The sequence below is a fragment of the Podarcis cretensis genome, assembly GCF_951804945.1.
Source record: "Podarcis cretensis genome assembly, chromosome: 12".
Classification (NCBI taxonomy): domain Eukaryota; kingdom Metazoa; phylum Chordata; class Lepidosauria; order Squamata; family Lacertidae; genus Podarcis; species Podarcis cretensis.
Genome location: NC_137181.1, coordinates 53,289,141 through 53,360,342, shown reverse-complemented (window position 1 = coordinate 53,360,342; position 71,202 = coordinate 53,289,141).

Below are 71,202 nucleotides of genomic sequence, written 5' to 3'. Positions count from 1 at the left end.
ACTAACCTAGTGATAACTGCTGCTACTTGAATAGTAGAATGTGATTTCTACTAACCTTCTCCTGCACTCTGGCAACATCCACTCCATACATTTAAAGCACTGATCCACTTTCAAAAGCCCCCAATTTAGCAACCAATCCCTCTTCAGGGAACTCTGGGAACTGTAGCTTTGCAAGGGGAATAGGGCTCTCCTAACAACTATCAGGGGGATGCGGGTGGCACTGTGGGTTAAACCACAGAGCCTAGGACTTGCCGATCAGAAGTTCAGCAGTTCGAATCCCTGCGACGGGGTGAGCTCCCATTGCTCAGTCCCTGCTCCTGCCAACCTAGCAGTTTGAAAGCACATCAAAGTGTAAGTAGATAAATAGGTACCGCTCCAGCGGGAAGGTAAACGGTGTTTCCGTGTGCTGCTCTGGTCCGCCAGAAGCGGCTTAGTCATGCTGGCCACATGACCCAGAAGCTGTACGCTGGCTCCCTCGGCAAATAAAGAGAGATGAGCACCGCAACCCCAGAGTCGGCCATGACTGGACCTGATGGTCAGGGGTCCCTTTACCTTTAACAACTATCAGCACTCTTAACCAAGTACAGTTCCCAGGGTTCTTTTGGGGGAAGCCATTCCTGTTTCAATTGGTATCATGGTGCTTTAGATATGTGGTAAGACTGTAGCCTCTGTTTGCCTGTAGGAGTGTATCTGTTTCTCCTCAAACAATGGCTTCTCCATCTAAGTGTGTCAAAGCCTCCAAACTATTACAAGCTCCAAACCATCATACTTTTCCCAGGTTATATAAAGCTTCCAGGTTTTATATGATTTGATTTATCTGGGTAAGTACATAGACTATACACCTAAAGCATTATGCAGAATTCAGCTCTCCTCTGGGAATAGATTAGGAAACTAGCTTCCAGGTTCCGATCTGCAAATATTACCATAATTTTTTCAACTGTTGCTCGTGTGAGAAGTGCTTTGGCATATAAACTGAAGCTAGCTTTTTATTTTTGTCATAACACAATGTCTAAAATGGGTAATTGGGCGAAGTTATCACTTCATCATCTAAACTGTCCCTGGCTGAAAAGTTTAATTGATACTGCTGCAATGCAGGAGACTGAGTGAGTCAATGGTAGGCTGGCTTTGCTTCTAGTTTTATGCACCCTCTCATTTTCTTTTGGGCAGATTCCTGTTCAGAAGGTGTTAAATTATTTTGTTCCAGGCAATTAATTTACTAATCTGTTTAACTCATTTCATGGGAGAACAATGCTTCTTATTGCCTTTATTATCAATGATATTTTAATAGCCTATTATGAGCACAATAAAAGCTAATCTTGCAGTTGTATAGACATCATTATTTCCTTGCTTACTTGATTTTTTTGCATGTGGGATTGGTTGAAAACACCCTCAGACAAATATAAGAAAAACAGAAGAGGAAATTGTGATGGCTGTACAGAGGAATGAATTACAAGAGACAGAGCCAAGAGGGCACCATGGTCAGAGCTTCTAAAACCTATGGCTCTGTGTATTTTTGTGTTTTTATTTCTGCAGGTTTCCCCCCATTGAGTCTGAAATGGGAAGCAGCGGTTGGATGTTAGATTAGAGGTCTGGGCTCAGTGAACCCCATTCATATCCAGGTGCCCTTTAAAAAAACCAGGCCTCAAGAGATATCCTAAAGAGAACTCTGTTTGTGGCCACTATTGGGATGCAGTCAGACATGGGAAATATTTCATTTACCTGTTTATAATGTTAGTGCCTTTGTCCTGTTTGCTAATGCTCCTTTCACGCTATTGCATTATGGAACTGTGTCTTTTTGACCACATCGTGCTAAATTTCATTGACAGCAGAGCACGTTGTGTGACACACAATGAACATCGTCAGGCAATGTCACTCACCACTCCCTCCTCCCACCCCCTTTCTGCACATGCACACTATTGATTCACCCATGAAGATGGCAGGAAAAGAACTGTGTATGCCACCCCAAATTTCATCCACTGATTTTCTGGGTTAACGGAGTGGCACATATTCCCCCCCCCCCCAGGAAGCAATTAAGACAGATTTGAATGCTAAACTTCCACTATAGTCTGCTTGATTTCCAGAGGTGGCTTTTACGTAATGTGAAGCTCAAATATAATTAGGAAATTGTAACAAACGAACAGTTTGGGGAAATTGGAATGGACTGCCTTGTGAATGCAGTCAAAGTGGTGGTACATAGTAACAAGAACCTAAAGGTAAAGGGACCCCTGACTGTTAAGTCCAATCGCGGACGACTCTATGGTTGCGGCGCTCATCTCACTTTACTGGCCGAGGGAGCCGGCATATAGCTTCTGGGTCATGTGGCCAGCATGACTAAGCCGCTTCTGGCAAACCAGAGCAGTGCACAGAAGCAGCGTTTACCTTCCCGCTGGAGCGGTACCTATTTATCTACTTGCACTTTGACGTGCTTTCGAACTGCTAGGTTGGCAGGAGCAGGGACCGAGCAACGGGAGCTCACCCCGTCGCCAAGATTCAAACCACTGACATTCTAATTGGCAAGCCCTAGGCTCTGTAGTTTAGACCACAGCGCCACCCGCGGCCCAACAAAAACCTAAGAAGAACCAAAGACCTATTTAGTCCATCTTCATCTTTTTACAGTGGCCAGTCAGATGCCCATGTGATGCATGTAGGCTGCATCTGAGTGTGGCAGCATTCTTCTCTCTTGTGATTCTCTGCAGCCAGTATACAGAGAAGACTAGAGACAGAGCCCAGCCATTGTGGCTAGTTGCCTCTAAGCCATCCAAGTTGGTGGCCATCACAATGCTAATTTATTCCGCTGACTAATGCATAATAAAATGCATGTACTGAGACAGAGCGTCCCTCCCAATGCGTATATCAGTGGAAACAACCTACAAGAAGCACTATTCAGGGGAAATTGCATTGCAAAAAAATGTGTACATTAGGTCAAATTGCACACAAATGTGCATGTTCAGAGAAATGCACACTAAAAATGCAGTTGGGTTTTTATAGGACTTTTCTTTAAAAAACTGCAACTCCTGCCTAAGTGTGGAGAACTGAACGTGACCAACTCACCCAACCTCTAATCACTGCTTCTTGTGGAGTAATTTAATGGTGAGCTGTGTGGGGAAGTACTTTTTTTGCCCCCCCCCCCAATCTTCCAGCATTCGGCTTCACTGCACGGCTCTGGGTTTAATGAGAGTATTAGGAGAGAACGTCTCCCTCTCCACTTTCTTTTGTGGTAATTAGGATATAATTAACACAGGCCTTGAGACCTAATCCCCAACCCAGTCCAGAGTTTGGATTAATTTTCAAAACACCTGGGAACCCTGAGGAAGATGAGGTTTCACTGATCTTTAACTTGCTTGTTTAAAACTGTGTGTGGTTTTTTATGGTCTTGGATATTAAAAGTTCATTTTACAAATAAGTAAATAAATAAATCATACAGACCCCACCTTGCTAAATATTCAACCTTTTTTATTTTTTACAGAGGGCACAGTTTAACCCTGCTGTAAATTATTCCGTTGAGCCATATCCAGAGAGAGAGAGGGAGAGAGGGCAATGTACATAAATGTACCCTGACAACCCTGTTCATTACTGCTTACACTGTTGACGCAGAGAGAGTTTCATCACTCCCTGTGGTAAAAAGGGGCCAGTAACAAACCTGGCAGGAGGCAAATCCCAGCGCCATCTGCAAGTGCTCTGGTGATAACAGCCAAATGCAGTAAGAATCAACAATCCATGAAGCAGATGTGCCTGGAAGGCCTAGATGGGTTTTTATAATGCAGGCCACTTTGGCAGAATCTGTGAATGAATGACAAGGAGAGGAATTAATTCATATCTGCCTTGTTTCTTGTAATTCAAAGTCTCCGTGGCTGCCCAAAGAAAGAAACGCCAAGCAAATGAGGCAGTATCTTTTTTTATTTTGGAATCCTTTGTGTTAAAAATGTTGGAAGCAAGTTTCTTAAGTCAATGCAGAGCTGGCTGTTTGAATGGGGGAGGGAAGGGAAGGAAAAGGGCAGAATACTATGCTTGCTCAACTTATTTTATGTTTGCTAAGTTGTCGCCTTTAACTAGTCATTGTGGAATTTTACAGCAGAGCCATTTGATGCCCTAACTCATCGCATTTACTTCCTACTCAACCCATACTTCTCCAAAACTTTTGGGATCTCTGCTTGCTTTTCTTTAAGCTGCTCTTTCCTAAAAAGCCAAAATATTTAATTGGCTTGTAGAATCTGGGTTGTTTTGCAACCATGCTTCTGGCCTGAACGACATTTGCTGGCTTTAGAGTGAGGGTAGAGGAATGATCTGCAATACTACTCCTTGCTGCTGTCATGGCTTCCATATATGCAATGAGATTATTAGTAGTGGATTTAGCAGCTGCCATTCCATGTGGGTCAGAGTTGTGTGTCTGTTTGGGGATTTATTAATACAATGGCTGGCTGCAAATTAGTGTAAATAAACATCTTAAACTATATTTTGCTTTTCGCTTCCTTACAGTTGCAGTCCCAGCAACTACAATAGATTGGCAGCACTCAAGGCCTTGCTACTTATGCAGAACATTGTGAGGAAACAACTGAACTGGCCAAAGGCAAGTTACTATATTATATATACAAGGTTTCATTTAAGATTGCAATTCTCTTATTTCTTCTAACAGATTTTCTGTCTATGTTTCTTTACGATTTTCATAGTTACACTTAGGGCTCATTATTGCAGACCCTTCAAGTACCCCCATTTTCCTGGGACAGTCCTGGATTTACAGAAGCCCTCTCAGTTTCTTATTTGATCCTGGAATGCCCTGCTTTTCCTTTTTGTTGTTGTTTAGTCGTGTCCGACTCTTTGTGACCCCATGGACCAGAGCACACCAAGCACTCCTCTCTTCCACTGCCTCCCGCAGTTTGGTCAAACTCATGTTGGTAGCTTCGAGAACACTGTCCAACCATCTCGTCCTCTGTCATCCCCTTCTCCTTGTGCCCTCCATCTTCCCCAACATCAGGGTCTTTTCCAGGGAGTCTTCTCTTCTCATGAGGTGGCCAAAGTATTGGAGCCTCAGCTTCAGGATCTGTCCTTCCAGTGAGCACTCCGGGCTGATTTCCTTAAGAATGGATCGGTTTGATCTTCTTGCAGTCCATGGGACTCTCAAGAGTCTCCTCCAGCACCATAATTCAAAAGCATCAATTCTTTGGCGATCAGCCTTCCTTATGGTCCATCTCTCACTTCCATACATCACTACTGGCAAAACCATAGCTTTAACTATACGGACCTTTGTTGGCAAGGTGATGTTTCTGCATTTTAAGATGCTGTGCTTTTCCTTAGTATGTCCCTATTTTCACTGGAGAAATGTTGGAGCGTATGGTGTTATGCAGCCCCCGAGCCAAGGAGATGTAACTATGCAACCTTTAGAAGACATTTGAAGGCAGCCCTGTATAGTTTTTATGTTTTTATATATGTTGGAAGCCACCTAAGTTGCTGGGGCAACACAGTCAGATGGACAGAGTATGATGATAGGAAGGGAGGGTATGTTAATGTGAGAAGTTAGTCAAGGTTAACGTAAGTCCCTTTGATTTAAATGATAACTGATTGCAGGGGGTGCACAGCACAGCCCAACTGTGTTTACTCAGGAGTAAGCACTGCTCTGTTCAATGGTTATGCTCAGGTAACTATGTTTAGGACTGCAGCCAAGTGGGGCAATTCTGTCTAGGGCCAGAGGGAAGCAACTTGATGGATCTATGGTCACATCTACACCACTTTAATAGTCATGGCTTCCTGCAAATAATCCTGGGATCTGCAATTTGTTAAGGGCGCCAACACCAGAGATCTGACCCAATGCTTTAAAAGCATGGTGTGAACGTGACCTGTTGCCCTGGTCAGGGCAGACGTGGGGAGCAGTTTCAACTTGCAAAATTCATTACCTGTGGCAAACAGGGTTTTCTCACCACTGTACCTTGGTCTTCAACATAGGGGTGATCAGTCTGCTAGCTATTTAACACCCAACGCATCAGCCGGTGAGGGCACGGTTTGATAAAAATACATGAAAATATATGGGTTTTTCTTAAAGTGCTAGTTTGGGCCTGTTCTTGAACAAACAATCTAATCCTGACAGAAAATAATGTCTTTAAAATGACAAGAACCCTCCCAGGAAGCTGTGCGCTGGCTCCCTCAGCCAGTAAAGCGAGATGAGTGCCGCAACCATAGACTCGTCCATGACTGGACCTAATGGTCGGGGTACCTTTAATTTTACCTTTAACCAGCTGGGGATCCATTCTGAAGGTTTGCTTTCCCAAAGAGAATTAACAGGGGCAAGTCACGTACCTTCAGAAGATTACCGAAGCACATTGGGGTTCTATATATATTTCTTACAAGGCAAGTTATTTATGCCTAGGGGGGAAACATATCGTTTACTATACCAAGCTTCCTTATTTTGCAGCATTTGTTTGAGTAGTACACATAGGATTACTTCAAAGGACATTTTCACTAATGTTTCCTCTGGGAAAAGAGAGGGTGAAATTTGTTGCTTTGGGGACTTCTGTACTGGGCAGCTATGGATGAAACTTAGAAGAGGGCCATTCTATAACCAGTGGAAACTTTAGCAAACTTTGGAGTCTTTCTGTGGCCATACGGCTAACTTTTTAACAGAACTATGAGTGCTTCCAAACTGCTGCTTTTTTATAGCTGGGATTCAATTACATACATGCCACAAACCCACTTCCTCAAAAGATCAGACTTTTCATGGTAAGGAACACAACAGGAAAATGTACTGGGAAGTCACTCACTTTGATTCAGCATTGCCTATCTTCCCCCAAACAAATCAGAATTAATGTCCAGTAATAGCCTATATTAAATAGCCAATGTCGTTTTTTCTTAAAATACAACTTGATGGATTATTGATGTTCTTGTTGTGTTTAGTCATTTAGTCGTGTCCGACTCTTCATGACCCCATGGACCAGAGCACGCCAGACACTCCTGTCTTCTACTGCCTCCCACAGTTTGGTCAAACTCATGTTGGTAGCTTCAAGAACACTGTCTAACCATCTCGTCCTCTGTTATCCCCTTCTCCTTGTGCCCTCCATCTTCCCCAACATCAAGGTCTTTTCCAGGGAGTCTTCTCTTCTCATGAGGTGGCCAAAGTATTGGAGCCTCAGCTTCAGGATCTGTCCTTCCAGTGAGCACTCCGGGCTGATTTCCTTAAGAATGGAGAGGTTTGATCTTCTTGCAGTCCATGGGACTCTCAAGAGTCTCCTCCAGCACCATAATTCAAAAGCATCAATTCTTTGGCGATCAGCCTTCCTTATGGTCCATCTCTCACTTCCATACATCACTACTGGCAAAACCATAGCTTTAACTATACGAGCCTTTGTCAGCAAGGTGATGTCTATGAACTGAAAATTGTGTCGGAACGTTTGGAAAGTGGATACCTGGGTTTCAATACACACCTTAGGCCAGGAGGTAGGTTGGGTCATGCCAGAATCCTACAAAGATCCTATCCCTCAAGCACAAAATGAAATGAAAGAAAATAAAACCCCAGCCCCCCTATTCCCAGCTGAGATAGCCCACCTTGCAGCTTCTAGTAGCAAAACAAGAGATGGATTTCTATTTTGTATCATTGTATCACCTTCACAGTGGGAAAGATGGCTCCTCACACCACACACCTTTGTGCATGCATATGCACACTGTTGTCTATTTCACTATATAGTGAATTTGTGGAAATAAGTGTAATCCAAGCCCCACTTACCTGGGAGCAAGCCCCATTGAATTCAGTAGGACATTTGAGTCGGTTTGGTTAGGACTGGGCTGTTAATCATTGGTTGGTTTCTGAACTGCCAAAGTCTTCCAAGTGATCAAAAATGTCCTCTTCTCCTATTTATGAAACATCCCAGCTAAGGAACCAATTTATCTTGCCATGATTAATAAAGCAAGCCCTGCTTGTTAAAGGAACAAATTGGATATGAATGTATCTAATATTTATATACTGTTCCCTAATTTAATATGACTGAAGTTTATTGGGTAGGAAAAAAGTAGTTTCCTTTCTTTATTGCAAGAGACATGAGCCATTCTCAATTCTGTTGGCAACAGGTGTGGAGTACCAGTGACTAGCATAAATTTGTGGCAGAAAAATGTCTTTATGCATGACAGTTTGTGGATAGTTTGTGAATAGGGACCAGCTGGTCTGTCTGAAATATTCTAAATGTCTCCTTTTGGGAAGAAGATGCAAGGGGGAATCTGCAAGGAGATTTCGTACTTTGCCATTCTCTCCCTGCCAAGCTGTCTATATTATTATTATTAATAATAATAATAATAATAATAATTTTTATTTATACCCCGCCCTCCCCAGCCAAGGCCGGGCTTTGGGTGGCAAACAAACAATAATAAAAACAAGTTGAATGATTACAACTTAAAAACAAAATTAAAATACAACATTAAAATACTGAAACATTAAAATATTAAAATGTAGCCTCATTGCAGGAGGAGAAAGGAAAAGAAAAAAGAAAGAGAGGGAGGGAGGGAATCAAATTGGCTCCAAGCCAAAGGCCAGGCGGGACAACTCTGTCTTACAGGCTTATATTGACTAACCTGCTCAGCTGCCCTGGTGAAAACAATGGTTTGGTCTATGGATATAAGTTTAGAAGATTAGAAGTCTATGGACAGAAAATTAGAAGATTAGAACCACTGTCTCTCAGACCTTGTGGTGTGCTGGAGAAGCGGGAGGGGGGGAGGCTGGAAGAAGAGGTGAGGGGGGCAAGTAGTCCTCCCCCTCCCCAGCGGCTGCGCTTACCTTCCCTGGGGCTGTCGCCGCCGCCACTGCTGCTGCTACTTCTCATGGGTAGGCAGAGTGAGCTTGTCCGCTCCACTCTCTGGCCCACAGGAGCACCAGGGCAGTGGTGGTGGTGGAGGGAAGATGAGCGGCGCAAAAGGGCTGGCTCCGGAGAGGGGCTGCTTAAAATGGCACTCAGCCAGCTCAGCCCAGCCCCCTTCCTCCTCTAGGCAGGGCGGGGAGAAGCCAGGAGGAGGGAGGGAAGAGGCGCCACTGCGGTGTGTGTGTGTATGGCAAAATGGAATGGCGCAGGGGGGAATATGGCACAGCCTGAATGAACAGAATCCCTACGCTGATCCATGGACAGTCCGTGGGCCGGATCCTGATTTGGCCCATGGGCCTTAGTTTGCCAACCCCTGGATTAGAAGATCAGGAAGGGCAGTGCCATACCTAATGCAAACACACACCTCTGCTGGAACAGCCCTTAAGATGCCACAGAAGATGACTGTTTTCCTGGTCTCCCTACAATCTATGAAGAATGTTTAGATTTGCGGCCATTGGCTATGCCAGATGCAAGATATGAAGAATGGTCAGCCCAGTAGCTGTTGGCCGTATCGTGGCTGGTGCTGATGAGAGTTGTAGTTCAACAACATCTGGAGGGCCACAAGTTCCACTTTGTCCAGCCTTTCTCAACCTTCGGTCCCCAGATGTTCTTGAACTACAAGTCCCATCCTCCCTGACCATTGGCTATTCTGGCTAGGAATGATGGGAGTTGTAGTCCAACAATATTGGGGGACCCATGGTTGAGAAATGCTTGGACTGTAACAAGTTTAGCCTTTCAGTTTGAAGGAGTGTCCTTCCCAATTTTCCCCATGAATAACCCATAATTAGAAAGGAATTTGGTGGGATGACTGGAGTGAAATCAAGACACACCATCTACAATTTGTACCTTACAGAGTCCCAACGAGGGTATTCTATAGCAGACATCCACAAATGATATGGGTTTAGTGTTAGCAAATGGCCCCACCTTCTGTTCTTCATGTGGAAATACTCAAAAAACTTTTTCAAGGAAAAGCTGTTGATGTTGTCTTATACTGTTGGATGATATATATACATTAGTACCAGCTTAATATCAGTAGCAGTAGGATAGTCAAGAGAAAAGCAAAAGATAGATGTATTTTAGCTAACCGTTCACTGAGCTTAGGAGTCTGTCAGTGTTTGCACTCATTCCATCCAGCTGTTCCTCAGGTCTGATTTTCATATATATATACATTTGTCTTGGAATAGCATGTTTATTTAATTTTTATTTATTCAAATATTATATATGGCTATTTCATTTTTTAAAAAATCAAAGCAGTTGGCAGCCATGGTTCATAAAATGATACTATAAAGACTATTTATTTAACAAACTTATTTGTTTATTTATTTCTTTATTTATTAATAAACACCCTGTCTAAATAAAACAGAAGAAAGTGAATACAGGAATAAGCAGGGCAGGAATCTTGGCTATTTCAGCTACACAAATCTAGGTGACCAGGACAAAGTCTTCAGGAGAAATGTGGCTTTTCAGAGTATTACTGAGAAAAGTCAGAGGGGGGGAGGGCATCACCCAGATGGTCAGAGAGGCCCTTCCAAGCGTAAAGGAGAGCAAAGGAGAAATGATGAAGTCATTTGAGGAAGCAGGAACCCAAAGCTGTGGATGGAGAAGTAAGGATCACAGTAAGGATGTACTGGGATATAAGGGCAGAGAAATGGGAGCAAGGCCATGGAGTGCTTTGTTGCGGGATTTAACGAGGGGAATCACGTGATCAGAGTGCTTGTTGTTGTTGTTTAGTCGTTTAGTCGTGTCCGACTCTTCGTGACCCAATGGACCAGAGCACACCAGGCACCTCTGTCCTCCACTACTTCCCGCAGTTTGGTCAAACTCATGCTGGTAACCTCGAAAACACTGTCCAACCATCTCGTCCTCTGTCGCCCCCTTCTCCTTGTGCCCTCCATCTTTCCCAGCATCAGTGTCTTCTCCAGGGAGTCTTCTCTTCTCATGAGGTGGCCAAAGTACTGGAGCCTCAGCTTCACGATCTATCCTTCCAGTGAGCACTCAGGGCTGATTTCCTTCAGAATGGATGTGTTTGATCTTCTTGCAGTCCATGGGACTCTCAAGAGTCTCCTCCAGCACCATAATTCAAAAGCATCAATTCTTCGGCAATCAGCCTTCTTTATGGTCCAGCTCTCACTTCCATACATCACTACTGGGAAAACCATGGCTTTAACTATACGGACCTTTGTTGGCAAGGTGACGTCTCTACTTCTCAAGATGCTGTCTAGGCCTGTCATTGCCCTTCTCCCAAGAAGCAGGCGTCTCTTAATTTTGTGACTGCTGTCACCATCTGCAGTGATCATGGAGCCCAAGAAAGTAAAATCTCTCACTGCCTCCATTTCTTCCCCTTCTATTTGCCAGGAGGTGATGGGTCCAGTGGCCATGATCTTCGTTTTTTTGATGTTGAGCTTCAGACCATATTTTGCGCACTCCTCGATCAGAGTGCTAGGATCTCTGAATGATTCTGGAAGCAGAGTACTAAATAGGTGTTGTGGTAAAGTCCCTGCAAACAGTACTTTGGTGAGTGGAGAAGAACCCTTGTTTGATGATTCTGTTCTGTACCATTCAGCAGCTGCCATCTTTATTTTTTTTTAGGGGTGGGGGAGCTAGAAATCTATGTGCTTGAAGCTTCAGCTCCAATGCATTGTGAGTAAAAAGCTGCGTGTGCCATGTTTTTACTTAGCATGTGCATTGCATTCGGGGGACATTAACATGCTGCTTCCAACCATGACCATTTTGGGCACCACATGCAAGATGCCCAGGTAGGAAGGGGTCCTGGGGAGCCTGCCAAGGGGGCTCCCCAATACTGCCATTGGCAACCTGCTCTTAGTGCCATTTTGACAATGCGGGCTTGGTTTAGAATCATCGCTGAAATTAGGGATGTTTCAAAAAAATCTTCTTCCGCCGGGTAAGTTGTCGAGGTCTAATTTCTTGTTCTGTGATAAAAAGCCTTCTGTTTCGACCGCCAAACCTTTCCGGGGAGCATTTGCAACCCTTGGGCACCAGTTTTGAGTGAACTGCCGAAAGTCAGATTTTTTCTGAAATTGTGACCCCGGGGCTTAGGGATTTTTTCAGAAAAATATTTTTCTGCCAGTTAAGTTGTCGAAGTCTGATTTCTTGTGCTGTGATAAAAAGCCTTCTGTTTAGGCTTAGGGATTTTTTCAAAAAAATCTTTTTCTTCCGCTTAAGGATTTTCTGTCCTGTGATAAAAAGCCTTCTGTTTTGAACTCCAAACTTTTCAGGGGAGCATTTGCAACCGTTTGGCACCATTTTTGAGTGAATTGCCGAAAGTCAGATTTTTGATGAAATTGTGACCCCGGGGCTTAGGGATTTTTTTTTTTTTTTAAAAAAAATTCTGCCGGTTAAGGTGTTTTTTACCTTGCATTTTTAAGTTGTAAACCAACCTTAAATCTACGGATAAAGGGCAGTATATACAATTAATAAAATAGTAACAATACTATTTGTTACTATAGACAGGCATGCCATTGTTCAGGAAGGTCTACTGAATAAATAGGGGTATAAATAGTAAAGTAGGATAAGTAATAAAGTAGCAGTAATAAAGTGGTAGTAAAGCAATAGTAAAGCAGTAGTGAAGAAGCAGTTAAGTAATGGTAAAACAATAGTAAAGTGGTGGAATAGAAGTAATATAGCAGTAAAGTAGTAGTAAAACAGTAAAGTAGTAGTAGTAATGCAGTAGTAAAATAGTAGTAAAATGGTAGTAAGGCAGTAGTGAAACAGCAGTAAGATAGTATTAAAGTAGTAGTAAAATGGTCCAATAGTAAAGCGGTGGAATAGTAGTAAAATAGCTTTAAAGTAGTAGTAAAAGGATAGCATGGTAGTAGTAAAATGATAGTAAAGCAGTAGTAAGGCAGTAGTAAAATGGTAGTGAAGTAGTAGTAAAGTAGTAGTAAAGTAGTGGTAAAGTAGTGGTAAAGTAGTAGTAAGAATGACCTCGGAAGTGTTCGTTGTACAAAAAGGCGCCATGTTGTTAGCCTCAATCACAGAGGTTTTTCCAGTTGTTTCCATATAAAGTAGTGGGGCGGGGGGAATGGCTTCTCAGTGTTTGTATGTTGATCCCTGTTTACACTATTATATTAAAAAGTATTTTTAGTTTACACTATTATATTAAAAAGTATATTTTTCTGCCGGTTAAGGATTTTCTGTCCTGTGATAAAAAGCCTTCTGTTTCGACCGCCAAACCTCTCAGGGGAGCATTTGCAACCGTTTGGCACCATTTTTGAGTCACTTGCTGAAAGTCAGATTTTTGCTGAAATTGTGACCCCGGGGCTTAGGGAAATTTTCAAAAAAATGTTTTTCTGCCACTTAAGTTGTTGAGGGCTGATTCCTTTCCTGAGATAAAAGCCTTCTGTTTAGACCCCCAAACCTCTCAGGGGAGCATTTGCAACCCTTGGGCACCATTTTTGAGTGAATGACCGAAAGTCAGATTTTTGATGAAATTGTGACCCCGGGGCACAATCTTTTCCTGTGATAAAAAGCCTTCTGTTTCGACCGCCAAACATCTCAGGGGAGCATTTGCAACCGTTTGGCACCATTTTTGAGTGAATTGCCAAAAGTCAGATTTTTGATGAAATTGTGACCCCGGGGCTTAGGCATTTTTTAAAAAAATCTTTTTCTGCCAGTTACGTTGTTGCGGGCTGATTTCTTTTCCTGTGATAAAAAGCCTTCTGTTTCGACCGCCAAACATCTCAGGGGAGCATTTCCAACCGTTTGGCACCATATCCAACCGTTTGGCTGAAAGTCACGTTTCTGATGAAATTGTGACCCCGGGGCTTAGGGATTTTTTCAAAAAAATGTTTTTCTGACAGTTAAGTTTTCGAGGGCTGATTTCCTTTCCTGTGATAAAAAGCCTTCTGTTTCGACCGCCAAACCTTTCAGGGGAGCATTTGCAACTGTTTGGCACCATTTTTGAGTCACCTGCCGAAAGTCAGATTTTTGCTGAAATTGTGACCCCGGGGCTTAGGGATTTTTTTAAAAAAATCTTTTTCTGCCAGTTAAGGATTTTCTGTTCTTGGATAAAAAGCCTTCTCTTTCGACCGCCAAAGATCTCAGGGGAGCATTTGCAACCGTTTGGCACCATTTTTGAGTGAATTGCCGAAAGTCAGATTTTTGATGAAATCGTGACCCCGGGGCACAATCTTTTCCTGTGATAAAAAGCCTTCTGTTTCGACCGCCAAACATCTCAGGGAAGCATTTGCAACCGTTTGGCACCATTTTTGAGTCAATTGCCGAATTCAGATTTTTGATGAAATTGTGACCTTAGGGATTTTTTCAAAAAATGTTTTTCTGCCAGTTAAGTTGTCGAGGGCTGATTTCTTGTCCTGTGATAAAATACCTTCTGTTTCGACCGCCAAACATCTCAGGGAAGCATTTGCAACCGTTTGGCACCATTTTTGAGTGAATTGCCGAAAGTCAGATATTTGCTGAAATTGTGACCCCGGGGCTTAGGGATTTTTTCAAAAAAATGTTTTTTTTGCCTGTTAAGGATTTTCTGTCCTTTGATAAAAAGCCTTCTGTTTCGACCGCGAAACTTTTCAGGGGAGCATTTGTAACCGTTTGGCACCATTTTTGAGTGAATTGCCGAAAGTCAGATTTTTGCTGAAATTGTGAACCCGTGATTTATGGATTTTTTCAAAAAAATATTTTCCTGCCGGTTAAGGATTTTCTGTCCTGTGATAAAAAGCCTTCTGTTTCGATCGCCAAACCTCTCAGGGGAGCATTTGCAACCGTTTGGCACCATTTTTGAGTCACTTGCTGAAAGTCAGATTTTTGCTGAAATTGTGACCCCGGGACTTAGGGATTTTTTCAAAAAAATGTTTTTCTGCCACTTAAGTTGTTGATGGCTGATTTCTTTTCCTGTGATAAAAAGCCTTCTGTTTCGACCGCCAAACATCTCAGGGGAGCATTTGCAACCGTTTGGCACCACTTTTTTTTTTTTTTAATAATATTTATTAAAAAATTTCCAGAATAAAAAGGAAAGATAGCAAGAAAAAAACAAAAAACAAATATGATTTACACTTGGTTTCAGTGGCATCTTTCCCGGACTACCCCCCCCCCCTTCCCCCTCTTGTATTCCATTTCCCTTAAATTGATTCCACAGATTCTTACCCCAAATTTTAAAACCTTATTTGTAATTTTAAATAACCCATTTATTCCAAATTAATTTATCTTATTTATCTTAATGAACCATTTCTCCTTATATTTTATATAATTCCCTAAGATCGACCCCATTTCCCTTCCACGAATTCCCCTATTTTCAAACAACAAACATGAAAAAAGAAAAGAAGGAAATAATATATAATTTTACAGCCTTTGGATTCCAAATTCCCCCCCCCCCATTCCCCGGTTCCAATCCCCAAAGTTCATTCATTGTCTACTGCCAGCCTGGTGTATCCACGTCTATATCTCAACTCCACTTTGCTGTCTTTTGATAGCTTTTAATTTCAGAAATTCTCATTATAGGGGATTGGAATGCTAAAGTAGGGAGGCAAGAGATAAAAGGAACAACTGGCAAGTTTGGCCTTGGAGATCAAAACGAAGCAGGGCAAAGGCTAATAGAGTTCTGTCAAGAGAACAAGCTGGTCATCACAAACACGCTTTTCCAACAACACAAGAGACGACTCTACACATGGACATCACCAGATGGGCAGCATCGAAATCAGATTGATTATATTCTCTGCAGCCAAAGATGGAGAAGCTCTATACAGTCAGCAAAAACAAGACCTGGAGCTGACTGTGGCTCAGATCATCAGCTTCTTATAGCAAAATTCAAGCTTAAACTGAAGAAAGTAGGAAAAACCACTGGGCCGGTAAGATACAATCTAAGTCAAATCCCTTATGAATACACAGTGGAAGTGAGGAACAGGTTTAAGGATTTAGATTTGGTGGACAGAGTGCCTGAAGAACTATGGATGGAGGCTCGTAACATTATACAGGAGGCAGCAACGAAAACCATCCCAATGAAAAGGAAATGCAAGAAAGCAAAGTGGCTGTCCAATGAGGCCTTACAAATAGCGGGGGAGAGAAGGCAAGCAAAATGCAAGGGAGATCGTGAAACATACAGGAAATTGAATGCAGATTTCCAAAGAATAGCAAGGAGAGACAAGAAGACCTTCTTAAACAAGCAATGCAAAGAAATAGAGGAAAGCAATAGAATGGGAAGAACCAGAGATCTGTTCAAGAAAATTGGAGATATGAAAGGAACATTTCGTACAAAGATTTCCATAATAAAGGACAAAAGTGGAAAGGACCTAACAGAAGCAGAAGACATCAAGAAGAGGTGGCAAGAATACACAGAGGAATTATACCAGAAAGAAACGGATGTCTCATATACCCCAGGTAGTGTGGTTGCTGACCTTGAGCCAGACATCCTGGAGAGTGAAGTCAAATGGGCCTTAGAAAGCACTGCAAATAACAAGGCCAGTGGAAGTGATGGTATTCCAGCTGAACTATTTAAAATTTTAAAAGATGATGCTGTTAAGGTGCTACACTCAATATGCCAGCAAGTTTGGAAAACTCAGCAGTGGCCAGAAGATTGGAGAAGATCAGTCTACATCCCAATCCCAAAGAAGGGCAGTGCCAAAGAATGCTCCAACTATCGCACAATTGCACTAATTTCTCACGCTAGCAAGGTTATGCTTAAAATTCTACAAGGAAGGCTCAAGCAGTATGTGGACCGAGAACTCCCAGAAGTGCAAGCTGGATTTAGAAGAGGCAGAGGAACCAGAGACCAAATTGCAAACATGCGCTGGATTATGGAGAAAGCTAGAGAGTTCCAGAAAGACATTTACTTCTGCTTCATTGACTATGCAAAATCCTTTGACTGTGTCGACCATGGCAAACTATGGCAAGTTCTTAAAGAAATGGGAGTGCCTGATCACCTCATCTGTCTCCTGAGAAATCTCTATGTGGGACAAGAAGCTACAGTTAGAAATGGATATGGAACAACTGACTGGTTCAAAATTGGGAAAGGAGTACGACAAGGCTGCATTTTGTCTCCCTGCTTATTTAACTTATATGCAGAATTCATCATGCGAAAGGCTGGGCTGGATGAATCCCTAGCCGGAATTAAGATTGCCAGAAGAAATATCAACAACCTCAGATATGCAGATGACACAACCTTGATGGCAGAAAGTGAGGAGGAATTAAAGAACCTTTTATTGAGGGTGAAAGAGGAGAGTGCAAAATATGGTCTGAAGCTCAACATCAAAAAAACGAAGGTCATGGCTACTGGTCCCATCACCTCCTGGCAAATAGAAGGGGAAGAAATGGAGGCAGTGAGAGATTTTACTTTCTTGGGCTCCATGATCACTGCAGATGGTGACAGCAGCCACGAAATTAAAAGACGCCTGCTTCTTGGGAGAAGGGCAATGACAGGCCTAGACAGCATCTTGAGAAGTAGAGACATCACCTTGCCAACAAAGGTCCGTATAGTTAAAGCTATGGTTTTCCCAGTAGTGATGTATGAAAGTGAGAGCTGGACCATAAAGAAGGCTGATTGCCGAAGAATTGATGCTTTTGAATTATGGTGCTGGAGGAGACTCTTGAGAGTCCCATGGACTGCAAGAAGATCAAACCGATCCATTCTGAAGGAAATCAGCCCTGAGTGCTCACTGGAAGGACAGATTGTGAAGCTGAGGCTCCAGTACTTTGGCCACCTCATGAGAAGAGAAGACTCCCTGGAGAAGACCCTGATGTTGGTAAAGATGGAGGGCACAAGGAGAAGGGGGCGGCAGAGGACGAGATGGTTGGATAGTGTTTTCGAGGTTACCAGCATGAGTCTGACCAAGCTGCGGGGGGCAGTGGAGGACAGGAGTGCCTGGCGTTCTCTGGTCCATGGGGTCACGAAGAGTCGGACACGACTAAACGACTAAACAACAACAACAACAAATTTCAGAAAGTCCAATCTCGAAAAAACTCTCAGAAAAAGTCATTGTTCTTCCATCCAGACCTCTATGTTTAAGAGTCTAACTTAAATTCTATTTCTTGGTCCTTTTAAAGTCTGGATGTTCCAAATACTCCGGCTTCAAATTTGGTCCAGCTCTTATTCCTCAGGTTGCTTTTTCCTGTTCTGCTGCAGAAACCTTCTAATTCAGAAACTTCTTGTTCTCCACAGAGGCTTTTGTTATTCAGGAACATAACTTGCGTCAAGTCCCTTCCTTTCTTCAATAGATAAATCCATTGTCTCCTTTAGTATAGAAACCTCTGTAGACAAAATAATGCTTCGTTTTTGCAGCTTTCCCAAGAGATAACAGATCCTGCTCAAATTCATAGTATTTTTCCACTTGCTGCTACTGTTGCAATGTCCCAGCCTCCCTCTAGAGGGAATATGGTAACTTAATTTCTTTCAAAATCAGACCCAAAAGTCAAATAACTTGTTGCCTTTATTTCCAATAATTTATGTCCAAATTGTAACAAATCTAACCAGCAAAGCCATCGTAACAAAGTTCTCTTTTATTTTCCTGCTTTGACAGCTACTTTGACAGCTGTCAAAGTTTCTGTGTCTCTTCACCAGTCTCTCATAGCGGATCGTTCCCGGTTCCCGGGGGGGTTGCATTTTAGTTCCCACAAATCAGTCTTCTCCTCCAGCACAATTATTGTAATTTCCCTTTGTGAAGTTAAAATTTTTTTTCAGGTAAACAAGTTCATCTCTCGATCTTAGTTGTCAAATCCTTGCGTTGAGCCATCTACAACGGGGGGGGGGGACGGACTTCCTTTTTGCACTCCCCCCGCTCGCTCCAAATTCAAAGATCAAATTTCCCTTTTAAGTCCAATCAATTTACTCACGGGTTGTTCTTTTTAGTCCAAATCCGAAATTTTCAAAGAAGAAGTCGTTGCTCTCCGCCGAATGGCATGCGGCTTCGCTGGGCAGGGGAAGCATTGGACTCACAGCACCACACCCCCCCGTCACCGCTCCGCAGCCTTTAAAAAGGCTCCTTCGCGGGTCGGGGGGCGCAAACAGTGCCCGCCGAGTCACCAAGTCCATGGGCATCTCCGCCCATGGTTTTTGAGGGTCCCCGCGTCGTTTTGAGTCACTTGCCGAAAGTCAGATTTTTGCTGAAATTGTGACCCCGGGGCTTAGGGATTTTTTCAAAAAAATCTTCTTCCGCCGCGTTTAGGGTTTTCTGTCCTGTGATAAAAAGCCTTCTGTTTCGACCGCCAAACTTTTCAGCGGAGCATTTGCAACCATTTGGCACCATTTTTGAGTGAATTGCCGAAAGTCAGATTTTTCATCAAATTGTGACCCCAGGGCTTAGGGATTTAAAAAAAAATAAAAAAAAAATATGCCGGTTAAGGTGTTTTTTACCTTGCATTTTTAAGTTGTAAACCAAGCTTAAATCTACGGATGAAGGGCAGTATATACAATTAATAAAATAGTTTATATTAATTTAAAAATGTTTTTCTGCCGGTTATGTTGTCGCGGGCTGATTTCTTTTCCTATGATAAGAAGCCTTCTGTTTCGACGGCCTAACTTTTCAGGGGAGCATTTGCAACCGTTTGGCACCATTTTTTAGTGAATTACCAAAAGTCAGTTTTTTGATGAAATTGTGACCCCGGGGCTTAGGGATTTTTTTCAAAAAGATGTTTTTCTGCCGAATAAGTTGTCGAGGGCTGATTTCTTTTCAAGCGATAAAAAACCTCCTGTTTCGACCGCCAAACCTTTCAGGGGAGCATTTGCAACCGTTTGGCACCATTTCTGAGTCAATTGCCGAAAGTCAGAGATTTGATGAAATTGTGACCCTGGGGCTTAGGGCTTTATTCAAAAAACTATTTTTCTGCCGGTTAAGTTGTCGAGGGCTGATTTCTTTTCCTGTGATAAAAAGCCTTCTCTTTTGTATAAATAGGTGTATAAATAGGTGTATAAATAGTAAAGTAGGATAAGTAACAAAGTAGCAGTAGTAAAGTGGTAGTAAAGCAATAGTAAACCAGTAGTGAAGTAGCAGTTAAGTAATGGTAAAACAATAGTAAAGTGGTGGAATAGTAGTAATATAGCAGTAAAGTAGTAGTAAAACAGTAGTAAATTAGTAGTAGTAATGCAGTAGTAAAATAGTAGTAAAATGGTAGTAAGGCAGTAGTGAAACAGCAGTAAGATAGTAGTAGTAAGATAGTAGTAAAGAGTAGTAAAATGGTCCAATAGTAAAGCGGTGGAATAGTAGTAAAATAGCTTTAAAGTAGTAGTAAAATGATATTAAGGTAGTAGTAAAATGATAGTAAAGTAGTAGTAAAGTAGTAGTAAAATGGTAGTAAAGCAGTAGTAAAGCGGTAGTAAAGTAGTAAACCTGTAGTAAAGCAGTAGTAAAGTGGTAATAATGTGGTAGTAAAGTAGTAGTAAACCTGTAGTAAAGCAGTAGTAAGGTGGTAGTAAAGTGGTAGAGTAGTAGAGTAGTAAAGTAGTAGTAAAGTAGTGCTAAAGTAGTGCTAAAGTAGTGCTAAAGTAGTAGTAAGAATGACCTTGGAAGTGTTCATTGTACAAAATGGCGCCATGTTGTTCGCCTCAATCACAGAGGTTTTTCCAGTTGTTTCCATATAAAGTAGTGGGGCGGGGGGAATGGTCCCCGCCAGCAGTGGCTGCATAAGATCCTTTAGTCAGAACTGAGCGATGGGCAACACACTGTCATGAGTCAGGAGCTGTGGGAGGAGCCAGTAGTCAAAATAAGGGATTTGACTTAGATTATATCTTACCGGCCCAGTGGTGTTTCCTACTTTCTTCAGTAGGCACCATTTTTGAGTGAATGGCCGAAAGTCAGATTTTTGATGAAATTGTGACTCCGGGTGTCAGGGGCTCAGGAGCAGAGACACAGGGGAGAGAGGAAACGGAGAGCGAAGGGGAAGAATCTGAGGGCAGCGTAGGGGAGTATGACAGTGGCCCGAGAGATTCCATGAGCTTCTCCAGCGATTCAGAAGATTCCCAGAGGGGGGCGCCGATGGTCAGGGCAAGGGGGGTCCCAGGGGGGAGACACCAGAAGCAAGGGGACAGCGGGGACTCCCAAAGCAGCAGAGGGAGATCAGGACCAGTTCCCCCACCAGAGCGGAGTGGGGGAGAAGAGTCCCATGAATCAGGGCCAGCGTCTCCTCCAGTAGGGAGAGAAAATGAGTCAGAGCTGGCCACGCCTGCATCGGAGAGTGAGGGAACGGAGGGGAAGTCAGGTCCAGCTACCCCCCCCCCAGGGGGGAAGCAGTGACAGGAGCAGTGAAACGGTCAGGAGGAAGGTTGCCGGCTGGGCGCGGGCGCCAAGTTCAAATGTACAGGCGCGCGGGACAGCCAGGTCCTAAAGCACGCCGTAGGGATGGGGAAGAATCCGGGGACTCAGCATCGGAAGAGTCCAGAAAGGGCGACACCCCAGCGGGCAGGCGGACCCAGAGGAGGAAAGAGCAGAGGAGGAGGTGGAGCAAGGCTAGAGTCTTAAACTGGTGCCTGGGGGGAGGAGATTCAGACGGAACTTCAGCGGTCTAGAGTTAAGACGTAGAGCTGCGCGCCACGGCTTTGAAATCGAAACCGATCCTTAATAAAGACTTTTGTAGATAACAAGAACTGGCGTTGGTCCTTTGTGAGCTGGGACCTTGGGCAGCTCTGACCCCGGGGCTAAGGGATTTATTCAAAAAAATCTTTTTCTGCCGGTTAAGTTGTCGAGGGCTGATTTCTTTTCCTGAGATAAAAAGCCTTCTGTTTCGACCCCCAAACATCTCAGGGGAGCATTTGCAACCGTTTGGCACGATTTTTGAGTGAATTGCTGAAAGTCAGATTTTTGCTGAAATTGCTTAGGGATTTTTTCAAAAAATTGTTTTTCTGCCAGTTAAGTTGTCGAGGGCGGATTTCTTTTCCTGAGATAAAAAGCCTTCTGTTTCGACAGCCAAACCTTTCAGGGGAGCATATGCAACCGTTTGGCACCATTTTTGAGTGAATTGCCAAAAGTCAGATTTTTGCTGAAATTGTGACCCCGGGGCTTAGGGATTTTTTCAAAAAATTGTTTTTCTGCCAGTTAAGTTGTCGAGGGCGGATTTCTTTTCCTGAGATAAAAAGCCTTCTGTTTCGATAGCCAAACCTTTCAGGGGAGCATATGCAACCGTTTGGCACCATTTTTGAGTCAATTGACGAAAGTCAGATTTTTGCTGAAATTGTGACCCCGGGGCTTAGGGATTTTTTCAAAAAAATATTTTCCTGCCGGTTAAGGATTTTCTGTCCTGTGATAAAAAGCCTTCTGTTTTGACCGCCAAACTTTTCAGGGGAGCATTTTCAACCGTTTGGCACCATTTTTGAGTCAATTCCTGAAAGTCTGATTTTTGTTGAAATTTTGAGCCCGGAGCTTAGGGATTTTTTCAAAAAAATCTTTTTCTGCCGCTTAAGGATTTCCTGTCCTGTGATAAAAAGCCTTCTGTTTCGACCGCCAAACATCTCAGGGGAGCATTTGCAACCGTTTGGCACCATTTTTGAGTCAATTGCCGAAAGTCAGATGTTTGCTGAAATTGTGACCCCGGGGCTTAGGGATTTTTTCAAAAAAATCTGTTCCTGCCGGTTAAGGATTTTCAGACCTGTGATAAAAAGCCTTTTGTTTCGACGGCCTAACTTTTCAGGGGAGCATTTGCAACCGTTTGGCACCATTTTTTAGTGAATTACCAAAAGTCAGATTTTTGATGAAATTGTGACCCCGGGGCTTAGGGATTTTTGCAAAAAACTATTTCCCTGCCGGTTAAGTTGTCGAGGGCTGATTTCTTTTCCTGTGATAAAAAGCCTTCTCTTTTGACCGCCAAACCTTTCAGGGGAGCATTAGCAACCGTTTGGCACCATTTCTGAGTCAATTGCCGAAAGTCAGAGTTTTGATGAAATTGTGACCCCGGGGCTTAGGGATTTTTGCAAAAATATCTTTTTCTGCTGGTTAAGTTTTCGAGGGCTGATTTCTTTTACTGTGATAAAAAGCCTTCTCTTTCGACCGCCAAACCTTTCAGGGGAGCATTTGCAACCGTTTGGCACCAGTTTTGACTCAATTGCCGAAAATCAGATTTCTGATGAAATTGTGACCCCGGGGTTTAGGGATTTTTTAAAAAAAATCTTTTTCTGCCAGTTACGTTGTTGCGGGCTGATTTCTTTTCCTGTGATATAAAGCCTTCTGTTTCGACCGCCAAAAAAAAAACTTCTTCTGCCGGGTTTAGGGTTTTCTGTCCTGTGATAAAAAGCCTTCTGTTTCGACCGCCAAACTTTTCAGGGGAGCATTTGCAACCATTTGGCACCATTTTTGAGTGAATTGCCGAAAGTCAGATTTTTCATCAAATTGTGACCCCGGGGCTTAGGGATTTCTTTTTTTAAAAAAAAAATTTGCCGGTTAAGGATTTCCTGTCCTGTGATAAAAAGCCTTCTGTTTCGACGGCCTAACTTTTCAGGGGAGCATTTGCAACCGTTTGGCACCATTTTTTAGTGAATTACCAAAAGTCAGTTTTTTGATGAAATTGTGACCCCGGGGCTTAGGGATATTTTCAAAAAGATGTTTTTCTGACAGTTAAGTTTTCGAGGGCTGATTTCCTTTCCTGTGATAAAATACCTTCTGTTTTGACCACCAAACCTTTCAGGGGAGCATTTGCAACCGTTTGGCACCATTTATGAGTCAATTGCCGAAAGTCTGATTTTTGCTGAAATTGTGACCCCGGGGTTTAGGGATTTTTTTCAAAAATATCTTTTTCTGCCGGTTAACTTTTCGAGGGCTGATTTCTTTTCCTGTGATAAAAAGCCTTCTCTTTCGACCGCCAAACCTTTCAGGGGAGCATTTAAAACCGTTTGGCACCATTTCTGAGTCAATTGCCGAAAGTCAGAGTTTTGATGAAGTTGTGACCCCGGGGCTTAGGGATTTTTTTAAAAAAATATTTTTCTGCCGGTTAAGTTGTCGAGGGCTGATTTCTTTTTCTGTGATAAAAAGCCTTCTCTTTCGACCACCAAACCTTTCAGGGGAGCATTTAAAACCGTTTGGCACCATTTCTGAGTCAATTGCCGAAAGTCAGAGATTTGATGAAATTGTGACCCCGGGGCTTAGGGATTTTTTCAAAAAACTATTTCTCTGCCGGTTAAGTTGTCGAGGGCTGATTTCTTTTTCTGTGATAAAAAGCCTTCTCTTTCGACAGCCAAACCTTTCAGAGGAGCATTTAAAACCGTTTGGCATCATTTCTGAGTCAATTGCCGAAAGTCAGAGATTTGATGAAATTGTGACCCCGGGACTTAGGGATTTTTGCAAAAATATCTTTTTCTGCTGGTTAAGTTTTCGAGGGCTGATTTCTTTTCCTGTGATAGAAAGCCTTCTCTTTCTACCACCAAACCTTACAGGGGAGCATTTGCAACCGTTTCGCACCATTTTTGAATCAATTGCCGAAAGTCAGAAATTTGATGAAATTGTGACCCCGGGGGTTAGGGAATTTTTTCAAAAATATCTTTTTCTGCCGGTTAAGTTTTCGAGGGCTGATTTCTTTTCCTGTGATAAAAAGCCTTCTCTTTCGACCGCCAAACCTTTCAGGGGAGCATTTGCAACCGTTTGGCACCATTTCTAAGTCAATTGCCGAAAGTCAGAGTTTTGATGAAATTGTGACCCCGGGGCTTAGGGATTTTTTCAAAAAAATATTTTTCTGCCGGTTAACTTTTTGAGGGCTGATTTCTTTTCCTGTGATAAAAAGCCTTCTCTTTCGACCGCCAAACCTTTCAGGGGAGCATTTGCAACCGTTTGGCACCATTTCTGAGTCAATTGCCGAAAGTCAGAGTTTTGATGAAATTGTGACCCCGGGGCTTAGGGATTTTTTCAAAAAACTATTTCTCTGCCGGTTAAGTTGTCGAGGGCTGATTTCTTTTCCTGTTATAAAAAGCCTTCTCTTTCGACCGCCAAACCTTTCAGGGGAGCTTTAGCAACCGTTTGGCACCATTTTTGAGTCAATTGCCGAAAGTCAGAGTTTTGATGAAGTTGTGACCCCGGGGCTTAGGGATTTTTTCAAAAAACTATTTCTCTGCCGGTTAAGTTGTCGAGGGCTGATTTCTTTTTCTGTGATAAAAACCCTTCTCTTTCGATAACCAAACCTTTCAGAGGAGCATTTAAAACCGTTTGGCACCATTTCTGAGTCAATTGCCGAAAGTCAGAGATTTGATGAAATTGTGACCCCGGGGCTTAGGGATTTTTGCAAAAATATCTTTTTCTGCTGGTTAAGTTTTCGAGGGCTGATTTCTTTTCCTGTGATAGAAAGCCTTCTCTTTCTACCGCCAAACCTTACAGGGGAGCATTTGCAACCGTTTCGCACCATTTTTGAATCAATTGCCGAAAGTCAGAAATTTGATGAAATTGTGACCCCGGGGGTTAGGGAATTTTTTCAAAAATATCTTTTTCTGCCGAATAAGTTGTCGAGGGCTGATTTCTTTTCCTGTGATAAAAAACCTCCTGTTTCGACCGGCAAACCTTTCAGGGGAGCATTTAAAACCGTTTGGCACCATTTCTGAGTCAATTGCCGAAAGTCAGATTTTTGATGAAATTGTGGCTCCGGGGCATAGGGATTTTTTCAAAAAAATATTTTTCTGCCGGTTAAGTTTTCGAGGGCTGATTTCTTTTCCTGTGATAAAAAGCCTTCTCTTTCGACCGCCAAACCTTTCAGGGGAGCATTTGCAACCGTTTGGCACCATTTCTGAGTCAATTGCCGAAAGTCAGAGTTTTGATGAAATTGTGACCCCGGGGCTTAGGGATTTTTTCAAAAAACTATTTCTCTGCCGGTTAAGTTGTCGAGGGCTGATTTCTTTTCCTGTGATAAAAAGCCTTCTCTTTCGACCGCCAAACCTTTCAGGGGAGCTTTAGCAACCGTTTGGCACCATTTCTGAGTCAATTGCCGAAAGTCAGAGTTTTGATGAAATTGTGACCCCGGGGCTTAGGGATTTTTTCAAAAAACTATTTCTCTGCCGGTTAAGTTGTTGAGGGCTGATTTCTTTTCCTGTGATAAAAAGCCTTCTCTTTCGACCGCCAAACCTTTCAGGGGAGCTTTAGCAACCGTTTGGCACCATTTTTGAGTCAATTGCCGAAAGTCAGAGTTTTGATGAAGTTAGGGATTTTTTAAAAAAAATATTTTTCTGCCGGTTAAGTTGTCGAGGGCTGATTTCTTTTTCTGTGATAAAAAGCCTTCTCTTTCGACCGCCAAACCTTTCAGGGGAGCATTTAAAACCGTTTGGCACCATTTCTGAGTCAATTGCCGAAAGTCAGAGATTTGATGAAATTGTGACCCCGGGGCTTCGGGATTTTTTCAGAAAACTATTTCTCTGCCGGTTAAGTTGTCGAGGGCTGATTTCTTTTTCTGTGATAAAAAGCCTTCTCTTTCGACCACCAAACCTTTCAGGGGAGCATTTAAAACCATTTGGCACCATTTCTGAGTCAATTGCCGAAAGTCAGAGATTTGATGAAATTGTGACCCCGGGGCTTAGGGATTTTTGCAAAAATATCTTTTTCTGCTGGTTAAGTTTTCGAGGGCTGATTTCTTTTCCTGTGATAGAAAGCCTTCTCTTTCTACCGCCAAACCTTACAGGGGAGCATTTGCAACCGTTTCGCACCATTTTTGAATCAATTGCCGAAAGTCAGAAATTTGATGAAATTGTGACCCCGGGGGTTAGGGAATTTTTTCAAAAATATCTTTTTCTGCCGGTTAAGTTTTCGAGGGCTGATTTCTTTTCCTGTGATAAAAAGCCTTCTCTTTCGACCGCCAAACCTTTCAGGGGAGCATTTGCAACCGTTTGGCACCATTTCTAAGTCAATTGCCGAAAGTCAGAGTTTTGATGAAATTGTGACCCCGGGGCTTAGGGATTTTTTCAAAAAAATATTTTTCTGCCGGTTAACTTTTTGAGGGCTGATTTCTTTTCCTGTGATAAAAAGCCTTCTCTTTCGACCGCCAAACCTTTCAGGGGAGCATTTGCAACCGTTTGGCACCATTTCTGAGTCAATTGCCGAAAGTCAGAGTTTTGATGAAATTGTGACCCCAGGGCTTAGGGATTTTTTCAAAAAACTATTTCTCTGCCGGTTAAGTTGTCGAGGGCTGATTTCTTTTCCTGTTATAAAAAGCCTTCTCTTTCGACCGCCAAACCTTTCAGGGGAGCTTTAGCAACCGTTTGGCACCATTTTTGAGTCAATTGCCGAAAGTCAGAGTTTTGATGAAGTTGTGACCCCGGGGCTTAGGGATTTTTTCAAAAAACTATTTCTCTGCCGGTTAAGTTGTCGAGGGCTGATTTCTTTTTCTGTGATAAAAACCCTTCTCTTTCGATAACCAAACCTTTCAGAGGAGCATTTAAAACCGTTTGGCACCATTTCTGAGTCAATTGCCGAAAGTCAGAGATTTGATGAAATTGTGACCCCGGGGCATAGGGATTTTTGCAAAAATATCTTTTTCTGCTGGTTAAGTTTTCGAGGGCTGATTTCTTTTCCTGTGATAGAAAGCCTTCTCTTTCTACCGCCAAACCTTACAGGGGAGCATTTGCAACCGTTTCGCACCATTTTTGAATCAATTGCCGAAAGTCAGAAATTTGATGAAATTGTGACCCCGGGGGTTAGGGAATTTTTTCAAAAATATCTTTTTCTGCCGAATAAGTTGTCGAGGGCTGATTTCTTTTCCTGTGATAAAAAGCCTTCTCTTTCGACCGCCAAACCTTTTAGGGGAGCATTTGCAACCGTTTGGCACCATTTCTGAGTCAATTGCCGAAAGTCAGAGTTTTGATGAAATTGTGACCCCGGGGCTTAGGGATGTTTTCAAAAAACTATTTCTCTGCCGGTTAAGTTGTCGAGGGCTGATTTCTTTTCCTGTGATAAAAAGCCTTCTCTTTCGACCGCCAAACCTTTTAGGGGAGCATTTGCAACCGTTTGGCACCATTTCTGAGTCAATTGCCGAAATTCAGAGATTTGATGAAATTGTGACCCCGGGGCATAGGGAATTTTTTCAAAAATATCTTTTTCTGCCGAATAAGTTGTCGAGGGCTGATTTCTTTTCCTGTGATAAAAAGCCTTCTCTTTCTACCGCCAAACCTTACAGGGGAGCATTTGCAACCGTTTCGCACCATTTTTGAATCAATTGCCGAAAGTCAGAAATTTGATGAAATTGTGACCCCAGGGCTTAGGGATTTTTTTCAAAAATATCTTTTTCTGCCGAATAAGTTGTCGAGGGCTGATTTCTTTTCCTGTGATCAAAAACCTCCTGTTTCGACCGCCAAACCTTTCAGGGGAGCTTTAGCAACCGGTTGGCACCATTTTTGAGTCAATTGCCGAAAGTCAGAGTTTTGATGAAGTTGTGACCCCGGGGCTTAGGGATTTTTTAAAAAAAATATTTTTCTGCCGGTTAAGTTGTCGAGGGCTGATTTCTTTTTCCGTGATAAAAAACCTCCTGTTTCGACCGCCAAACCTTTCAGGGGAGCTTTAGCAACCTTTTGGCACCATTTCTGAGTCAATTGCCGAAAGTCAGATTTTTGATGAAATTGTGACCCCGGGGCTTAGGGATTTTTTCAAAAAAAATATTTTTCTGCCGGTTAAGTTGTCGAGGGGTGATTTCTTTTCCTGTGATAAAAAGCCTTCTCTTTCGACAGCCAAACCTTTCAGAGGAGCATTTAAAACCGGTTGGCACCATTTCTGAGTCAATTGCCGAAAGTCAGAGATTTGATGAAATTGTGACCCCGGGGCTTAGGGATTTTTTCAAAAAACTATTTCTCTGCCGGTTAAGTTGTCGAGGGCTGATTTCTTTTTCTGTGATAAAAAGCCTTCTCTTTCGACCGCCAAACCTTTCAGGGGAGCATTTAAAACCGTTTGGCACCATTTCTGAGTCAATTGCCGAAAGTCAGAGATTTGATGAAATTGTGACCCCGGGGCTTAGGGATTTTTTCAAAAAACTATTTCTCTGCCGGTTAAGTTGTCGAGGGCTGATTTCTTTTCCTGTGATAAAAAGCCTTTTCTTTCGACCGCCAAACCTTTCAGGGGAGTATTTGCAACCGTTTGGCACCATTTCTGAGTCAATTGCCGAAGGTCAGAATTTTGATGAAATTGTGACCCCGGGGCTTAGGGATTTTTTCAAAAAAACATTTCTCTGCCGGTTAATTTGTTGAGGGTTGATTTCTTATCCTGTGATAAAAAGCCTTCTCTTTCTAACGCCAAACCTTACAGGGGAGCATTTGCAACCGTTTCGCACCATTTTTGAATCAATTGCCGAAAGTCAGACATTTGATGAAATTGTGACCCTCGGGCTTAGGGATTTTTTTCAAAAATATCTTTTTCTGCCGAATAATTTGTCGAGGGCTGATTTCTTTTCCTGTGATAAAAAGCCTTCTCTTTCTACCGCCAAACCTTACAGGGGAGCATTTGCAACCGTTTCGCACCATTTTTGAATCAATTGCCGAAAGTCAGAAATTTGATGAAATTGTGACCCCGGGGCTTAGGGATTTTTTCAAAAAAATATTTTTCTGCCGGTTAACTTTTCGAGGGCTGATTTCTTTTCCTGTGATAAAAAGCCTTCTCTTTCGACTGCCAAACCTTTCAGGGGAGCATTTTCAACCGTTTGGCACCATTTCTGAGTCAATTGCCGAAAGTCAGAGTTTTGATGAAATTGTGACCCCGGGGCTTAGGGATTTTTTTCAAAAATATCTTTTTCTGCCGAATAAGTTGTCGAGGGCTGATTTCTATTCCTGTGATAAAAAACCTCCTGTTTCGACCGCCAAACCTTTCAGGGTAGCATTTAAAACCGTTTGGCACCATTTCTGAGTCAACTGCCGAAAGTCAGATTTTTGATGAAGTTGTAACTCTGGGGAATAGGGATTTTTTCAAAAAAATATTTTCCTGCCGGTTAAGTTTTCAAGGGCTGATTTCTTTTCCTGTGATAAAAAGCCTTCTCTTTCGACCGCCAAACCTTTTAGGGGAGCATTTGCAACCGTTTGGCACCATTTCTGAGTCAATTGCCGAAGGTCAGAGTTTTGATGAAATTGTGACCCCGGGGCTTAGGGATTTTTTCAAAAAAACATTTCTCTGCCGGTTAATTTGTTGAGGGTTGATTTCTTATTCTGTGATAAAAAGCCTTCTCTTTCTAACGCCAAACCTTACAGGGGAGCATTTGCAACCGTTTCGCACCATTTTTGAATCAATTGCCGAAAGTCAGACATTTGATGAAATTGTGACCCTGGGGCTTAGGGATTTTTTTCAAAAATATCTTTTTCTGCCGAATAAGTTGTCGAGGGCTGATTTCTATTCCTGTGATAAAAAACCTCCTGTTTCGACCGCCAAACCTTTCAGGGGAGCATTTAAAACCGTTTGGCACCATTTCTGAGTCAACTGCCGAAAGTCAGATTTTTGATGAAGTTGTAACTCCGGGGAATATGGATTTTTTCAAAAAAATATTTTCCTGCCGGTTAAGTTTTCAAGGGCTGATTTCTTTTCCTGTGATAAAAAGCCTTCTCTTTCGACCGCCAAACCTTTTAGGGGAGCATTTGCAACCGTTTGGCACCATTTCTGAGTCAATTGCCGAAGGTCAGAGTTTTGATGAAATTGTGACCCCGGGGCTTAGGGATTTTTTCAAAAAAACATTTCTCTGCCGGTTAATTTGTTGAGGGTTGATTTCTTATTCTGTGATAAAAAGCCTTCTCTTTCTAACGCCAAACCTTACAGGGGAGCATTTGCAACCGTTTCGCACCATTTTTGAATCAATTGCCGAAAGTCAGACATTTGATGAAATTGTGACCCTGGGGCTTAGGGATTTTTTTCAAAAATATCTTTTTCTGCCGAATAAGTTGTCGAGGGCTGATTTCTATTCCTGTGATAAAAAACCTCCTGTTTCGACCGCCAAACCTTTCAGGGGAGCATTTAAAACCGTTTGGCACCATTTCTGAGTCAACTGCCGAAAGTCAGATTTTTGATGAAGTTGTAACTCCGGGGAATAGGGATTTTTTCAAGAAAATATTTTCCTGCCGGTTAAGCTTTCGAGGGCTGATTTCTTTTCCTGTGATAAAAAGCCTTCTCTTTCGACCGCCAAACCTTTTAGGGGAGCATTTGCAACCGTTTGGCACCATTTCTGAGTCAATTGCCGAAAGTCAGAGTTTTGATGAAATTGTGACCCCGGGGCTTAGGGATGTTTTCAAAAAACTATTTCTCTGCCGGTTAAGTTGTCGAGGGCTGATTTCTTTTCCTGTGATAAAAAGCCTTCTCTTTCGACCGCCAAACCTTTCAGGGGAGCATTAGCAACCGTTTGGCACCATTTCTGAGTCAATTGCCGAAATTCAGAGATTTGATGAAATTGTGACCCCGGGGCATAGGGAATTTTTTCAAAAATATCTTTTTCTGCCGAATAAGTTGTCGAGGGCTGATTTCTTTTCCTGTGATAAAAAGCCTTCTCTTTCTACCGCCAAACCTTACAGGGGAGCATTTGCAACCGTTTCGCACCATTTTTGAATCAATTGCCGAAAGTCAGACATTTGATGAAATTGTGACCCCGGGGCTTAGGGATTTTTTTCAAAAATATCTTTTTCTGCCGGTTAAGTTGTCGAGGGCTGATTTCTTTTCCTGTGATAAAAAGCCTTCTCTTTCGACCGCCAAACCTTTCAGGGGAGCATTTGCAACCGTTTGGCACCATTTCTGAGTCAATTGCCGAAGGTCAGAATTTTGATGAAATTGTGACCCCGGGGCTTAGGGATTTTTTCAAAAAAACATTTCTCTGCCGGTTAATTTGTTGAGGGTTGATTTCTTATCCTGTGATAAAAAGCCTTCTCTTTCTAACGCCAAACCTTACAGGGGAGCATTTGCAACCGTTTCGCACCATTTTTGAATCAATTGCCGAAAGTCAGACATTTGATGAAATTGTGACCCTGGGGCTTAGGGATTTTTTTCAAAAATATCTTTTTCTGCCGAATAAGTTGTCGAGGGCTGATTTCTTTTCCTGTGATAAAAAGCCTTCTCTTTCTACCGCCAAACCTTACAGGGGAGCATTTGCAACCGTTTCGCACCATTTTTGAATCAATTGCCGAAAGTCAGAAATTTGATGAAATTGTGACCCCGGGGCTTAGGGATTTTTTTCAAAAATATCTTTTTCTGCCGAATAAGTTGTCGAGGGCTGATTTCTTTTTCCGTGATAAAAAACCTCCTGTTTCGACCCCCAAACCTTTCAGGGGAGCTTTAGCAACCGTTTGGCACCATTTCTGAGTCAATTGCCGAAAGTCAGATTTTTGATGAAATTGTGGCTCCGGGGCATAGGAATTTTTTCAAAAAAATATTTTTCTGCCGGTTAAGTTTTCGATGGCTGATTTCTTTTCCTGTGATAAAAAGCCTTCTCTTTCGACCGCCAAACCTTTCAGGGGAGCATTTGCAACCGTTTGGCAACATTTCTGAGTCAATTGCCGAAAGTCAGAGTTTTGATGAAATTGTGACCCCGGGGCTTAGGGATTTTTTCAAAAAAATATTTTTCTGCCGGTTAACTTTTCGAGGGCTGATTTCTTTTCCTGTGATAAAAAGCCTTCTCTTTCGACTGCCAAACCTTTCAGGGGAGCATTTGCAACCGTTTGGCACCATTTCTGAGTCAATTGCCGAAAGTCAGAGTTTTGATGAAATTGTGACCCCGGGGCTTAGGGATTTTTTCAAAAAACTATTTCTCTGCCGGTTAAGTTGTCGAGGGCTGATTTCTTTTCCTGTGATAAAAAGCCTTCTCTTTCGACCACCAAACCTTTCAGGGGAGCTTTAGCAACCGTTTGGCACCATTTTTGAGTCAATTGCCGAAAGTCAGAGTTTTGATGAAGTTGTGACCCCGGGGCTTAGGGATTTTTTTAAAAAAATATTTTTCTGCCGGTTAAGTTGTCGAGGGCTGATTTCTTTTTCCGTGATAAAAAACCTCCTGTTTCGACCGCCAAACCTTTCAGGGGAGCATTTAAAACCGTTTGGCACCATTTTTGAATCAATTGCCGAAAGTCAGAAATTTGATGAAATTGTGACCCCGGGGCTTAGGGATTTTTTCAAAAAACTATTTCTCTGCTGGTTAAGTTGTCGAGGGCTGATTTCTTTTCCTGTGATAAAAAACCTCCTGTTTCGACCGCCAAACCTTTCAGGGGAGCATTTAAAACCGTTTGGCACCATTTTTGAATCAATTGCCGAAAGTCAGAAATTTGATGAAATTGTGACCCCGGGGCTTAGGGATTTTTTCAAAAAACTATTTCTCTGCTGGTTAAGTTGTCGAGGGCTGATTTCTTTTCCTGTGATAAAAAACCTCCTGTTTCGACCGCCAAACCTTTCAGGGGAGCATTTAAAACCGTTTGGCACCATTTCTGAGTCAATTGCCGAAAGTCAGAGATTTGATGAAATTGTGACCCCGGGGCTTAGGGATTTTTTTCAAAAATATCTTTTTCTGCCGGTTAAGTTGTCGAGGGCTGATTTCTTTTCCTGTGATAAAAAGCCTTCTCTTTCGACCGCCAAACCTTTCAGGGGAGCATTTGCAACCGTTTGGCACCATTTCTGAGTCAATTGCCGAAGGTCAGAATTTTGATGAAATTGTGACCCCGGGGCTTAGGGATTTTTTCAAAAAAACATTTCTCTGCCGGTTAATTTGTTGAGGGTTGATTTCTTATCCTGTGATAAAAAGCCTTCTCTTTCTAACGCCAAACCTTACAGGGGAGCATTTGCAACCGTTTCGCACCATTTTTGAATCAATTGCCGAAAGTCAGACATTTGATGAAATTGTGACCCTGGGGCTTAGGGATTTTTTTCAAAAATATCTTTTTCTGCCGAATAAGTTGTCGAGGGCTGATTTCTTTTCCTGTGATAAAAAACCTCCTGTTTCGACCGCCAAACCTTTCAGGGGAGCATTTAAAACCGTTTGGCACCATTTCTGAGTCAACTGCCGAAAGTCAGATTTTTGATGAAGTTGTAACTCCGGGGAATAGGGATTTTTTCAAAAAAATATTTTCCTGCCGGTTAAGTTTTCGAGGGCTGATTTCTTTTTCCGTGATAAAAAGCCTTTTCTTTCGACCGCCAAACCTTTCAGGGGAGCATTTGCAACCGTTTGGCACCATTTCTGAGTCAATTGCCGAAGGTCAGAATTTTGATGAAATTGTGACCCCGGGGCTTAGGGATTTTTTCAAAAAAACATTTCTCTGCCGGTTAATTTGTTGAGGGTTGATTTCTTATCCTGTGATAAAAAGCCTTCTCTTTCTACCGCCAAACCTTACAGGGGAGCATTTGCAACCGTTTCGCACCATTTTTGAATCAATTGCCGAAAGTCAGAAATTTGATGAAATTGTGACCCCGGGGCTTAGGGATTTTTTTCAAAAATATCTTTTTCTGCCGAATAAGTTGTCGAGGGCTGATTTCTTTTTCCGTGATAAAAAACCTCCTGTTTCGACCGCCAAACCTTTCAGGGGAGCTTTAGCAACCGTTTGGCACCATTTCTGAGTCAATTGCCGAAAGTCAGATTTTTGATGAAATTGTGGCTCCGGGGCATAGGAATTTTTTCAAAAAAATATTTTTCTGCCGGTTAAGTTTTCGAGGGCTGATTTCTTTTCCTGTGATAAAAAGCCTTCTCTTTCAACCGCCAAACCTTTCAGGGGAGCATTTGCAACCGTTTGGCACCATTTCTGAGTCAATTGCCGAAAGTCAGAGTTTTGATGAAATTGTGACCCCGGGGCTTAGGGATTTTTTCAAAAAAATATTTTTCTGCCGGTTAACTTTTCGAGGGCTGATTTCTTTTCCTGTGATAAAAAGCCTTCTCTTTCGACTGCCAAACCTTTCAGGGGAGAATTTGCAACCGTTTGGCACCATTTCTGAGTCAATTGCCGAAAGTCAGAGTTTTGATGAAATTGTGACCCCGGGGCTTAGGGATTTTTTCAAAAAACTATTTCTCTGCCGGTTAAGTTGTCGAGGGCTGATTTCTTTTCCTGTGATAAAAAGCCTTCTCTTTCGACCACCAAACCTTTCAGGGGAGCTTTAGCAACCGTTTGGCACCATTTTTGAGTCAATTGCCGAAAGTCAGAGTTTTGATGAAGTTGTGACCCCGGGGCTTAGGGATTTTTTTAAAAAAATATTTTTCTGCCGGTTAAGTTGTCGAGGGCTGATTTCTTTTTCTGTGATAAAAAGCCTTCTCTTTCGACCGCCAAACCTTTCAGGGGAGCATTTAAAACCGTTTGGCACCATTTCTGAGTCAATTGCCGAAAGTCAGAGTTTTGATGAAATTGTGACCCCGGGGCTTAGGGATTTTTTTCAAAAATATCTTTTTCTGCCGAATAAGTTGTCGAGGGCTGATTTCTTTTCCTGTGATAAAAAGCCTTCTCTTTCTACCGCCAAACCTTACAGGGGAGCATTTGCAACCGTTTCGCACCATTTTTGAATCAATTGCCGAAAGTCAGAAATTTGATGAAATTGTGACCCCGGGGCTTAGGGATTTTTTTCAAAAATATCTTTTTCTGCCGAATAAGTTGTCGAGGGCTGATTTCTTTTCCTGTGATCAAAAACCTCCTGTTTCGACCGCCAAACCTTTCAGGGGAGCTTTTGCAAAAGTTTGGCACCATTTTTGAGTCAATTGCCGAAAGTCAGAGTTTTGATGAAGTTGTGACCCCGGGGCTTAGGGATTTTTTTAAAAAAATATTTTTCTGCCGGTTAAGTTGTCGAGGGCTGATTTCTTTTTCCGTGATAAAAAACCTCCTGTTTCGACCGCCAAACCTTTCAGGGGAGCTTTAGCAACCGTTTGGCACCATTTCTGAGTCAATTGCCGAAAGTCAGATTTTTGATGAAATTGTGGCTCCGGGGCATAGGAAGTTTTTCAAAAAAATATTTTTCTGCCGGTTAAGTTTTCGAGGGCTGATTTCTTTTCCTGTGATAAAAAGCCTTCTCTTTCGACCGCCAAACCTTTCAGGGGAGCTTTAGCAACCGTTTGGCACCATTTCTGAGTCAATTGCCGAAAGTCAGAGTTTTGATGAAGTTGTGACCCCGGGGCTTAGGGATTTTTTTAAAAAAATATTTTTCTGCCGGTTAAGTTGTCGAGGGCTGATTTCTTTTCCTGTGATAAAAAGCCTTCTCTTTCGACTGCCAAACCTTTCAGGTGAGCATTTGCAACCGTTTCGCACCATTTCTGAGTCAATTGCCGAAAGTCAGAGTTTTGATGAAATTGTGACCCCGGGGCTTAGGGATTTTTTCAAAAAACTATTTCTCTGCCGGTTAAGTTGTCGAGGGCTGATTTCTTTTCCTGTGATAAAAAGCCTTCTCTTTCGACCACCAAACCTTTCAGGGGAGCTTTAGCAACCGTTTGGCACCATTTTTGAGTCAATTGCCGAAAGTCAGAGTTTTGATGAAGTTGTGACCCCGGGGCTTAGGGATTTTTTTAAAAAAATATTTTTCTGCCGGTTAAGTTGTCGAGGGCTGATTTCTTTTTCCGTGATAAAAAACCTCCTGTTTCGACCGCCAAACCTTTCAGGGGAGCTTTAGCAACCGTTTGGCACCATTTCTGAGTCAATTGCCGAAAGTCAGATTTTTGATGAAATTGTGGCTCCGGGGCTTAGGGATTTTTTCAAAAAAATATTTTTCTGCCGGTTAACCTTTCGAGGGCTGATTTCTTTTCCTGTGATAAAAAGCCTTCTCTTTCGACTGCCAAACCTTTCAGGGGAGCATTTGCAACCGTTTGGCACCATTTCTGAGTCAATTGCCGAAAGTCAGAGTTTTGATGAAATTGTGACCCCGGGGCTTAGGGATTTTTTCAAAAAACTATTTCTCTGCCGGTTAAGTTGTCGAGGGCTGATTTCTTTTCCTGTGATAAAAAGCCTTCTCTTTCGACCACCAAACCTTTCAGGGGAGCTTTAGCAACCGTTTGGCACCATTTTTGAGTCAATTGCCGAAAGTCAGAGTTTTGATGAAGTTGTGACCCCGGGGCTTAGGGATTTTTTTAAAAAAATATTTTTCTGCCGGTTAAGTTGTCGAGGGCTGATTTCTTTTTCTGTGATAAAAAGCCTTCTCTTTCGACCGCCAAACCTTTCAGGGGAGCATTTAAAACCGTTTGGCACCATTTCTGAGTCAATTGCCGAAAGTCAGAGTTTTGATGAAATTGTGACCCCGGGGCTTAGGGATTTTTTTCAAAAATATCTTTTTCTGCCGAATAAGTTGTCGAGGGCTGATTTCTTTTCCTGTGATAAAAAGCCTTCTCTTTCTACCGCCAAACCTTACAGGGGAGCATTTGCAACCGTTTCGCACCATTTTTGAATCAATTGCCGAAAGTCAGAAATTTGATGAAATTGTGACCCCGGGGCTTAGGGATTTTTTTCAAAAATATCTTTTTCTGCCGAATAAGTTGTCGAGGGCTGATTTCTTTTCCTGTGATCAAAAACCTCCTGTTTCGACCGCCAAACCTTTCAGGGGAGCTTTTGCAAAAGTTTGGCACCATTTTTGAGTCAATTGCCGAAAGTCAGAGTTTTGATGAAGTTGTGACCCCGGGGCTTAGGGATTTTTTTAAAAAAATATTTTTCTGCCGGTTAAGTTGTCGAGGGCTGATTTCTTTTTCCGTGATAAAAAACCTCCTGTTTCGACCGCCAAACCTTTCAGGGGAGCTTTAGCAACCGTTTGGCACCATTTCTGAGTCAATTGCCGAAAGTCAGATTTTTGATGAAATTGTGGCTCCGGGGCATAGGAAGTTTTTCAAAAAAATATTTTTCTGCCGGTTAAGTTTTCGAGGGCTGATTTCTTTTCCTGTGATAAAAAGCCTTCTCTTTCGACCGCCAAACCTTTCAGGGGAGCTTTAGCAACCGTTTGGCACCATTTCTGAGTCAATTGCCGAAAGTCAGAGTTTTGATGAAGTTGTGACCCCGGGGCTTAGGGATTTTTTTAAAAAAATATTTTTCTGCCGGTTAAGTTGTCGAGGGCTGATTTCTTTTCCTGTGATAAAAAGCCTTCTCTTTCGACTGCCAAACCTTTCAGGTGAGCATTTGCAACCGTTTCGCACCATTTCTGAGTCAATTGCCGAAAGTCAGAGTTTTGATGAAATTGTGACCCCGGGGCTTAGGGATTTTTTCAAAAAACTATTTCTCTGCCGGTTAAGTTGTCGAGGGCTGATTTCTTTTCCTGTGATAAAAAGCCTTCTCTTTCGACCACCAAACCTTTCAGGGGAGCTTTAGCAACCGTTTGGCACCATTTTTGAGTCAATTGCCGAAAGTCAGAGTTTTGATGAAGTTGTGACCCCGGGGCTTAGGGATTTTTTTAAAAAAATATTTTTCTGCCGGTTAAGTTGTCGAGGGCTGATTTCTTTTTCCGTGATAAAAAACCTCCTGTTTCGACCGCCAAACCTTTCAGGGGAGCTTTAGCAACCGTTTGGCACCATTTCTGAGTCAATTGCCGAAAGTCAGATTTTTGATGAAATTGTGGCTCCGGGGCATAGGAATTTTTTCAAAAAAATATTTTTCTGCCGGTTAAGTTTTCGAGGGCTGATTTCTTTTCCTGTGATAAAAAGCCTTCTCTTTCGACCGCCAAACCTTTCAGGGGAGCATTTGCAACCGTTTGGCACCATTTCTGAGTCAATTGCCGAAAGTCAGAGTTTTGATGAAATTGTGACCCCGGGGCTTAGGGATTTTTTCAAAAAAATATTTTTCTGCCGGTTAACCTTTCGAGGGCTGATTTCTTTTCCTGTGATAAAAAGCCTTCTCTTTCGACAGCCAAACCTTTCAGAGGAGCATTTAAAACCGTTTGGCACCATTTCTGAGTCAATTGCCGAAAGTCAGAGATTTTTTGAAATTGTGACCCCGGGGCTTAGGGATTTTTGCAAAAATATCTTTTTCTGCTGGTTAAGTTTTCGAGGGCTGATTTTTTTTCCTGTGATAAAAAGCCTTCACTTTCTACCGCCAAACCTTACAGGGGAGCATTTGCAACCGTTTCGCACCATTTTTGAATTAATTGCCGAAAGTCAGAAATTTGATGAAATTGTGACCCCGGGGGTTAGGGAATTTTTTCAAAAATATCTTTTTCTGCCGAATAAGTTGTCGAGGGCTGATTTCTTTTCCTGTGATAAAAAACCTCCTGTTTCGACCGCCAAACCTTTCAGGGGAGCATTTAAAACCGTTTGGCACCATTTCTGAGTCAATTGCCGAAAGTCAGAGATTTGATGAAATTGTGACCCCGGGGCTTAGGGATTTTTTCAAAAAAATATTTCTCTGCCGGTTAAGTTGTCGCGGGCTGATTTCTTTTTCTGTGATAAAAAGCCTTCTCTTTCGACCGCCAAACCTTTCAGGGGAGCATTTAAAACCGTTTGGCACCATTTCTGAGTCAATTGCCGAAAGTCAGAGATTTGATGAAATTGTGACCCCGGGGCTTAGGGATTTTTTCAAAAAACTATTTCTCTGCCGGTTAAGTTGTCGAGGGCTGATTTCTTTTCCTGTGATAAAAAGCCTTTTCTTTCGACCGCCAAACCTTTCAGGGGAGCATTTGCAACCGTTTGGCACCATTTCTGAGTCAATTGCCGAAGGTCAGAGTTTTGATGAAATTGTGACCCCGGGGCTTAGGGATTTTTTCAAAAAAACATTTCTCTGCCGGTTAATTTGTTGAGGGTTGATTTCTTATCCTGTGATAAAAAGCCTTCTCTTTCTAACGCCAAACCTTACAGGGGAGCATTTGCAACCGTTTCGCACCATTTTTGAATCAATTGCCGAAAGTCAGAAATTTGATGAAATTGTGACCCTGGGGCTTAGGGATTTTTTTCAAAAATATCTTTTTCTGCCGAATAAGTTGTCGAGGGCTGATTTCTTTTCCTGTGATGAAAAACCTCCTGTTTCGACCGCCAAACCTTTCAGGGGAGCATTTAAAACCGTTTGGCACCATTTCTGAGTCAACTGCCGAAAGTCAGATTTTTGATGAAGTTGTAACTCCAGGGAATAGGGATTTTTTCAAAAAAATATTTTCCTGCCGGTTAAGTTTTCGAGGGCTGATTTCTTTTCCTGTGATAAAAAGCCTTCTCTTTCGACCGCCAAACCTTTTAGGGGAGCATTTGCAACCGTTTGGCACCATTTCTGAGTCAATTGCCGAAAGTCAGAGTTTTGATGAAATTGTGACCCCGGGGCTTAGGGATGTTTTCAAAAAACTATTTCTCTGCCGGTTAAGTTGTCGAGGGCTGATTTCTTTTCCTGTGATCAAAAACCTCCTGTTTCGACCGCCAAACCTTTCAGGGGAGCTTTATCAACCGTTTGGCACCATTTTTGAGTCAATTGCCGAAAGTCAGAGTTTTGATGAAGTTGTGACTTAGGGATTTTTTAAAAAAAATATTTTTCTGCCGGTTAAGTTGTCGAGGGCTGATTTCTTTTTCTGTGATAAAAAGCCTTCTCTTTCGACCGCCAAACCTTTCAGGGGAGCATTAGCAACCGTTTGGCACCATTTCTGAGTCAATTGCCGAAAGTCAGAGATTTGATGAAATTTTGACCCCGGGGCTTCGGGAATTTTTTCAAAAAAATCTTTTTCTGCCGGTTAAGGATTTTCTGTCCTGTGATAAAAAGCCTTCTGTTTCGACCGCCAAACTTTTCAGGGGAGCATTTGCAACTGTTTGGCACCATTTTTGAGTCCATTGCCGTAAGTCATTTTTTTGCTGAAATTGTGACCCCGAGGCTTGGGGATTTTTTCCAAAAAAACTTTTTCTGCCAGTTAAGTTTTCGAGGGCTGATTTCTTTTCCTGTGATAAAAAGCCTTCTGTTTCGACCGCCAAACATCTCAGGGGAGCATTTGCAACCGTTTGGCACCACTTTTTTTTTTTTTTTAATAATATTTATTAAAAAATTTCCAGAATAAAAAGGAAAGATAGCAAGAAAAAAAGAAAAAACAAATATGATTTACACTTGGTTTCAGTGGCATCTTTCCCGGACTCCCCCCCCCTTCCCCCTCTTGTATTCCATTTCCCTTAAATTGATTCCACAGATTCTTACCCCAAATTTTAAAACCTTATTTGTAATTTTAAATAACCCATTTATTCCAAATTAATTTATCTTATTTATCTTAATGAACCATTTCTCCTTATATTTTATATAATTCCCTAAGATCGACCCCATTTCCCTTCCACGAATTCCCCTATTTTCAAACAACAAACATGAAAAAAGAAAAGAAGGAAATAATATATAATTTTACAGCCTTTGGATTCCAAATCCCCCCCCCCCATTCCCCGGTTCCAATCCCCACAGTTCATTCATTGTCTGCTGCCAGCCTGGTGTATCCACGTCTATATCTCAACTCCACTTTGCTGTCTTTTGATAGCTTTTAATTTCAGAAAGTCCAATCTCGAAAAAACTCTCAGAAAAAGTCATTGTTCTTCCATCCAGACCTCTATGTTTAAGAGTCTAACTTAAATTCTATTTCTTGGTCCTTTTAAAGTCTGGATGTTCCAAATACTCCGGCTTCAAATTTGGTCCAGCTCTTATTCCTCAGGTTGCTTTTTCCTGTTCTGCTGCAGAAACCTTCTAATTCAGAAACTTCTTGTTCTCCACAGAGGCTTTTGTTATTCAGGAACATAACTTGCGTCAAGTCCCTTCCTTTCTTCAATAGATACATCCATTGTCTCCTTTAGTATAGAAACCTCTGTAGACAAAATAATGCTTCGTTTTTGCAGCTTTCCCAAGAGATAACAGATCCTGCTCAAATTCATAGTATTTTTCCACTTGCTGCTACTGTTGCAATGTCCCAGCCTCCCTCTAGAGGGAATATGGTAACTTAATTTCTTTCAAAATCAGACCCAAAAGTCAAATAACTTGTTGCCTTTATTTCCAATAATTTATGTCCAAATTGTAACAAATCTAACCAGCAAAGCCATCGTAACAAAGTTCTCTTTTATTTTCCTGCTTTGACAGCTACTTTGACAGCTGTCAAAGTTTCTGTGTCTCTTCACCAGTCTCTCATAGCGGATCGTTCCCGGTTCCCGGGGGGGGGGGTTGCATTTTAGTTCCCACAAATCAGTCTTCTCCTCCAGCACAATTATTGTAATTTCCCTTTGTGAAGTTAAAATTTTCTTTCAGGTAAACAAGTTCATCTCTCGATCTTAGTTGTCAAATCCTTGCGTTGAGCCATCTACAACGGGGGACGGGACGGACTTCCTTTTTGCACTCCCCCCGCTCGCTCCAAATTCAAAGATCAAATTTCCCTTTTAAGTCCAATCAATTTACTCACGGGTTGTTCTTTTTAGTCCAAATCCGAAATTTTCAAAGAAGAAGTCGTTGCTCTCCGCCGAATGGCATGCGGCTTCGCTGGGCAGGGGAAGCATTGGACTCACAGCACCACACCCCCCCCGTCACCGCTCCGCAGCCTTTAAAAAGGCTCCTTCGCGGGTCGGGGGGCGCAAACAGTGCCCGCCGAGTCACCAAGTCCATGGGCATCTCCGCCCATGGTTTTTGAGGGTCCCCGCGTCGTTTTGAGTCACTTGCCGAAAGTCAGATTTTTGCTGAAATTGTGACCCCGGGGCTTAGGGATTTTTTCAAAAAAATCATTTTCTTCCGGTTAAGGATTTTCTGTCCTGTGATTAAAAGCATTCTGTTTCGACCGCCAAACTTTTCAGGGGAGCATTTGCAACCGTTTGGCACCATTTTTGAGTGAATTGCCAAAAATCAGATTTTTGCTGAAATTGTGACCCCGGGGCTTAGGGATTTTTTCAAAAAAAATCTTCTTCCGCCGGGTTTAGGGTTTTCTGTCCTGTGATAAAAAGCCTTCTGTTTCGACCGCCAAACTTTTCAGGGGAGCATTTGCAACCATTTGGCACCATTTTTGAGTGAATGACAGAAAGTCAGATTTTTCATCAAATTGTGACCCCGGGGCTTAGGGTTTTTTTTTTTAAAAAAAATTATGCCGGTTAAGGTGTTTTTTACCTTGCATTTTTAAGTTGTAAACCAAACTTAAATCTACGGATGAAGGGCAGTATATACAATTAATAAAATAGTTTTTATTAATTTAAAAATGTTTTTCTGCCGGTTATGTTGTCGCGGGCTGATTTCTTTTCCTATGATAAAAAGCCTTCTGTTTCGACAGCCAAACATCTCAGGGACGCATTTGCAACCGTTTGGCACCATTTTTGAGTCAATTGCTGAAAGTCAGATTTTTGATGAAATTGTGACCCCAGGGCTTAGGGATTTTTTCAAAAAAATGTTTTTCTGCCAGTTAAGTTGTCAAGGGTTGATTTCTTTTCCTGTGATAAAAGGCCTTCTGTTAAGACCGCCAAACCTCTCAGGGGAGCATTTGCAAACGTTTGGCACTATTTTTGAGTGAATTGCCGAAAGTCAGATTTTTGCTGAAATTGTGACCCCGGGGCTGGGGGATTTTTTCAAACAAATCTTTTTCTGCCGGTTAAGGATTTCCTGTCCTGTGATAAAAAGCCTTCTGTTTCGACGGCCTAACTTTTCAGGGGAGCATTTGCAACCGTTTGGCACCATTTTTTAGTGAATTACCAAAAGTCAGTTTTTTGATGAAATTGTGACCCCGGGGCTTAGGGATATTTTCAAAAAGATGTTTTTCTGACAGTTAAGTTTTCGAGGGCTGATTTCCTTTCCTGTGATAAAATACCTTCTGTTTTGACCACCAAACCTTTCAGGGGAGCATTTGCAACCGTTTCCTCCATTTTTGAGTCAATTGCCGAAAGTCTGATTTTTGCTGAAATTGTGACCCCGGGGCTTAGGGATTTTTTTCAAAAATATCTTTTTCTGCCGAATAAGTTGTCGAGGGCTGATTTCTTTTCAAGTGATAAAAAACCTCCTGTTTTGACCGCCAAACCTTTCAGGGGAGCATTTAAAACCGTTTGGCACCATTTCTGAGTCAACTGCCGAAAGTCAGATTTTTGATGAAATTGTGACTCCGGGGCTTAGGGATACTTTACTACTTTACAGTAGTAAAGTAGTAGTAGTAATGCAGTAGTAAAATAGTAGTAAAATGGTAATAAGGCAGTAGTGAAACAGCAGTAAGATAGTAGTAGTAAGATAGTAGTAAAGAGTAGTAAAATGGTCCAATAGTAAAGCGGTGGAATAGTAGTAAAATAGCTTTAAAGTAGTAGTAAAAGGATATTAAGGTAGTAGTAAAATGATAGTAAAGTAGTAGTAAAGTAGTAGTAAAAGGATATCAAGGTAGTAGTAAAATGGTAGTAAAGTAGTAGTAAAGTGGTAGTAAAGCGGTAGTAAAGCAGTAGTAAACCTGTAGTAAAGCAGTAGTAAAGTGGTAGTAAAGCAGTAGACCTGTAGTAAAGCAGTAGTAAAGTGGTAGTAAAGTGGTAGAGTAGTAGAGTAGTAAAGTAGTAGTAAAGTAGTAGTAAAGCAGTAGTAAAGTAGTAGTAAACCTGTAGTGAAGCAGTAGTAAAGTGTTAGTAAAGCAGTAGTAAAGTAGTAGTAAACCTGTAGTAAAGCAGTAGTAAAGTGGTAGTAAAGTAGTAGAGTAGTAGAGTGCTAAAGTAGTGCTAAAGTAGTGCTAAAGTAGTGCTAAAGTAGTAGTAAGAATGACCTCGGAAGTGTTCGTTGTACAAAATGGCGCCATGTTGTTCGCCTCAATCACAGAGGTTTTTCCAGTTGTTTCCATATAAAGTAGTGGGGCGGGGGGAATGGCTTCTCAGTGTTTGTATGTTGATCCCTGTTTACACTATTATGTTAAAAAGTACAGCAGAATTTAGTGGCGTTGGATATTTTGGGTCCCAAAATGTCCCCGCCAGCAGTGGCTGCATAAAATCCTTTAGTCAGAACTGAGCGATGGGCAACACACTGTCGTGAGTCAGGAGCTGTGGGAGGAGCCAGTAGTCAAAATAAGGGATTTGACTTAGATTATATCTTACCGGCCCAGTGGTGTTTCCTACTTTCTTCAGTAGGCACCATTTTGGAGTGAATGGCCGAAAGTCAGATTTTTGATGAAATTGTGACCCCGGGGCTTAGGGATTTTTTCAAAAAAATCTTTTTCTGCCGCTTAAGGATTTTCTGTCCTGTGATAAAAAGCCTTCTGTTTTGACCGCCAAACTTTTCAGGGGAGCATTTGCAACCGTTTGGCACCATTTTTGAGTGAATTGCCGAAAGTCAGATTTTTCCTGAAATTGTGACCCCGGGGCTTAGGGATTTTTTCAAAAAAATCTTTTTCTGCCGCTTAAGGATTTCCTGTCCTGTGATAAAAAGCCTTCTGTTTCGACCGCGAAACTTTTCAGGGGAGCATTTTCAACCGTTTGGCACCATTTTTGAGTCAATTCCTGAAAGTCTGATTTTTGTTGAAATTGTGAGCCCGGAGCTTAGGGATTTTTTCAAAAAAATCTTTTTCTGCCGCTTAAGGATTTCCTGTCCTGTGATAAAAAGCCTTCTGTTTCGACCGCGAAACTTTTCAGGGGAGCATTTGCAACCGTTTGGCACCACTTTTAAGTGAATTGCCGAAAGTCAGATTTTTGATGAAATTGTGACCCCGGGGTTTAGGGATTTTTTTAAAAAAATCTTTTTTTGCCAGTTACGTTGTCGCGGGCTGATTTCTTTTCCTGTGATAAAAAGCCTTCTCTTTTGACCGCCAAACATCTCAGGGGAGCATTTGCAACCGTTTGGCACCATTTTTGAGTCAATTGCCGAAAGTCAGATGTTTGCTGAAATTGTGAGCCCGTGGCTTAGGGATTTTTTTCAAAAAAATCTTTTCCTGCCGGTTAAGGATTTTCAGTCCTGTGATAAAAAGCCTTTTGTTTCGACGGCCTAACTTTTTAGGGGAGCATTTGCAACCGTTTGGCACCATTTTTTAGTGAATTACCAAAAGTCAGATTTTTGATGAAATTGTGACCCCGGGGCTTAGGGATTTTTTCAAAAAACTATTTCTCTGCCGGTAAAGTTGTCAAGGGCTGATTTCTTTTCCTGTGATAAAAAGCCTTCTCTTTTGACCGCCAAACCTTTCAGAGGAGCATTTAAAACCGTTTGGCACCATTTTTGAGTCAATTGCCGAAAGTCAGAGTTTTGATGAAGTTGTGACCCCGGGGCTTAGGGATTTTTTTTAAAAAATATTTTTCTGCCAGTTAAGTTGTCGAGGGCTGATTTCTTTTTCTGTGATAAAAAGCCTTCTCTTTCGACAGCCAAACCTTTCAGAGGAGCATTTAAAACCGTTTGGCACCATTTCTGAGTCAATTGCCGAAAGTCAGAGATTTGATGAAATTGTGACCCCGGGGGTTAGGGAATTTTTTCAAAAATATCTTTTTCTGCCGAATAAGTTGTCGAGGGCTGATTTCTTTTCCTGTGATAAAAAACCTCCTGTTTCGACCGGCAAACCTTTCAGGGGAGCATTTGCAACCCTTTGGCACCATTTCTGAGTCAATTGCCGAAAGTCAGAGTTTTGATGAAATTGTGACCCCGGGGCTTAGGGATTTTTTCAAAAAACTATTTCTCTGCCGGTTAAGTTGTCGCGGGCTGATTTCTTTTCCTGTGATAAAAAGCCTTCTCTTTCGACCGCCAAACCTTTCAGGGGAGCATTTGCAACCGTTTGGCACCATTTCTGAGTCAATTGCCGAAAGTCAGAGTTTTGATGAAATTGTGACCCCGGGGCTTAGGGATTTTTTCAAAAAACTATTTCTCTGCCGGTTAAGTTGTCGAGGGCTGATTTCTTTTCCTGTGATAAAAAGCCTTCTCTTTCGACCGCCAAACCTTTCAGGGGAGCTTTAGCAACCGTTTGGCACCATTTTTGAGTCAATTGCCGAAAGTCAGAGTTTTGATGAAGTTGTGACCCCGGGGCTTAGGGATTTTTTTAAAAAAATATTTTTCTGCCGGTTAAGTTGTCGAGGGCTGATTTCTTTTTCTGTGATAAAAAGCCTTCTCTTTCGACCGCCAAACCTTTCAGGGGAGCATTTAAAACCGTTTGGCACCATTTCTGAGTCAATTGCCGAAAGTCAGAGATTTGATGAAATTGTGACCCCGGGGGTTAGGGAATTTTTTCAAAAATATCTTTTTCTGCCGAATAAGTTGTCGAGGGCTGATTTCTTTTCCTGTGATAAAAAACCTCCTGTTTCGACCGGCAAACCTTTCAGGGGAGCATTTAAAACCGTTTGGCACCATTTCTGAGTCAATTGCCGAAAGTCAGATTTTTGATGAAATTGTGGCTCCGGGGCATAGGGATTTTTTCAAAAAAATATTTTTCTGCCGGTTAAGTTTTCGAGGGCTGATTTCTTTTCCTGTGATAAAAAGCCTTCTCTTTCGACCGCCAAACCTTTCAGGGGAGCATTTGCAACCGTTTGGCACCATTTCTGAGTCAATTGCCGAAAGTCAGAGTTTTGATGAAATTGTGGCTCCGGGGCATAGGGATTTTTTCAAAAAAATATTTTTCTGCCGGTTAAGTTTTCGAGGGCTGATTTCTTTTCCTGTGATAAAAAGCCTTCTCTTTCGACCGCCAAACCTTTCAGGGGAGCATTTGCAACCGTTTGGCACCATTTCTGAGTCAATTGCCGAAAGTCAGAGTTTTGATGAAATTGTGACCCCGGGGCTTAGGGATTTTTTCAAAAAACTATTTCTCTGCCGGTTAAGTTGTCGCGGGCTGATTTCTTTTCCTGTGATAAAAAGCCTTCTCTTTCGACCGCCAAACCTTTCAGGGGAGCATTTGCAACCGTTTGGCACCATTTCTGAGTCAATTGCCGAAAGTCAGAGTTTTGATGAAATTGTGACCCCGGGGCTTAGGGATTTTTTCAAAAAACTATTTCTCTGCCGGTTAAGTTGTCGAGGGCTGATTTCTTTTCCTGTGATAAAAAGCCTTCTCTTTCGACCGCCAAACCTTTCAGGGGAGCTTTAGCAACCGTTTGGCACCATTTTTGAGTCAATTGCCGAAAGTCAGAGTTTTGATGAAGTTGTGACCCCGGGGCTTAGGGATTTTTTTAAAAAAATATTTTTCTGCCGGTTAAGTTGTCGAGGGCTGATTTCTTTTTCTGTGATAAAAAGCCTTCTCTTTCGACCGCCAAACCTTTCAGGGGAGCATTTAAAACCGTTTGGCACCATTTCTGAGTCAATTGCCGAAAGTCAGAGATTTGATGAAATTGTGACCCCGGGGCTTAGGGATTTTTTCAAAAAACTATTTCTCTGCCGGTTAAGTTGTCGAGGGCTGATTTCTTTTTCTGTGATAAAAAGCCTTCTCTTTCGACCGCCAAACCTTTCAGGGGAGCATTTGCAACCGTTTGGCACCATTTCTGAGTCAATTGCCGAAAGTCAGAGTTTTGATGAAATTGTGACCCCGGGGCTTAGGGATTTTTTCAAAAAACTATTTCTCTGCCGGTTAAGTTGTTGAGGGCTGATTTCTTTTCCTGTGATAAAAAGCCTTCTCTTTCGACCGCCAAACCTTTCAGGGGAGCTTTAGCAACCGTTTGGCACCATTTTTGAGTCAATTGCCGAAAGTCAGAGTTTTGATGAAATTGTGACCCCGGGGCTTAGGGATTTTTTTAAATAAATATTTTTCTGCCGGTTAAGTTGTCGAGGGCCTATTTTCTTTTCCTGTGATAAAAAGCCTTCTCTTTCGACCGCCAAACCTTTCAGGGGAGCTTTAGCAACCTTTTGGCACCATTTTTGAGACAATTGCCGAAAGTCAGAATTTTGATGAAGTTGTGACCCCGGGGCTTAGGGATTTTTTCAAAAAAGCATTTCTCTGCCGGTTAATTTGTTGAGGGTTGATTTCTTATCCTGTGATAAAAAGCCTTCTCTTTCTAACGCCAAACCTTACAGGGGAGCATTTGCAACCGTTTCGCACCATTTTTGAATCAATTGCCGAAAGTCAGAAATTTGATGAAATTGTGACCCCGGGGGGTTAGGGAATTTTTTCAAAAATATCTTTTTCTGCCGAATAAGTTGTCGAGGGCTGATTTCTTTTCCTGTGATAAAAAACCTCCTGTTTCGACCGGCAAACCTTTCAGGGGAGCATTTAAAACCGTTTGGCACCATTTCTGAGTCAATTGCCGAAAGTCAGATTTTTGATGAAATTGTGGCTCCGGGGCATAGGGATTTTCTCAAAAAACTATTTCTCTGCCGGTTAAGTTGTCGAGGACTGATTTCTTTTTCTGTGATAAAAAGCCTCCTGTTTCGACCGCCAAACCTTTCAGGGGAGCATTTAAAACCGTTTGGCACCATTTCTGAGTCAACTGCCGAAAGTCAGAGTTTTGATGAAATTGTGACCCCGGGGCTTAGGGATTTTTTCAAAAAAGCATTTCTCTGCCGGTTAATTTGTTGAGGGTTGATTTCTTATCCTGTGATGAAAAGCCTTCTCTTTCTAACGCCAAACCTTACAGGGGAGCATTTGCAACCGTTTCGCACCATTTTTGAATCAATTGCCGAAAGTCAGAAATTTGATGAAATTGTGACCCTGGGGCTTAGGGATTTTTTTCAAAAATATCTTTTTCTGCCGAATAAGTTGTCGAGGGCTGATTTCTTTTCCTGTGATAAAAAACCTCCTGTTTCGACCGCCAAACCTTTCAGGGGAGCATTTAAAACCGTTTGGCACCATTTCTGAGTCAACTGCCGAAAGTCAGATTTTTGATGAAGTTGTAACTCCGGGGAATAGGGATTTTTTCAAAAAACTATTTCTCTGCCGAATAAGTTGTCGAGGGCTGATTTCTTTTCCTGTGATAAAAAACCTCCTGTTTCGACCGCCAAACATTTCAGGGGAGCATTTGCAACCGTTTGGCACCATTTCTGAGTCAATTGCCGAAAGTCAGAGTTTTGATGAAATTGTGACCCCGGGGCTTAGGGATTTTTTAAAAAAAATATTTTTCTGCCGGTTAAGTTGTCGAGGGCTGATTTCTTTTTCTGTGATAAAAAGCCTTCTCTTTCTAACGCCAAACCTTTCAGGGGAGCATTTAAAACCGTTTGGCACCATTTCTGAGTCAATTGCCGAAAGTCAGAGATTTGATGAAATTGTGACCCCGGGGCTTAGGGATTTTTTCAAAAAACTATTTCTCTGCCGGATAAGTTGTCGAGGGCTGATTTCTTTTTCTGTGATAAAAAGCCTTCTCTTTCTAACGCCAAACCTTTCAGGGGAGCATTTAAAACCGTTTGGCACCATTTCTGAGTCAATTGCCGAAAGTCAGAGATTTGATGAAATTGTGACCCCGGGGCTTAGGGATTTTTTCAAAAAACTATTTCTCTGCCGGATAAGTTGTCGAGGGCTGATTTCTTTTTCTGTGATAAAAAGCCTTCTCTTTCGACCGCCAAACCTTTCAGGGGAGCATTTGCAACCGTTTGGCACCATTTCTGAGTCAATTGCCGAAAGTCAGAGTTTTGATGAAATTGTGACCCCGGGGCTTAGGGATTTTTGCAAAAATATCTTTTTCTGCTGGTTAAGTTTTCGAGGGCTGATTTCTTTTCCTGTGATAAAAAGCCTTCTCTTTCTACCGCCAAACCTTACAGGGGAGCATTTGCAACCGTTTGGCACCATTTCTGAGTCAATTGCCGAAAGTCAGAGTTTTGATGAAATTGTGACCCCGGGGCTTAGGGATTTTTTCAAAAAACTATTTCTCTGCCGGTTTAGTTGTCGCGGGCTGATTTCTTTTTCTGTGATAAAAAGCCTTCTCTTTCGACCGCCAAACCTTTCAGGGGAGCATTTAAAACCGTTTGGCACCATTTCTGAGTCAACTGCCGAAAGTCAGATTTTTGATGAAGTTGTAACTCCGGGGAATAGGGATTTTTTCAAAAAACTATTTCTCTGCCGGTTAAGTTGTCGAGGGCTGATTTCTTTTTCTGTGATAAAAAGCCTTCTCTTTCGACCGCCAAACCTTTCAGGGGAGCATTTGCAACCGTTTGGCACCATTTCTGAGTCAATTGCCGAAAGTCAGAGTTTTGATGAAATTGTGACCCCGGGGCTTAGGGATTTTTTTAAAATAATATTTTTCTGCCGGTTAAGTTGTCGAGGGCTGATTTCTTTTTCTGTGATAAAAAGCCTTCTCTTTCGACCGCCAAACCTTTCAGGGGAGCATTTAAAACCGTTTGGCACCATTTCTGAGTCAATTGCCGAAAGTCAGAGATTTGATGAAATTGTGACCCCGGGGCTTAGGGATTTTTTCAAAAAACTATTTCTCTGCCGGTTAAGTTGTCGAGGGCTGATTTCTTTTTCTGTGATAAAAAGCCTTCTCTTTCGACCGCCAAACCTTTTAGGGGAGCATTTAAAACCGTTTGGCACCATTTCTGAGTCAATTGCCGAAAGTCAGAGATTTGATGAAATTGTGACCCCGGGGCTTAGGGATTTTTGCAAAAATATCTTTTTCTGCTGGTTAAGTTTTCGAGGGCTGATTTCTTTTCCTGTGATAAAAAGCCTTCTCTTTCTACCGCCAAACCTTACAGGGGAGCATTTGCAACCGTTTCGCACCATTTTTGAATCAATTGCCGAAAGTCAGAAATTTGATGAAATTGTGACCCTGGGGGTTAGGGAATTTTTTCAAAAAAATATTTTTCTGCCGGTTAAGTTGTCGAGGGCTGATTTCTTTTCCTGTGATAAAAAGCCTTCTCTTTTGTATAAATAGGTGTATAAATAGGTGTATAAATAGTAAAGTAGGATAAGTAACAAAGTAGCAGTAGTAAAGTGGTAGTAAAGCAATAGTAAACCAGTAGTGAAGTAGCAGTTAAGTAATGGTAAAACAATAGTAAAGTGGTGGAATAGTAGTAATATAGCAGTAAAGTTGTAGTAAAACAGTAGTAAAGTAGTAGTAGTAATGCAGTAGTAAAATAGTAGTAAAATGGTAGTAAGGCAGTAATGAAACAGCAGTAAGATAGTAGTAGTAAGATAGTAGTAAAGAGTAGTAAAATGGTCCAATAGTAAAGCGGTGGAATAGTAGTAAAATAGCTTTAAAGTAGTAGTAAAAGGATATTAAGGAGGTAGTAAAATGGTAGTAAAGTAGTAGTAAAGTAGTAGTAAAATGGTAGTAAAGCAGTAGTAAAGTAGTAGTAAACCTGTAGTAAAGTAGTAGTAAAATGGTAGTAAAGCAGTAGTAAAGTAGTAGTAAACCTGTAGTAAAGCAGAAGTAAAGTGGTAGTAAAGCAGTAGTAAAGTAGTAGTAAACCTGTAGTAAAGCAGTAGTAAAGTGGTAGTAAAGTGGTAGAGTAGTAGAGTAGTAAAGTAGTAGCAAAGTAGTAGTAAAGTAGTGGTAAAGTAGTGCTAAAGTAGTAGTAAGAATGACCTCGGAAGTGTTCGTTGTACGAAAAGGCGCCATGTTGTTAGCCTCAATCACAGAGGTTTTTCCAGTTGTTTCCATATAAAGTAGTGGGGCGGGGGGAATGGCTTCTCAGTGTTTGTATGTTGATCCCTGTTTACACTATTATGTTAAAAAGTACACCAGAATTTAGTGGCGTTGGATATTTTGGGTCCCAAAATGTCCCCGCCAGCAGTGGCTGCATAAAATCCTTTAGTCAGAACTGAGCGATGGGCAACACACTGTCGTGAGTCAGGAGCTGTGGGAGGAGCCAGTAGTCAAAATAAGGGATTTGACTTAGATTATATCTTACCGGCCCAGTGGTGTTTCCTACTTCCTTCAGTAGGCACCATTTTTGAGTGAATGGCCGAAAGTCAGATTTTTGATGAAATTGTGACTCCGGGTGTCAGGGGCTCAGGAGCAGAGACACAGGGGAGAGAGGAAACGGAGAGCAAAGGGGAAGAATCTGAGGGCAGCGTAGGGGAGTATGACAGTGGCCCGAGAGATTCCATGAGCTTCTCCAGCGATTCAGAAGATTCCCAGAGGGGGGCGCCGATGGTCAGGGCAAGGGGGGTCCCAGGGGGGAGACACCAGAAGCAACGGCCAGCGGGGACTCCCAAAGCAGCAGCGGGAGATCAGGACCAGTTCCCCCACCAGAGCGGAGTGGGGGAGAAGAGTCCCATGAATCAGGGCCAGCGTCTCCTCCAGTAGGGAGAGAAAATGAGTCAGAGCTGGCCACGCCTGCATCGGAGAGTGAGGGAACGGAGGGGAAGTCAGGTCCAGCTACCCCCCCCCAGGGGGGAAGCAGTGACAGGAGCAGTGAAACGGTCAGGAGGAAGGTTGCCGGCTGGGCGCGGGCGCCAAGTTCAAATGTACAGGCGCGCGGGACAGCCAGGTCCTAAAGCACGCCGTAGGGATGGGGAAGAATCCGGGGACTCAGCATCGGAAGAGTCCAGAAAGGGCGACACCCCAGCGGGCAGGCGGACCCAGAGGAGGAAAGAGCAGAGGAGGAGGTGGAGCAAGGCTAAAGTCTTAAACTGGTGCCTGGGGGGAGGAGATTCAGACGGAGCTTCAGCGGTCTAGAGTTAAGACGTAGAGCTGCGCGCCACGGCTTTGAAATCGAAACCGATCCTTAATAAAGACTTTTGTATATAACAAGAACTGGCGTTGGTCCTTTGTGATCTGGGACCTTGGGCAGCTCTGACCCCGGGGCTTAGGGATTTTTTCAAAAAACTATTTCTCTGCCGGTTAAGTTGTCGAGGGCTGATTTCTTTTCCTGAGATAAAAAGCCTTCTGTTTCGACCCCCAAACATCTCAGGGGAGCATTTGCAACCGTTTGGCACCATTTTTGAGTGAATTGCCAAAAGTCAGATTTTTGCTGAAATTGTGACCCCGGGGCTTAGGGATTTTTTCAAAAAAATCTTTTTCTGCCGCTTAAGGATTTCCTGTCCTGTGATAAAAAGCCTTCTGTTTCGACCGCGAAACTTTTCAGGGGAGCATTTTCAACCGTTTGGCACCATTTTTGAGTCAATTCCTGAAAGTCTGATTTTTGCTGAAATTGTGAGCCCGGAGCTTAGGGATTTTTTCAAAAAAATCTTTTTCTGCCGCTTAAGGATTTCCTGTCCTGTGATAAAAAGGCTTCTGTTTCGACCGCGAAACTTTTCAGGGGAGCATTTTCAACCGTTTGGCACCACTTTTAAGTGAATTGCCGAAAGTCAGATTTTTCATGAAATTGTGACCCCGGGGCTTAGGGATTTTTTTAAAAAAATCTTTTTCTGCCAGTTACGTTGTCGCGGGCTGATTTCTTTTCCTATGATAAAAAGCCTTTTGTTTCGACGGCCTAACTTTTCAGGGGAGCATTTGCAACCGTTTGGCACCATTTTTTAGTGAATTACCAAAAGTCAGATTTTTGATGAAATTGTGACCCCGGGGCTTAGGGATATTTCAAAAAGATGTTTTTCTGACAGTTAAGTTTTCGAGGGCTGATTTCCTTTCCTGTGATAAAATATCTTCTGTTTCGACAGCCAAACCTTTCAGGGGAGCATTAGCAACCGTTTGGCACCATTTCTGAGTCAATTGCCGAAAGTCAGGGTTTTGATGAAATTGTGACCCCGGGGCTTAGGGATTTTTTCAAAAAACTATTTCTCTGCCGGTTAAGTTGTCGAGGGCTGATTTCTTTTTCTGTGATAAAAAGCCTTATCTTTCGACCGCCAAACCTTTCAGGGGAGCATTTGCAACCGTTTGGCACCATTTCTGAGTCAATTGCCGAAAGTCAGAGTTTTGATGAAATTGTGACCCCGGGGCTTAGGGATTTTTGCAAAAATATCTTTTTCTGCTGGTTAAGTTGTCGAGGGCTGATTTCTTTTCCTGTGATAAAAAGCCTTCTCTTTCTAACGCCAAACCTTACAGGGGAGCATTTGCAACCGTTTCGCACCATTTTTGAATCAATTGCCGAAAGTCAGAAATTTGATGAAATTGTGACCCCGGGGCTTAGGGATTTTTTTCAAAAATATCTTTTTCTGCCGAATAAGTTGTCGAGGGCTGATTTCATTTCCTGTGATAAAAAACCTCCTGTTTCGACCGCCAAACCTTTCAGGGGAGCATTTGCAACCGTTTGGCACCATTTCTGAGTCAATTGCCGAAAGTCAGAGATTTGATGAAATTGTGACCCCGGGGCTTAGGGATGTTTTCAAAAAACTATTTCTCTACCGGTTTAGTTGTCGAGGGCTGATTTCTTTTCCTGTGATAAAAAGCCTTCTCTTTCTACCGCCAAACCTTACAGGGGAGCATTTGCAACCGTTTCGCACCATTTTTGAATCAATTGCCGAAAGTCAGAAATTTGATGAAATTGTGACCCCGGGGCTTAGGGATTTTTTTCAAAACTATCTTTTTCTGCCGAATAAGTTGTCGAGGGCTGATTTCTTTTCCTGTGATAAAAAACCTCCTGTTTCGACTGCCAAACCTTTCCGGGGAGCATTTAAAACCGTTTGGCACCATTTCTGAGTCAACTGCCGAAAGTCAGATTTTTGATGAAATTGTGACTCCGGGGCATAGGGATTTTTTCAAAAAAATATTTTTCTGCCGGTTAAGTTGTCGAGGGCTGATTTCTTTTCCTGTGATAAAAAGCCTTCTCTTTCGACCGCCAAACCTTTCAGGGGGGCATTTGCAACCGTTTGGCACCATTTCTGAGTCAATTGCCGAAAGTCAGAGTTTTGATGCAATTGTGGCTCCGGGGCGTAGGGATTTTTTCAAAAAAATATTTTTCTGCCGGTTAAGTTTTCGAGGGCTGATTTCTTTTCCTGTGATAAAAAGCCTTCTCTTTCGACCGCCAAACCTTTCAGGGGAGCATTTGCAACCGTTTGGCACCATTTCTGAGTCAATTGCCGAAAGTCAGAGTTTTGATGAAATTGTGACCCCGGGGTTTAGGGATTTTTTTAAAAAAATCTTTTTCTGCCAGTTACGTTGTTGCGGGCTGATTTCTTTTCCTGTGATAAAAAACCTCATGTTTCGACCGCCAAACCTTTCAGGGGAGCATTTAAAACCGTTTGGCACCATTTCTGAGTCAAGTGCCGAAAGTCAGAGATTTGATGAAATTGTGACCCCGGGGCTTAGGGATTTTTTCAAAAAACTATTTCTCTGCCGGATAAGTTGTCGAGGGCTGATTTCTTTTCCTGTGATAAAAAGCCTTCTCTTTCTACCGCCAAACCTTACAAGGGAGCATTTGCAACCGTTTCGCACCATTTTTGAATCAATTGCCGAAAGTCAGAAATTTGATGAAATTGTGACCCTGGGGCTTAGGGATTTTTTTCAAAAATATCTTTTTCTGTTCAGAAAGGTCTACTGTATAAATAGGGGTATAAATAGTAGGATAAGTAACAAAGTAGCAGTAGTAAAGTGGTAGTAAAGCAATAGTAAACCAGTAGTGAAGTAGCAGTTAAGTAATGGTAAAACAATAGTAAAGTGGAGGAATAGTAGTAATATAGCAATAATGTAGTAGTAAAACAGTAGTAAAGTAGTAGTAGTAATGCAGTAGTAAAATAGTAGTAAAATGGTAGTAAGGCAGTAGTGAAACAGCAGTAAGAAAGTAGTAAAGTAGTAGTAAAATGGTCCAATAGTAAAGCGGTGGAATAGTAGTAAAATAGCTTTAAAGTAGTAGTAAAAGGATAGTAAGGTAGTAGTAAAATGATAGTAAAGTAGTAGTAAAGTAGTAAAATGGTAGTATAGTAGTAAAGTAGTAGTAAACTTGTAGTAAAGCAGTAGTAAAGTGGTAGTAGAGTGGTAGTAAAGTAGTAGAGTAGTAGAGTAGTAAAGTAGTAGTAAAGTAGTGCTAAAGTAGTGCTAAAGTAGTGCTAAAGTAGTAGTAAGAATGACCTCGGAAGTGTTCGTTGTACAAAATGGCGCCATGTTGTTCGCCTCAATCACAGAGGTTTTTCCAGTTGTTTCCATATAAAGTAGTGGGGCGGGGGGAATGGCTTCTCAGTGTTTGTATGTTGATCCCTGTTTACACTATTATGTTAAAAAGTACACCAGAATTTAGTGGCGTTGGATATTTTGGATCCCAAAATGTCCCCGCCAGCAGTGGCTGCATAAAATCCTTTAGTCAGAACTGAGCGATGGGCAACACACTGTCGTGAGTCAGGAGCTGTGGGAGGAGCCAGTAGTCAAAATAAGGGATTTGACTTAGATTATATCTTACCAGCCCAGTGGTGTTTCCTACTTTCTTCAGTAGGCACCATTTTTGAGTGAATGGCCGAAAGTCAGATTTTTGATGAAATTGTGACTCCGGGTGTCAGGGGCTCAGGAGCAGAGACACAGGGGAGAGAGGAAACGGAGAGCGAAGGGGAAGAATCTGAGGGCAGCGTAGGGGAGTATGACAGTGGCCCGAGAGATTCCATGAGCTTCTCCAGCGATTCAGAAGATTCCCAGAGGGGGGCGCCGATGGTCAGGGCAAGGGGGGGTCCCAGGGGGGAGACACCAGAAGCAAGGGGACAGCGGGGACTCCCAAAGCAGCAGCGGGAGATCAGGACCAGTTCCCCCACCAGAGCGGAGTGGGGGAGAAGAGTCCCATGAATCAGGGCCAGCGTCTCCTCCAGTAGGGAGAGAAAATGAGTCAGAGCTGGCCACGCCTGCATCGGAGAGTGAGGGAACGGAGGGGAAGTCAGGTCCAGCTACCCCCCCCCCCGAGGGGGGAAGCAGTGACAGGAGCAGTGAAACGGTCAGGAGGAAGGTTGCCGGCTGGGCGCGGGCGCCAAGTTCAAATGTACAGGCGCGCGGGACAGCCAAGTCCTAAAGCACGCCGTAGGGTTGGGGAAGAATCCGGGGACTCAGCATCGGAAGAGTCCAGAAAGGGCGACACCCCAGCGGGCAGGCGGACCCAGAGGAGGAAAGAGCAGAGGAGGAGGTGGAGCAAGGCTAGAGTCTTAAACTGGTGCCTGGGGGGAGGAGATTCAGACGGAGCTTCAGCGGTCTAGAGTTAAGACGTAGAGCTGCGCGCCACGGCTTTGAAATCGAAACCGATCCTTAATAAAGACTTGTGTATATAACAAGAACTGGCGTTGGTCCTTTGTGAGCTGGGACCTTGGGCAGCTCTGACACCGGGGCTTAGGGATTTATTCAAAAAAATCTTTTTCTGCCGGTTAAGTTGTCGAGGGCTGATTTCTTTTCCTGTGATAAAAAGCCTTCTCCTTCGACCCCCAAACCTCTCAGGGGAGCATTTGCAACCGTTTGGCACCATTTTTGAGTGAATTGCCGAAAGTCAGATTTTTGCTGAAATTGTGACCCCGGGGCTTAGGGATTTTTTCAAAAAAATATTTTTCTGCCGGTTAAGTTTTCGAGGGCTGATTTCTTTTCCTGTGATAAAAAGCCTTCTCTTTCGACCGCCAAACCTTTCAGGGGAGCATTTGCAACCGTTTGGCACCATTTCTGAGTCAATTGCCGAAAGTCAGAGTTTTGATGAAATTGTGACCCCGGGGCTTAGGGATTTTTTCAAAAAACTATTTCTCTGCCGGTTAAGTTGTCGCGGGCTGATTTCTTTTCCTGTGATAAAAAGCCTTCTCTTTCGACCGCCAAACCTTTCAGGGGAGCATTTGCAACCGTTTGGCACCATTTCTGAGTCAATTGCCGAAAGTCAGAGTTTTGATGAAATTGTGACCCCGGGGCTTAGGGATTTTTTCAAAAAACTATTTCTCTGCCGGTTAAGTTGTCGAGGGCTGATTTCTTTTCCTGTGATAAAAAGCCTTCTCTTTCGACCGCCAAACCTTTCAGGGGAGCTTTAGCAACCGTTTGGCACCATTTTTGAGTCAATTGCCGAAAGTCAGAGTTTTGATGAAGTTGTGACCCCGGGGCTTAGGGATTTTTTTAAAAAAATATTTTTCTGCCGGTTAAGTTGTCGAGGGCTGATTTCTTTTTCTGTGATAAAAAGCCTTCTCTTTCGACCGCCAAACCTTTCAGGGGAGCATTTAAAACCGTTTGGCACCATTTCTGAGTCAATTGCCGAAAGTCAGAGATTTGATGAAATTGTGACCCCGGGGCTTAGGGATTTTTTCAAAAAACTATTTCTCTGCCGGTTAAGTTGTCGAGGGCTGATTTCTTTTTCTGTGATAAAAAGCCTTCTCTTTCGACCGCCAAACCTTTCAGGGGAGCATTTAAAACCGTTTGGCACCATTTCTGAGTCAATTGCCGAAAGTCAGAGTTTTGATGAAATTGTGACCCCGGGGCTTAGGGATTTTTTCAAAAAACTATTTCTCTGCCGGTTAAGTTGTCGAGGGCTGATTTCTTTTCCTGTGATAAAAAGCCTTCTCTTTCGACCGCCAAACCTTTCAGAGGAGCATTTGCAACCGTTTGGCACCATTTCTGAGTCAATTGCCGAAAGTCAGATTTTTGATGAAATTGTGGCTCCGGGGCATAGGGATTTTTTCAAAAAAATATTTTTCTGCCGGTTAAGTTTTCGAGGGCTGATTTCTTTTCCTGTGATAAAAAGCCTTCTCTTTCGACCGCCAAACCTTTCAGGGGAGCATTTGCAACCGTTTGGCACCATTTCTGAGTCAATTGCCGAAAGTCAGAGTTTTGATGAAATTGTGACCCCGGGGCTTAGGGATTTTTTCAAAAAACTATTTCTCTGCCGGTTAAGTTGTTGAGGGCTGATTTCTTTTCCTGTGATAAAAAGCCTTCTCTTTCGACCGCCAAACCTTTCAGGGGAGCTTTAGCAACCGTTTGGCACCATTTTTGAGTCAATTGCCGAAAGTCAGAGTTTTGATGAAATTGTGACCCCGGGGCTTAGGGATTTTTTTAAATAAATATTTTTCTGCCGGTTAAGTTGTCGAGGGCCTATTTTCTTTTCCTGTGATAAAAAGCCTTCTCTTTCGACCTCCAAACCTTTCAGGGGAGCTTTAGCAACCTTTTGGCACCATTTTTGAGACAATTGCCGAAAGTCAGAATTTTGATGAAGTTGTGACCCCGGGGCTTAGGGATTTTTTCAAAAAAGCATTTCTCTGCCGGTTAATTTGTTGAGGGTTGATTTCTTATCCTGTGATAAAAAGCCTTCTCTTTCTAACGCCAAACCTTACAGGGGAGCATTTGCAACCGTTTCGCACCATTTTTGAATCAATTGCCGAAAGTCAGAAATTTGATGAAATTGTGACCCCGGGGGTTAGGGAATTTTTTCAAAAATATCTTTTTCTGCCGAATAAGTTGTCGAGGGCTGATTTCTTTTCCTGTGATAAAAAACCTCCTGTTTCGACCGGCAAACCTTTCAGGGGAGCATTTAAAACCGTTTGGCACCATTTCTGAGTCAATTGCCGAAAGTCAGATTTTTGATGAAATTGTGGCTCCGGGGCATAGGGATTTTCTCAAAAAACTATTTCTCTGCCGGTTAAGTTGTCGAGGACTGATTTCTTTTTCTGTGATAAAAAGCCTTCTCTTTCGACCGCCAAACCTTTCAGGGGAGCATTTAAAACCGTTTGGCACCATTTCTGAGTCAACTGCCGAAAGTCAGAAATTTGATGAAATTGTGACCCTGGGGCTTAGGGATTTTTTTCAAAAATATCTTTTTCTGCCGAATAAGTTGTCGAGGGCTGATTTCTTTTCCTGTGATAAAAAACCTCCTGTTTCGACCGCCAAACCTTTCAGGGGAGCATTTAAAACCGTTTGGCACCATTTCTGAGTCAACTGCCGAAAGTCAGATTTTTGATGAAGTTGTAACTCCGGGGAATAGGGATTTTTTCAAAAAACTATTTCTCTGCCGAATAAGTTGTCGAGGGCTGATTTCTTTTCCTGTGATAAAAAACCTCCTGTTTCGACCGCCAAACATTTCAGGGGAGCATTTGCAACCGTTTGGCACCATTTCTGAGTCAATTGCCGAAAGTCAGAGTTTTGATGAAATTGTGACCCCGGGGCTTAGGGATTTTTTCAAAAAAAATCTTTTTCTGCCGCTTAAGGATTTCCTGTCCTGTGATAAAAAGCCTTCTGTTTCGACCGCGAAACTTTTCAGGGGAGCATTTTCAACCGTTTGGCACCACTTTTAAGTGAATTGCCGAAATTCAGATTTTTGATGAAATTGTGACCCCGGGGTTTAGGGATTTTTTTAAAAAAATCTTTTTCTGCCAGTTACGTTGTCGCGAGCTGATTTCTTTTCCTATGATAAAAAGCCTTCTGTTTCGACCGCCAAACATCTCAGGGGAGCATTTTCAACCGTTTGGCACCATTTTTGAGTCAATTGCCGAAAGTCAGATGTTTGATGAAATTGTGACCCTGGGGCTTAGGGATTTTTTTCAAAAATATCTTTTTCTGTTCAGAAAGGTCTACTGTATAAATAGGGGTATAAATAGTAGGATAAGTAACAAAGTAGCAGTAGTAAAGTGGTAGTAAAGCAATAGTAAACCAGTAGTGAAGTAGCAGTTAAGTAATGGTAAAACAATAGTAAAGTGGTGGAATAGTAGTAATATAGCAATAATGTAGTAGTAAAACAGTAGTAAAGTAGTAGTAGTAATGCAGTAGTAAAATAGTAGTAAAATGGTAGTAAGGCAGTAGTGAAACAGCAGTAAGAAAGTAGTAAAGTAGTAGTAAAATGGTCCAATAGTAAAGCGGTGGAATAGTAGTAAAATAGCTTTAAAGTAGTAGTAAAAGGATAGTAAGGTAGTAGTAAAATGATAGTAAAGTAGTAGTAAAGTAGTAAAATGGTAGTATAGTAGTAAAGTAGTAGTAAACTTGTAGTAAAGCAGTAGTAAAGTGGTAGTAGAGTGGTAGTAAAGTAGTAGAGTAGTAGAGTAGTAAAGTAGTAGTAAAGTAGTGCTAAAGTAGTGCTAAAGTAGTGCTAAAGTAGTAGTAAGAATGACCTCGGAAGTGTTCGTTGTACAAAATGGCGCCATGTTGTTCGCCTCAATCACAGAGGTTTTTCCAGTTGTTTCCATATAAAGTAGTGGGGCGGGGGGAATGGCTTCTCAGTGTTTGTATGTTGATCCCTGTTTACACTATTATGTTAAAAAGTACACCAGAATTTAGTGGCGTTGGATATTTTGGATCCCAAAATGTCCCCGCCAGCAGTGGCTGCATAAAATCCTTTAGTCAGAACTGAGCGATGGGCAACACACTGTCGTGAGTCAGGAGCTGTGGGAGGAGCCAGTAGTCAAAATAAGGGATTTGACTTAGATTATATCTTACCAGCCCAGTGGTGTTTCCTACTTTCTTCAGTAGGCACCATTTTTGAGTGAATGGCCGAAAGTCAGATTTTTGATGAAATTGTGACTCCGGGTGTCAGGGGCTCAGGAGCAGAGACACAGGGGAGAGAGGAAACGGAGAGCGAAGGGGAAGAATCTGAGGGCAGCGTAGGGGAGTATGACAGTGGCCCGAGAGATTCCATGAGCTTCTCCAGCGATTCAGAAGATTCCCAGAGGGGGGCGCCGATGGTCAGGGCAAGGGGGGGTCCCAGGGGGGAGACACCAGAAGCAAGGGGACAGCGGGGACTCCCAAAGCAGCAGCGGGAGATCAGGACCAGTTCCCCCACCAGAGCGGAGTGGGGGAGAAGAGTCCCATGAATCAGGGCCAGCGTCTCCTCCAGTAGGGAGAGAAAATGAGTCAGAGCTGGCCACGCCTGCATCGGAGAGTGAGGGAACGGAGGGGAAGTCAGGTCCAGCTACCCCCCCCCCCGAGGGGGGAAGCAGTGACAGGAGCAGTGAAACGGTCAGGAGGAAGGTTGCCGGCTGGGCGCGGGCGCCAAGTTCAAATGTACAGGCGCGCGGGACAGCCAAGTCCTAAAGCACGCCGTAGGGTTGGGGAAGAATCCGGGGACTCAGCATCGGAAGAGTCCAGAAAGGGCGACACCCCAGCGGGCAGGCGGACCCAGAGGAGGAAAGAGCAGAGGAGGAGGTGGAGCAAGGCTAGAGTCTTAAACTGGTGCCTGGGGGGAGGAGATTCAGACGGAGCTTCAGCGGTCTAGAGTTAAGACGTAGAGCTGCGCGCCACGGCTTTGAAATCGAAACCGATCCTTAATAAAGACTTGTGTATATAACAAGAACTGGCGTTGGTCCTTTGTGAGCTGGGACCTTGGGCAGCTCTGACACCGGGGCTTAGGGATTTATTCAAAAAAATCTTTTTCTGCCGGTTAAGTTGTCGAGGGCTGATTTCTTTTCCTGTGATAAAAAGCCTTCTCCTTCGACCCCCAAACCTCTCAGGGGAGCATTTGCAACCGTTTGGCACCATTTTTGAGTGAATTGCCGAAAGTCAGATTTTTGCTGAAATTGTGACCCCGGGGCTTAGGGATTTTTTCAAAAAAATATTTTTCTGCCGGTTAAGTTTTCGAGGGCTGATTTCTTTTCCTGTGATAAAAAGCCTTCTCTTTCGACCGCCAAACCTTTCAGGGGAGCATTTGCAACCGTTTGGCACCATTTCTGAGTCAATTGCCGAAAGTCAGAGTTTTGATGAAATTGTGACCCCGGGGCTTAGGGATTTTTTCAAAAAACTATTTCTCTGCCGGTTAAGTTGTCGCGGGCTGATTTCTTTTCCTGTGATAAAAAGCCTTCTCTTTCGACCGCCAAACCTTTCAGGGGAGCATTTGCAACCGTTTGGCACCATTTCTGAGTCAATTGCCGAAAGTCAGAGTTTTGATGAAATTGTGACCCCGGGGCTTAGGGATTTTTTCAAAAAACTATTTCTCTGCCGGTTAAGTTGTCGAGGGCTGATTTCTTTTCCTGTGATAAAAAGCCTTCTCTTTCGACCGCCAAACCTTTCAGGGGAGCTTTAGCAACCGTTTGGCACCATTTTTGAGTCAATTGCCGAAAGTCAGAGTTTTGATGAAGTTGTGACCCCGGGGCTTAGGGATTTTTTTAAAAAAATATTTTTCTGCCGGTTAAGTTGTCGAGGGCTGATTTCTTTTTCTGTGATAAAAAGCCTTCTCTTTCGACCGCCAAACCTTTCAGGGGAGCATTTAAAACCGTTTGGCACCATTTCTGAGTCAATTGCCGAAAGTCAGAGATTTGATGAAATTGTGACCCCGGGGCTTAGGGATTTTTTCAAAAAACTATTTCTCTGCCGGTTAAGTTGTCGAGGGCTGATTTCTTTTTCTGTGATAAAAAGCCTTCTCTTTCGACCGCCAAACCTTTCAGGGGAGCATTTAAAACCGTTTGGCACCATTTCTGAGTCAATTGCCGAAAGTCAGAGTTTTGATGAAATTGTGACCCCGGGGCTTAGGGATTTTTTCAAAAAACTATTTCTCTGCCGGTTAAGTTGTCGAGGGCTGATTTCTTTTCCTGTGATAAAAAGCCTTCTCTTTCGACCGCCAAACCTTTCAGAGGAGCATTTGCAACCGTTTGGCACCATTTCTGAGTCAATTGCCGAAAGTCAGATTTTTGATGAAATTGTGGCTCCGGGGCATAGGGATTTTTTCAAAAAAATATTTTTCTGCCGGTTAAGTTTTCGAGGGCTGATTTCTTTTCCTGTGATAAAAAGCCTTCTCTTTCGACCGCCAAACCTTTCAGGGGAGCATTTGCAACCGTTTGGCACCATTTCTGAGTCAATTGCCGAAAGTCAGAGTTTTGATGAAATTGTGACCCCGGGGCTTAGGGATTTTTTCAAAAAACTATTTCTCTGCCGGTTAAGTTGTTGAGGGCTGATTTCTTTTCCTGTGATAAAAAGCCTTCTCTTTCGACCGCCAAACCTTTCAGGGGAGCTTTAGCAACCGTTTGGCACCATTTTTGAGTCAATTGCCGAAAGTCAGAGTTTTGATGAAATTGTGACCCCGGGGCTTAGGGATTTTTTTAAATAAATATTTTTCTGCCGGTTAAGTTGTCGAGGGCCTATTTTCTTTTCCTGTGATAAAAAGCCTTCTCTTTCGACCTCCAAACCTTTCAGGGGAGCTTTAGCAACCTTTTGGCACCATTTTTGAGACAATTGCCGAAAGTCAGAATTTTGATGAAGTTGTGACCCCGGGGCTTAGGGATTTTTTCAAAAAAGCATTTCTCTGCCGGTTAATTTGTTGAGGGTTGATTTCTTATCCTGTGATAAAAAGCCTTCTCTTTCTAACGCCAAACCTTACAGGGGAGCATTTGCAACCGTTTCGCACCATTTTTGAATCAATTGCCGAAAGTCAGAAATTTGATGAAATTGTGACCCCGGGGGTTAGGGAATTTTTTCAAAAATATCTTTTTCTGCTGAATAAGTTGTCGAGGGCTGATTTCTTTTCCTGTGATAAAAAACCTCCTGTTTCGACCGGCAAACCTTTCAGGGGAGCATTTAAAACCGTTTGGCACCATTTCTGAGTCAATTGCCGAAAGTCAGATTTTTGATGAAATTGTGGCTCCGGGGCATAGGGATTTTCTCAAAAAACTATTTCTCTGCCGGTTAAGTTGTCGAGGACTGATTTCTTTTTCTGTGATAAAAAGCCTTCTCTTTCGACCGCCAAACCTTTCAGGGGAGCATTTAAAACCGTTTGGCACCATTTCTGAGTCAACTGCCGAAAGTCAGAAATTTGATGAAATTGTGACCCTGGGGCTTAGGGATTTTTTTCAAAAATATCTTTTTCTGCCGAATAAGTTGTCGAGGGCTGATTTCTTTTCCTGTGATAAAAAACCTCCTGTTTCGACCGCCAAACCTTTCAGGGGAGCATTTAAAACCGTTTGGCACCATTTCTGAGTCAACTGCCGAAAGTCAGATTTTTGATGAAGTTGTAACTCCGGGGAATAGGGATTTTTTCAAAAAACTATTTCTCTGCCGAATAAGTTGTCGAGGGCTGATTTCTTTTCCTGTGATAAAAAACCTCCTGTTTCGACCGCCAAACATTTCAGGGGAGCATTTGCAACCGTTTGGCACCATTTCTGAGTCAATTGCCGAAAGTCAGAGTTTTGATGAAATTGTGACCCCGGGGCTTAGGGATTTTTTCAAAAAAAATCTTTTTCTGCCGCTTAAGGATTTCCTGTCCTGTGATAAAAAGCCTTCTGTTTCGACCGCGAAACTTTTCAGGGGAGCATTTTCAACCGTTTGGCACCACTTTTAAGTGAATTGCCGAAATTCAGATTTTTGATGAAATTGTGACCCCGGGGTTTAGGGATTTTTTAAAAAAAATCTTTTTCTGCCAGTTACGTTGTCGCGAGCTGATTTCTTTTCCTATGATAAAAAGCCTTCTGTTTCGACCGCCAAACATCTCAGGGGAGCATTTTCAACCGTTTGGCACCATTTTTGAGTCAATTGCCGAAAGTCAGATGTTTGCTGAAATTGTGACCCCAGGGCTTAGGGATTTTTTCAAAAAAATCTTTTCCTGCCGGTTAATGATTTTCTATCCTGTGATAAAAAGCCTTTTGTTTCGACGGCCTAACTTTTCAGGGGAGCATTTGCATCCGTTTGGCACCATTTTTTAGTGAATTACCAGAAGTCAGATTTTTGATGATATTGTGACCCCTGGGCTTAGGGATATTTCAAAAAGATGTTTTTCTGACAGTTAAGTTGTCGAGGGCTGATTTCTTTTCCTGTGATAAAAAGCCTTCTCTTTCGACCGCCAAACCTTTCAGGGGAGCATTTGCATTCGTTTGGCACCATTTTTGAATCAATTGCCGAAAGTCAGAAATTTGATGAAATTGTGACCCCGGGGCTTAGGGATTTTTTCAAAAAAACATTTCTCTGCCGGTTAATTTGTTGAGGGTTGATTTCTTATCCTGTGATAAAAAGCCTTCTCTTTCGACCGCCAAACCTTTCAGGGGAGCATTAGCAATCGTTTGGCACCATTTCTGAGTCAATTGCCGAAAGTCAGAGTTTTGATAAAATTGTGACCCCGGGGCTTAGGGATTTTTTCAAAAAAATCTTTTCCTGCCGGTTAAGGATTTCCTTTCCTGTGATAAAATATCTTCTGTTTCGACCGCCAAACCTTTCAGGGGAGCATTTGCAACCGTTTCCTCCATTTTTGAGTCAATTGCCGAAAGTCTGATTTTTGCTGAAATTGTGACCCCGGGGCTTAGGGATTTTTTTCAAAAATATCTTTTTCTGCCGAATAAGTTGTCGAGGGCTGATTTCTTTTCAAGTGATAAAAAACCTCCTGTTTTGACCGCCAAACCTTTCAGGGGAGCATTTAAAACCGTTTGGCACCATTTCTGAGTCAACTGCCGAAAGTCAGATTTTTGATGAAATTGTGACTCCGGGGCTTAGGGATACTTTACTACTTTACAGTAGTAAAGTAGTAGTAGTAATGCAGTAGTAAAATAGTAGTAAAATGGTAATAAGGCAGTAGTGAAACAGCAGTAAGATAGTAGTAGTAAGATAGTAGTAAAGAGTAGTAAAATGGTCCAATAGTAAAGCGGTGGAATAGTAGTAAAATAGCTTTAAAGTAGTAGTAAAAGGATATTAAGGTAGTAGTAAAATGATAGTAAAGTAGTAGTAAAGTGGTAGTAAAGCGGTAGTAAAGCAGTAGTAAACCTGTAGTAAAGCAGTAGTAAAGTGGTAGTAAAGCAGTAGACCTGTAGTAAAGCAGTAGTAAAGTGGTAGTAAAGTGGTAGAGTAGTAGAGTAGTAAAGTAGTAGTAAAGTAGTAGTAAAGCAGTAGTAAAGTAGTAGTAAACCTGTAGTGAAGCAGTAGTAAAGTATTAGTAAAGCAGTAGTAAAGTAGTAGTAAACCTGTAGTAAAGCAGTAGTAAAGTGGTAGTAAAGTAGTAGAGTAGTAGAGTGCTAAAGTAGTGCTAAAGTAGTGCTAAAGTAGTGCTAAAGTAGTAGTAAGAATGACCTCGGAAGTGTTCGTTGTACAAAATGGCGCCATGTTGTTCGCCTCAATCACAGAGGTTTTTCCAGTTGTTTCCATATAAAGTAGTGGGGCGGGGGGAATGGCTTCTCAGTGTTTGTATGTTGATCCCTGTTTACACTATTATGTTAAAAAGTACAGCAGAATTTAGTGGCGTTGGATATTTTGGGTCCCAAAATGTCCCCGCCAGCAGTGGCTGCATAAAATCCTTTAGTCAGAACTGAGCGATGGGCAACACACTGTCGTGAGTCAGGAGCTGTGGGAGGAGCCAGTAGTCAAAATAAGGGATTTGACTTAGATTATATCTTACCGGCCCAGTGGTGTTTCCTACTTTCTTCAGTAGGCACCATTTTTGAGTGAATGGCCGATAGTCAGATTTTTGATGAAATTGTGACCCCGGGGCTTAGGGATTTTTTCAAAAAAATCTTTTTCTGCCGCTTAAGGATTTTCTGTCCTGTGATAAAAAGCCTTCTGTTTTGACCGCCAAACTTTTCAGGGGAGCATTTGCAACCGTTTGGCACCATTTTTGAGTGAATTGCCGAAAGTCAGATTTTTCCTGAAATTGTGACCCCGGGGCTTAGGGATTTTTTCAAAAAAATCTTTTTCTGCCGCTTAAGGATTTCCTGTCCTGTGATAAAAAGCCTTCTGTTTCGACCGCGAAACTTTTCAGGGGAGCATTTTCAACCGTTTGGCACCATTTTTGAGTCAATTCCTGAAAGTCTGATTTTTGTTGAAATTGTGAGCCCGGAGCTTAGGGATTTTTTCAAAAAAATCTTTTTCTGCCGCTTAAGGATTTCCTGTCCTGTGATAAAAAGCCTTCTGTTTCGACCGCGAAACTTTTCAGGGGAGAATTTGCAACCGTTTGGCACCACTTTTAAGTGAATTGCCGAAAGTCAGATTTTTGATGAAATTGTGACCCCGGGGTTTAGGGATTTTTTTAAAAAAATCTTTTTTTGCCAGTTACGTTGTCGCGGGCTGATTTCTTTTCCTGTGATAAAAAGCCTTCTCTTTTGACCGCCAAACTTCTCAGGGGAGCATTTGCAACCGTTTGGCACCATTTTTGAGTCAATTCCTGAAAGTCTGATTTTTGTTGAAATTGTGAGCCCGTGGCTTAGGGATTTTTTTCAAAAAAATCTTTTCCTGCCGGTTAAGGATTTTCAGTCCTGTGATAAAAAGCCTTTTGTTTCGACGGCCTAACTTTTTAGGGGAGCATTTGCAACCGTTTGGCACCATTTTTTAGTGAATTACCAAAAGTCAGATTTTTGATGAAATTGTGACCCCGGGGCTTAGGGATTTTTTCAAAAAACTATTTCTCTGCCGGTAAAGTTTTCAAGGGCTGATTTCTTTTCCTGTGATAAAAAGCCTTCTCTTTTGACCGCCAAACCTTTCAGAGGAGCATTTAAAACCGTTTGGCACCATTTTTGAGTCAATTGCCGAAAGTCAGAGTTTTGATGAAGTTGTGACCCCGGGGCTTAGGGATTTTTTTAAAAAAATATTTTTCTGCCGGTTAAGTTGTCGAGGGCTGATTTCTTTTTCTGTGATAAAAGCCTTCTCTTTCGACAGCCAAACCTTTCAGAGGAGCATTTAAAACCGTTTGGCACCATTTCTGAGTCAATTGCCGAAAGTCAGAGATTTGATGAAATTGTGACCCCGGGGGTTAGGGAATTTTTTCAAAAATATCTTTTTCTGCCGAATAAGTTGTCGAGGGCTGATTTCTTTTCCTGTGATAAAAAACCTCCTGTTTCGACCGGCAAACCTTTCAGGGGAGCATTTAAAACCGTTTGGCACCATTTCTGAGTCAATTGCCGAAAGTCAGATTTTTGATGAAATTGTGGCTCCGGGGCATAGGGATTTTTTCAAAAAAATATTTTTCTGCCGGTTAAGTTTTCGAGGGCTGATTTCTTTTCCTGTGATAAAAAGCCTTCTCTTTCGACCGCCAAACCTTTCAGGGGAGCATTTGCAACCGTTTGGCACCATTTCTGAGTCAATTGCCGAAAGTCAGAGTTTTGATGAAATTGTGACCCCGGGGCTTAGGGATTTTTTCAAAAAACTATTTCTCTGCCGGTTAAGTTGTCGCGGGCTGATTTCTTTTCCTGTGATAAAAAGCCTTCTCTTTCGACCGCCAAACCTTTCAGGGGAGCATTTGCAACCGTTTGGCACCATTTCTGAGTCAATTGCCGAAAGTCAGAGTTTTGATGAAATTGTGGCTCCGGGGCATAGGGATTTTTTCAAAAAAATATTTTTCTGCCGGTTAAGTTGTTGAGGGCTGATTTCTTTTCCTGTGATAAAAAGCCTTCTCTTTCGACCGCCAAACCTTTCAGGGGAGCATTTGCAACCGTTTGGCACCATTTCTGAGTCAATTGCCGAAAGTCAGAGTTTTGATGAAATTGTGACCCCGGGGCTTAGGGATTTTTTCAAAAAACTATTTCTCTGCCGGTTAAGTTGTCGAGGGCTGATTTCTTTTCCTGTGATAAAAAGCCTTCTCTTTCGACCGCCAAACCTTTCAGGGGAGCTTTAGCAACCGTTTGGCACCATTTTTGAGTCAATTGCCGAAAGTCAGAGTTTTGATGAAGTTGTGACCCCGGGGCTTAGGGATTTTTTTAAAAAAATATTTTTCTGCCGGTTAAGTTGTCGAGGGCTGATTTCTTTTTCTGTGATAAAAAGCCTTCTCTTTCGACCGCCAAACCTTTCAGGGGAGCATTTAAAACCGTTTGGCACCATTTCTGAGTCAATTGCCGAAAGTCAGAGATTTGATGAAATTGTGACCCCGGGGCTTAGGGATTTTTTCAAAAAACTATTTCTCTGCCGGTTAAGTTGTCGAGGGCTGTTTTCTTTTTCTGTGATAAAAAGCCTTCTCTTTCGACCGCCAAACCTTTCAGGGGAGCATTTAAAACCGTTTGGCACCATTTCTGAGTCAATTGCCGAAAGTCAGAGTTTTGATGAAATTGTGACCCCGGGGCTTAGGGATTTTTTCAAAAAACTATTTCTCTGCCGGTTAAGTTGTCGAGGGCTGATTTCTTTTCCTGTGATAAAAAGCCTTCTCTTTCGACCGCCAAACCTTTCAGAGGAGCATTTGCAACCGTTTGGCACCATTTCTGAGTCAATTGCCGAAAGTCAGATTTTTGATGAAATTGTGGCTCCGGGGCATAGGGATTTTTTCAAAAAAATATTTTTCTGCCGGTTAAGTTTTCGAGGGCTGATTTCTTTTCCTGTGATAAAAAGCCTTCTCTTTCGACCGCCAAACCTTTCAGGGGAGCATTTGCAACCGTTTGGCACCATTTCTGAGTCAATTGCCGAAAGTCAGAGTTTTGATGAAATTGTGACCCCGGGGCTTAGGGATTTTTTCAAAAAACTATTTCTCTGCCGGTTAAGTTGTTGAGGGCTGATTTCTTTTCCTGTGATAAAAAGCCTTCTCTTTCGACCGCCAAACCTTTCAGGGGAGCTTTAGCAACCGTTTGGCACCATTTTTGAGTCAATTGCCGAAAGTCAGAGTTTTGATGAAATTGTGACCCCGGGGCTTAGGGATTTTTTTAAATAAATATTTTTCTGCCGGTTAAGTTGTCGAGGGCCTATTTTCTTTTCCTGTGATAAAAAGCCTTCTCTTTCGACCGCCAAACCTTTCAGGGGAGCTTTAGCAACCTTTTGGCACCATTTTTGAGACAATTGCCGAAAGTCAGAATTTTGATGAAGTTGTGACCCCGGGGCTTAGGGATTTTTTCAAAAAAGCATTTCTCTGCCGGTTAATTTGTTGAGGGTTGATTTCTTATCCTGTGATAAAAAGCCTTCTCTTTCTAACGCCAAACCTTACAGGGGAGCATTTGCAACCGTTTCGCACCATTTTTGAATCAATTGCCGAAAGTCAGAAATTTGATGAAATTGTGACCCCGGGGGTTAGGGAATTTTTTCAAAAATATCTTTTTCTGCCGAATAAGTTGTCGAGGGCTGATTTCTTTTCCTGTGATAAAAAACCTCCTGTTTCGACCGGCAAACCTTTCAGGGGAGCATTTAAAACCGTTTGGCACCATTTCTGAGTCAATTGCCGAAAGTCAGATTTTTGATGAAATTGTGGCTCCGGGGCATAGGGATT